Source organism: Phyllobates terribilis, unplaced genomic scaffold (genome assembly GCF_046119375.1).
Source record: "Phyllobates terribilis strain yellow unplaced genomic scaffold, ASM4611937v1 Scaffold_10__3_contigs__length_209671492, whole genome shotgun sequence".
Classification (NCBI taxonomy): Eukaryota; Metazoa; Chordata; class Amphibia; order Anura; family Dendrobatidae; genus Phyllobates; species Phyllobates terribilis.
Window position 1 is genome coordinate 169,611,883 of NW_027362770.1, and position 72,089 is coordinate 169,683,971.

The window sequence follows — 72,089 nt, forward strand, 5'->3', positions numbered from 1 at the left end:
CTCTGCACTGAACTAAGATGGTGCCCACCTTTTATACTCCCTTCTCAATGCACCCAGGAACTGCTTCCTCCCTGCTCCTGCACTGCAGGGTTCCCCTTCCTCAGTGTTCCCTCCCCCCACTCCAGCCAGGGACAGGGACTGTCGTGCCCATCTCAGGGGCATATTGGTCGCCCTGCCCCACGGCAATGTGGTGTAATGCATGCAGGTGTCGGGTCCTGATCCACACTCCATCCTTATCTGAGAGTGAGATATCACACCTCTGGGTGAGGTGCAATACGTCTGTAGCAACCGAGCCCTCGGTGCTACAGTTCCATTTATCTTCAGCCTAGGTGACGTATTGTGATACAGGGCCGTGATTTTGGCTATAAAAGGGTCCCCTAGACCCCTACCCCAAGCTTTTTAAGAGAATCATATATGGCGTGCCAGGAGACTCTATGGAATGCTTTCTCAGCATCCAACGAGAGTATCTACTTACAAATTTTTAACTGCATCTAGCCCAGGAAATACTTTGTGCCTAGTAGCAGTGTCTGCTAGTCAGCGGATTATCCCGGCTGTTAAGCAAGCTACACCACCTGTAGTTTGGACACTTAATTTTTTCAAAGGAAATGCTTCGGGACCACGGGATACTCAGTGAAGAGCATCAGGAGGCACCCCAAGGCATAGGGGATGGGACTGGCACTAGGATGCCTTGCGGTGGACAGCCGAGCTCGATCCTTATAAAAGCTTTTTAACTGCAGCAGCTTTAGTGGACGCTACTGGAGCTGGAATTACGCGGCTGCTGGCATGAGACTTGCCCTCCAATAGATCCTTGTAAATGGATTTAAAGTGTATTCATTCAAATTAGAGGGACAATTTAAATTAAAAAGCTTAGAGCTGCCTCCACCACAGGGGGGCTCTCTCGACCCACCAGCGGACAGGCACCAGTATTGGGAGAGGGGGGCTGGCCGTCAGGGTTCACCGCGGCTCTGGCACAAACCCGGCGACACGGAGGTGGCACGGGCAGGAGCGGACTGGCCGTCTCGGCTTCTCACTTTTTGGATTTTAGAAGGGCATGACATGCCTATATCTGTGTCTCCCCCTCCTTTTACTCCTCCACCTCTTTTCTTTTCGCATGACTATATGTACTTGTCACTTTTCCATGTGTTAGTTGTGTCTTCTGAGCAGTTTGTCAGCTTTTGGACACCTTTGAAGGTGTTTTCTATGTGTTTCTATGTGTTTTTGTTTGCCTGCCATTGGTTTTAACGGTGTTCGAAGGTGTTCGACGAACAGTTCGGCAAACACACGGGTGTTCGACGAACCGAACCGAACTCGAACACTACGGGGGTGGCTCAACACTAGTTAGGACCACCAATTACCCATCCTGGATCCCTCTAGGTAGCACTGAATTATTAGTAATACAAGGGATTACTTACCGAGGATTTTATTCAGTGATTCCCAGAGAGATCCTTGTTGACCGGTCCAGAGGAGATCCGGTTGTGACAATCCCAGGTTTCAGGCACCATGTACTGTTATGGAGACCCTCTTTGTTAATAAGGAGAACTTTGTAATAGACAGCAAAGGGTCTTCACATTGCCAGTGAGATTCAAATTAAAATACTTCATCGATGAAGGGAGAGAGACAAAATACATGTGACATGCATTGTCAGCTGGTAGAGTCTTCTGTGACAGCTAAGACTCACCACATTTTATTAGCTCGACAAAAAGCGGAACTACAATTCTTACATACAACTGAACACTAAACCGAAATAGACAAATCAGTGATAACACACATCCCTTGGCCCAACGTAAACCTTCTTGTCAGGGAATTCACAGGAAACCAGTATCTTAGTCAGACATTCCACAATGTAAGTCTTAAACACTTAAGCAGAGGCCTCATAGAATAGATTGTTTTTCTAAATAAATAATGAAGCTAGATATAAAAAATTAACCATAACAGGATGTTGCCCATAGGTGCCCAGGTTGATGTGCTGGGACGTTTATCTCTCAGACACCCACACTCCCTGGTCACGTACCTCTCAATATCTCTCTGCATGTATGGCCTGAAGAAACGTTCACAGATTAAGTTGGTTGTCCTTTCCACTCCCAGGTGTCCCATGTTTTCATGGAGTTCTTTGAAGACCAAACTACGGAATACTTTGGGTAGTACCAACTGCAGGTTTTGTCCTCCTTTACGATAAAGGATCCTGTCTTCACTGAGGTAGAGCTTCGTACATTCTTTAATTAAAACAGATACTTCTGATGACTCAATGCCTCTCTCTCGTTTACTTGGAAACCGATTTTGGTCCACATAAAGTAGTATTCTACCAATTATCTGATCTACGGATTTTCCCTTTTGGTAGTTGTTGAATAGACCGGGGGTGATCTTGTTCTGTCGCTTTTATGGTGGTTTCCACAGTCAATGGACACCACAATGGTGTGTCTTCTTCCTGATAAGCTTGTACTGCTTGGGTAGTGCTCTCAATTGCTTCAAGACTGACTTCCTCCTAGCACTCTTGCATGAACTCCTCAGGTTCTAGTGGCATTCTTGACAATCCGTCAGTACATCGTTTGACGTCCGCACTGGGCATTAAGTAACTGATGCTCCTGCCTCTCCTGCAGCTGTTGTAGACGGTGTTACATTTGCGCCCGGACTGACTGGCGTGAGCGTGATTAGTGATCCCACTGTACCATGAACCGAGGAGTGCCTGGAGGGGCGTAACTAAGTATCAACTTGATCTGAGCAAGGTCGTTCGGCGGCTTAGTCGACTCCGTGAACCAAGGAGGAACCGAGCAGAGGGACCAGGTGCTACACCAGGTCAGACCCCGGTCACAGTTGTTGACCCACACCGAGGAATGCAGGAACAGGCACGTTAGTCTGGCATACAGGCAGGTGGGTATTGGCAGGCACGGCTGGTATGCAGACAGGTGGATACTGGTAAGTACGGCTGGTATGCAGACAAGTGGGTACTGGCAAGTACGGCTGGTATGCAGACAGGTGGGCACTGGCAAGCATGGCTGGAGTGCAGACAGGGAGGTACTAGCAGGTTGGAGGGCAGGCTGGATAGGGTCCAGTACAGACTGGGAGACAGGTTCAGAGCCGCAGATGTGGTAGTCAAGCAGAGTAAAGAAAAACCGCCGGAGCAGAGGACATGGCAGAGCAGAGAGGAACTGCTGGTGCGGTGAGCAAGCAGAGCGGAGCGAAAACTGCAGGTGCGGTGGGCAAGGCAGAGCAGAGCGGAATCGCCGGAGCGGTTAGGGCTTTGAATTGTTCTTCAATTCCTGTAGTTCAATCTGTGGACCAAGATTCCCGCTTTTGGTAATTTGTGCTGCCCCTCCAACTTCAACCTGGTTAGAAACTGTGTTAGTTCCTGGAGGAATGTCCCCATGACGTCTTCAGCTTCTTTCTCCCCCAGCTCATCCATTTTTGCATTAATGGCAGCTAACAGTTGCCTGCAGTTGTGTGCTTTGGAAATCTGTTCTACTGACATCTTTATATGTTCTGCTACTGTTCTAAGTTCTTCACAGGTTAACTGAAGAAGCATCTCATTAATTCTGTCCATTTGTATTTCCACATCCATTGCTGCTAGTGAGTTTTTCTTTAGGGCTGGTCCCCTTTAACTGGTGTAGCAGAGTTGAGTTGAGGTGCTGTGCTGCTGTGTTTTTCCAGACACTTTTCCTCTTCTCCCTTTACACACTAATTTCCACTCAGGATTCCCCTTATGGGTCACCAATGTTACACGCACGCTGCTAGGTTCAGATAGGGATGAGACAGGTTACATGAATTCTTTGGAATCCTGGGGGAATCGTTACTCAAGGCGACCATAGACCATGTGCTGCAGCTTCTCTCAGGCACACAGGGGTATTGACACTCAGACGCAGACACGTAGGTTCTTTCACTTGCTGACCTCTCCCCTTTAGTAGCACATGTTATTGCTGCCCTTTCCAATGATCAGCAGAGTTTGAATAGCACAGACCACTCTAGGCCATCCACCATTTGGATATTTGTGCTAAATAAATTGTAGATGAATCAATATAGGAATTTGTCCAATTTCATATTCATAGATCCCACCTCACTTACTAAGAGGGTGGACCGTCTAGACCACGCTATTTATACTAATGTCTCAGTTTTTAAGACATTGTCCAAAATCATACTGTTGAGAATATGAACATTAAGAGCAGAAATCCTAAAAACAATGTCCGAATCTATGGCTTCCCAGACTTGAAAAGAACTTCTGAGCTGCTTCCCATGCTCACCACCATTTTCAATGCACCATAAGGACCTTCCAGACCATCTACATCAAGCATGACTATATTACAAAGCTCCAAGAAAAGTCATCTTCCACATCCACTTCTATGCTATCAATAATTGATTGTTCAAAAAGTTCAGCGGCAGACTATATCTTACAACAGATCCCAACTTCACATCACGGACTAGATTTATGATGAGCTCAGAAGGATGGTGGCATGGCAAAAAACACTCGTTCCTGTGATAAAACAAACAGAAGGGAAATGTTTTCACTCACACAAACAAGCAGTTAAGAGTCCCTGCTGTGCCAACAGAATTTTTGGAGCCGTTTATGCAGGACACAGCAAATAATTCAGTACATAGCCCGGGCATAATGATAAGAATATCTCTGCACAGGAACATTTTATTTAAATATATCCAATTGTGCAACTTATTAATATTCTAGGATCTATTGATTAAAATGTATTTTGTTCGTGAGAGAACCCTTTTAAGTTATACAATATATTATATGTTCCAAAAAATAGTGGTAAGCAACTAGTCTTATAGAAAATGCATTGAAATGGGTATGTTGGCAGAAAAATGAAAATGTTGTGGCTATCAGGATGCAGTAATTCAAAAACAAAACAAAGCTTTCTGTGTCCTTAAGGGTTAAGGAAGTGGGTGTAACAACGTTTGTTCAGTTTCGTTTCTCTCTTCTTCCGTCAGCCATGGCGTCTGTTGATGTGAGAGAAAATCTGCTCTGCTCCATCTGTTCAGCTATTTTTAGTGATCCTGCAATACTGAGATGTGGACACAACTTCTGCCGGGTCTGTATTGATCGTGTGCTGGATACACAGGACGAGTCTGGAGTTTATTCCTGTCCTGAATGCAGAGAAGAGTTTCAGGAGCGGCCAGCGCTGATGAGGAACATAAATCTTCATAATGTCGCAGAACGTTTCCTGATTACTCAGCAAGAACAAGAGGAGATCACCGGGATCTGCTGCACTTACTGTGTGGACTCTCCTGTACCTGCTGTTAGATCCTGTCTACACTGTGAGGCTTCTCTGTGTGATAAACACCTGAGGTCTCACAGCAAATCACCAGAACACGTCTTATCTGACCCCAGCACTTCTCTGGAGAAAAGGAAATGTTCTGTCCATAAGAAGATCCTGGAATATTACTGCACTGAGGACGCGGCTTGTATCTGTGTCTATTGTTCAGCAGGAGAACATCGGGGACATCGGGTGGAGATGCTGGATGAGGCCTCAGAGAGGAAGAAGGAGAAACTGAGAAATGTTCTCCAGAAACTGACAACAAAGACAGAGGAGACTGAGGAAAGAGTCCGGAGTCTGGAGAAGCGCAGGAGAAAAGCTCAAGAAAAAGCATATGGAGAAGCCGAGAGAGTCACTGCCCTGTGTACAGACATCAGGAGACGGGTGGACGACCTGGAGAAGAAGGTCCTGAGTGAGATCTCCAGGCAGGAAAAGGAAGAGTCACTGTCACTGTCTGCTCTGATCCATCAGCTGGAGATAAAGAAGGACGAGCTGTCCAGGAAGATGAGACACATTGAGGAGCTGTGTGACATGACGGATCCACTGACTGTCTTACAGGAACCAGACACCGGTGACTTGTGTGATCCTGAGGAGGACGGAGGTGATGAGGACACAGGGGGACATGATAAACAGCCCCATGATGGAGATGACCTGGATGTGGCTGTGATCTCACACACATTACACACATTATGTGAGGTAATATCAGGTATAAGGGTTGGGATCTATATGGAGGGTCCTGCAGACATATTACTGGATGTAAACACAGCTGGTAATAATCTCCTTATATCAGATGACCTGAAAACTGCAACCTGGAGAGAAGAGAAGCAGAAACGTCCAGAAACAGCAGAGAGATTCTAGGGTTATTATCAGGTGATGAGCAGGAGGGGATTTACCTCAGGACGACATTACTGGGATGTGGAGAGCAGAAGATCAGGGAATTGGAGGGTGGGGATGTGTTATCCCAGTATAGACCGGAGGGGTGATCAGTCACTGATTGGAAATAATAACAAGTCCTGGAGTTTGAGGAGATATAATAATCAGTATTCAGTGATACATGACAGGAAAGAGATCTGGTTACCTGACAAGATCTCCAGTGATAGAGTCAGGATATGTCTGGATTATGAGGCCGGGCAGCTGTCCTTTTATGAGCTGTGTGACCCCATCAGACACTTACACACCTTCACTGCCACGTTCTCCGAGCCCCTTCATGCTGCATTATTAGTGTGTTGGGTAAAGGTTGGAGGAAGCTATGTGGATAACTGGATGAGGATTAGAGGATAGGAAATAACACCCTTTGAGGTGGTCTCTCACCATTGCAGGTTAGGACCGCACCGCTCCTTATTTCATGCCTGGGCTCCTGGTTTACAGTCTGGATTATCTTTGTGCTCTTGGATGCTACAATCAGGGTCAGCGGTGTCTTTGCTCCATCAGAGGAGCGCAGCTTCACTGAAGCAGAACAGAGATCAGGCAGCTTCACAGCATTGCTTATAAATACTATAGAAAAGAGCTTGATAGACGCAGCGGTGGTCGGTATCCTAAGCACCAAGCTGGAAACAATAGCATTCACTGATAATTTCAGTAAGTAAATTGCATTTTGCAATTTTAACCATTTATAATGAGAATAAGATTTTAGGGTTAAAGGGAACCTGTCTTGTCCTCTCTACTTATGTAAACTGGCCCAATTGCGTTGTTAGTGATGCAATGTGCATCACTAACACGCTTTTTTCATTAAAATTGGTGCTAATATCATGAGTATATAGAATTTTATATACTTATATATAGCACTTTATATACTTATATCATACCTGCTCGTTTAGTCATAGGGGTGTGATCCTCGCATTCAGTCAGGGCTGCGCAGCCCACGCATTTGCATTCTGCTCCCGGCTTGCGCTGAAGTAAGTATGGGGCGCTTGCGCAGTAAAGCTTGCAGCGCTGGGAGCCGCGCATGCGCTCTGACGAGGAGCAGAATGCAAATGTGTAGGTGGCGCCAGCCCTGACTTAATGCGAGGATCACACCCCTATGACTAAACGAGCAGGTATGATATAAGTATATAAAGTGCTATATACTCATGATATTAGCACCAATTTTAATTAAAAAAAAGCTTGTTAGTGATGCATATTGCATCACTAACAACGCAATGGGGGCAGTTTACATAGTAGATAGGACATAACAGGTTCCCTTTAAGATACGGGTGGCTGTCCACCTTTAGGGACATTTTATTTCTGCTTAAATGAATATATTTAAGATTAAAATTATTTTTTTGCAAATGGGTTTCATTAAAATTTTTTTCACCATTTGGCTTTTACTGGCTTTTTGTTTCCGTGCTCAACTTTGATTTTGTCTGTAATCTGCAAGACATGGGAGGCTATGTGGGGGCTCATACTGTATATAAGAGGCTATGTGGGGGCTCATACAGTATATAGGAGACTGTGTGGGGGCTCATGCTGTATATGGGGAAGCTGTGTGGGGTTTCATGCTGTATATGGGAGGCTGTGTGGGGGCTCATACTGTATATAAGAGGCTATGTGGGGGCTCATACTGTATATAGGAGGCTGTGTGGGGGCTCATGCTGTATATAGGAGGCTGTGTGGAGGCTCATACTGTATATAGGAGGCTGTGTGGGGGTTCATGCTGTATATAGGAGGCTGTGTGGGGGCTCATGCTGTATATGGGGAGGCTGTGTGAGGTTCATGCTGTATAGGAGGCTGTGTGGAGGCTCATGCTGTATATAGGAGGCTGTGTGGGGGTTCATGCTGTATATAGGTGGCTGTGTGGGGGCTCATGCTGTATATAGGAGGCTGTGTGGGGGTTCATGTTTTATATAGGAGGCTGTGTGAGGCTCATGCTGTATATAGGAGGCTGTGTGGGGGTTCATGTTTTATATAGGAGGCTGTGTGGGGTTTCATGCTGTATATAGGAGGCTGTGTGGGGGTTCATGTATATAGGAGGCTGTGTGGGGGCTGATGCTATAAATAGGAAGCTGTGTGGGGGCTCATACTGTATATAGGGAAGCTGTGTGGGGGCTCTTACAGTATATATGGGGCTGTGTGGGGGCTCATACGATATATAGAAGGGGCTGTATTCGGGTTCAAACGGTTTATAGGGGGATGTCAGCATACGTAATTCTGCTCAATATTAAGTGATAAAATTAATATTAATATAATTCTTAATATAATAATTATTATTAATATATTGATATTAATATTGAGCAGAATTAATTTCAGCCTATTGGTTTGGTCCTCCACAACAGCCACGGTTTCTAATGTGGCCCCTCGGGAAAAATTAATTGTCCAACCCTGATTTAAACATTAATTTGACTGGCTATCGCAAGACATTTTTAACACTAAGCGTCTGGAAAGGGTTACAGGAAGCCACGTTTTAACCAATTGATTTTTCTCCTTGCTGGTTAAATCAAATTTATCAGCAAGGCTTTCAAATATCTCAGAAGTTTTACATATCTAGATTTTCTCATCATTTGTGGGAATATCTTTACTTAATCTCAATAATTTATCTAGAGACCATCCTACATCACTTCTTATGTCTCTTACTACATCACTTCCTATGTCACAAGACGCAAGGTCACCTTCAGCAGAGACTACGGAAACTTGTCTCACATCATCCTGCTGGATTTCCACATTACTTGCAATATCACTGGTATTCTTAAGCACAACAGTTTCTGTACAGTTATATTTGGATTTCTCTGACACAAACATGAAATTTGTCAACCAAGTGTAATACATTTTTCAATTTTTCTTCTCTATTTAAGGTTATACTCCTATAATCTAACCATATTTTTCCATTTCACATTGTGCATATAAACTAAGCCAAAAAACTTCTATGTTAAACTTATCTGAAGATGTAAATCTTAATCTATTTCTCTGAGAAAATGAAGTAATAACGTCCATTATTTATCTGCAGATACAAAGTGGTATCCAAAAAACCCCCCAAGAAATACTTATTTTTATTTTTTTTTATTTAAGATAACATCTCGAAAACATTAATCCCCTCAAAATACAGTTCATTAGATGATATTCCCTTGTTCCAACGTTTTTTTCACAGTTCAAAACATTTTTTATATTCTTCTGAACTAATGCCGTTAAATGCCTCCAGGTATTTTTTCTTAACCTTTTCTACGTCCTGAAATCGCTTTCCCTTTAGGTTTTTCTTCATTCTTGGGAATAAGAAGAAGTCACAGGAGGACAGGTCGGGCAAGTAATGGGGTGACCCTGATTTTTTGTCAAAAGTCATCACAGGGGATGAATCTTGGTGTTATGCCTATGATCCTGAAACAAAACAGCTGACCAGCCAGTGAAAGACGGCTTCATCGCCGAGACCAAAAAAAGCACGGCAAGTGAAATCAAATTTGACATCCATGATGGTTTGTTTTTTCGACATCAAAGGAGTTGGTCAACGTTGAATTTGTTCCTCAGGGCACCACAGTGAACCAACATTCTATCTTTTTGCCAGTGAGGGTGATCAATGAGTAGAACGGGCTGCCACAAGAGGTGGTGAGTTCTCCTTCAATGGAAGTCTTCAAACAGAGGCTGGACAGACATCTGTCTGAGATGGTTTAGTGAATCCTGCATTGATCAGGGCGTCAGACACGATGAACATGGAGGTCCCTTCCAACTCTAACATTTTATGATTCAAACAGTACTATCTACAAGTTTGCGATTGCGAGAGGCAGAGAGAAAAAAATGACCTGAATTGTGGTGATCAGGGGAACTGGCAGCTTCATCATGACAATGCACCTGCCCACACAGCTTTGAAAATCAACCAGTTTTTGGTGAAAAACGGCACGACAACAGTTTGTCACCCCCCCACCTTTACTTGCCCAACCTACCCCCCTGTGACTTCTTCTTATTCCCAAGAATAAAGAAAAACGTAAAGAGAAAGCATTTTCAGTACATAGTAGAGGTTTAGAAAAAATAGCTAGAGGCACTTAACAGCATTAGTTCAGAAGAATATAAAAAATGTTTTGAACAGTGGAAAAACTGTTGGGACAAGTGCATATCATCTAATGGACAGTATTTTGAAGGGGATAAATGTTTTCAAGATGTTATCTTGAATTAAAAAAATTTGGAAATAATTCTCGTTTTTTTTAGGTACCCCCTCGTATCTCATCTTGCAGCTTTTTTGTAGCTATACCGGGTTCTAGTCATCAGTATGTCTGGCACTTCTCAGTGTGTCTGGCATTCGTAGCGTGTCTGCCACTTCCCAGTAAATCTGGCACTTTGACCTCAGAAGGTAATTCTAGATTCACTCGATAATGTAGAAGCTTGACTTTTGAGCTTGGGTCATTTCTTCTCAGCTCCTTCTTCAAGCTTCGAGATCAGGTATCACAGGGCTCGCCAAATGTTAAATATATGTGTTGTGTATATATATTTATTCCAGAACTTCTTACCAGATATGATACACCAGCTGTAGTTATAAAAAAAGTAGTGATTTATTGGATTGTCGTCAACAAGAATTATTGTTGAAAAATATAGAATAGGTGAAAAAATTACAAGAAAATAGTCCATCTGTCCATGATCAATCGATTAGATTGGTTGATGGCAGTATCTCACCCATTTTTCCTTTGAATCCTGAATAGAAGGCTTCATTCAGCTGTTCTTGTCCATGAATCTCCAATTTCCAAGCTCAACAGGGCAAAGCCTAATGACATACCGAGTGGAAACCATGTGTCTGTGTTATGTGATAATATATATATATATATATATTTCACGTAGCACCTGGTGTGTAGTAGACTACAACTGAGTGTCCACCTCCAGCAGGCGTACAAGCCCAAAGATGATGCATGACAAAGCTCACTATAACTCCGTCTGCACCAGTTATAGTGAATGGCCCCATCGATGCATACTCCCGCTTCCACGTAAGCCCCACATTGGACATAAGCCCCTACGGGACCACTGAACATGAGGAAAAACGCAGTGTGAAAGGGCCATAACATGCAATTCTTCTGATAAAAAAAGCAATCATTCGTCCAAGTTGACAGAAAAATGAAACCATTGTGGCTTTCCGGAAAGTGATTCAAAAATAAAAAAAAAAGCATGGTATGTCTTTATAGGGTTAAATGATGGGTGTAACCACAACTTTACTGTTTATTCAGTGTTAAGCAATATTCTGTTTCATTGCTTCCGTCAGCCATGGCGTCTGCTGATCTGAGAGACGAGCTGCTCTGCTCCATCTGTCTGAGCACTTATGCAGATCCTGTAATGCTGAGATGTGGACACAACTTCTGCCGGGTCTGTATTGATCGTGTGCTGGATACACAGGACGAGTCTGGAGTTTATTCCTGTCCTGAATGCAGAGAAAAGTTCAAGGTGCGGCCGGCACCGATGAGGAATATAGCTCTGCGTAATGTAGCAGAACGTTTCCTGATTACTCAGAAAGAACAAGAGGAGATCACCGGGATCTGCTGCACTTACTGTGTGGACTCTCCGGTACCTGCTGTTAGATCCTGTCTACACTGTGAGGCTTCTCTGTGTGATAAACACCTGAGGTCTCACAGCAAATCACCAGAACACGTCTTATCTGATCCCAGCACTTCTCTGGAGAAAAGGAAATGTTCTGTCCATAAGGAACTTTTAAAATTTTATTGTACTAAAGATGCTGTCTTCATCTGTGCATCCTGCTGTTTGGCTGGAGAACATCGGGGACATCTGGTGGAGATGCTGGATGAGGCCTCTGAGAAGAGGAAACTAAGAAATGTCCTCCTGAAACTGATCACAAAGAAAGAGGAGACTGAGGAAAGAGTCCAGAGTCTGGAGGAACGCAGGAGAAAAGCTCAAGAAAAAGCATCTGGAGAAGCGGAGAGAGTCACTGCCCTGTGTACAGACATCAGGAGATGGGTGGACGACCTGGAGAAGAAGGTCCTGAGTGAGATCTCCAGGCAGGAAAAGGAAGAGTCCCTGTCACTGTCTGCTCTGATCCATCAGCTGGAGATAAAGAAGGACGAGCTGTCCAGGAAGATGAGACACATTGAGGAGCTGTGTAACATGACGGACCCACTGACTGTCTTACAGGAACCAGACACCGGTGACTTGTGTGATCCTGAGGAGGAGGGAGGTGATGAGGACACAGGGAGACATGATAAACAGCCCCATGATGGAGATGATCTGGATGTGGCTGTGATCTCACACACATTACACATATTAAATGAAATAACAACAGGTATAAGAATTGGGATCTATATGGAGGGTCCTGCAGACATATTACTGGATGTAAACACAGCTGCTAATAATCTCCTTATATCAGACGACCTGAAAACTGCAACCTGGACACAAATGAAGCAAAATCGTCCAGAAACGGCAGAGAGATTCCAGGGTTATCAGGTGATGAGCAGGAGGGGATTTACCTCAGGACGACATTACTGGGATGTGGAGGGCAGTAGATCAGAGAGATGGAGAGTGGGGATGTGTTATCCCAGTATAGACAGGAGGGGAGGTCAGTCATATACAGGAGATAATAACAAGTCTTGGAGTTTGAGGAGATATAATAATCAGTATTCAGTGATACATGACAGGAAAGAAATCCGGTTACCTGACAAGATCCCCAGTGATAGAGTCCGGATATGTCTGGATTATGAGTCCGGGCAGCTGTCCTTTTATGAGCTGTGTGACCCCATCAGACACTTACACACCTTCACTGCCACCTTCACAGAGCCCCTTCATGCTGTATTATGTGTGTTTTGGAGAAAAATTGATGGAAGGTATGTAGATAGCTGGTTGAGGATTAGAACATAGGAAATACCCTTAGGCTGTGGTCAGACGGCCATAGAATTCTCTCATGCGAGATAATCAGGCCAATTATGCTAATGACACTAGGATCAAACTCTGAGTGTGATCCAAGTGTCAGCTTACTGTGATCTGATTCTCTCGCACGTGACAATTGTGACTTAATTTCTCCTTCTTCTCCATTGTCTGTGTTGGTGTTTCACACACACCCGTAGACTTGAATGGGTGCCAGTGATCCGAATATCGGAGCCACTTGCAGCATGCTGCAATTTTTGTCTACAGAGTAATTCAGTCTGTGGAAGCCCCATATTATAACATTGGTCTGACTGCTGTCCAATAAAACATCAGACAGCACTTGACCACATTGAGTATTTATTGAGTTTTGGATGTTGCAGATTTCCTGCAGCATTTCAGCACCAATTAGCTAAATTCGGTGTCTTAAGTTTTTTTAATTGCGTTTTTCAGGGCATTTTTTTACATGCATTTTATTGCTTTTTTTCAGCTGCTTTTTTCTGTCTTTTTGATATGTCATGTTATAAATAAAACTACTTTGTTTTAGATACTTTATGTTGCTTAGCTTTGATAAAACCGTGTTAATAAACTCATGTGCATATTAGATGCATTTTGGCTGCGTTTCTGCTGCGGAAGCACAATAAAAACACATATAAATTTTTCATCTCCAAATTTTCCTCATCTCAATCAAGCCTGTGGAGAAAATCCACAAATAAAAGGTTACTGGTATTAAAAGGTCATTTAAAATCTCAGAGAGTGAGAAAAAAATTGGGAGTACAAACTTTCGATAACCTTTGACACACTTAGTGCAGGAATGAATGTGTCGCATGGATTTATGTACGGGAAAAATATATATCTTTGTACCATGTTAGCTAGTAGATAGAAAAATATTAAGATTTGAGAATCCTCATTGGGGTGTCTGGAAATATGGAAAAGTAACTTCAAACCTCAGAGAGACAGAATATTCTGGGAGTACAAACTGATCACAACATTTGGCACACTCAGTGCAGGAATTAATGTGTCTCATGGATTTATGTCTTTCTATATCAACTAAGGAATGTGCTCCTCAGACCATATGGGGGCATCACAATCATGGACCAGACCTCACTCACAGGACAATAGAACTTTCACACTCCTTATCTATGAACTGTTCCAATATTTACAGACACAACTGTTTATCCCTCTCCCATAATGATAGTTCTGCTTCAAGTCACTTGTCTTATCTATTACATTATCCCTGTGTCCTGTTGTGCATAAATATGTGACTCTTCAGATTTTGTGTTATTCTAAGCCTGATGAAGAGACCTGAGTAGTCTTGAAAACTTGCAATGTTACCATCTTGTCAGTTAGCCATTAAAAGGTATCAACCTATGAGGACTCTGAAATTTTAATAATTTACAAATAAAAGGCAAATTTACAGCAAGAAAAATTGACCTGTTGCAAATTTAAAAATCACACCGCAGGTATGTTTCTGCAGCGTAAATTGCAAAGTTTCTTGTTTTTACGATCCCTTTGCAATTTTAACCATTTTTGATAATATGGACAATACTTTAACCCTTTAGCGTCACAGCCAGTTTTGGCCTTTAGGACAGACCCATTTTTTTTCCACTGTTTTACTGTCGTGTTCCAGAAGCCGTAACTTTTTTTTTTTTACTGCAATATATAGTAGTCAGTTTATTTTTTTTTCGCCGATATAGTCATATGAGGGCTACTATTTTTTCAAGATAAGTGTATTTTTTCAATTTCTTAATTTAGGAGTTCATATATCTTACTGACAAACTTTTATTAAATCTTTATTCAGAAGGAATCTAAACCAATTTAGCCATTGTGTTTTTGTATGTAAAATTTTACGCTATTTGCCTTTCTGCACAAATAAAGTATTCCGTTTATTCAGTGGGTCAGCACAATTCTGGCAGTACCAAATTTTATGTTTTTATTCATTTTTATTACTTTTGCACAATTCATACACTCTTTGGAAAAAACAAACAAACATTTGTTTTTGGGTTGCCATATTCTGAGAGCCATATGTTTCATAATTTTTCGTCACTCTTGCGTCAGGAGACCCGCAGCCAGTCCATGCATTGCAGTTTGAGGTCAAACCGAAATCCACGGACATCTGCATAAGCCCTTAAGAAGAAGAAAAAATCTATCCTAATGCCACCATGGACAACATCTGCAAGGAGTCTGTATGTTCTCCCCGTGTTTGCGTGGTTTTCCGCCGGTTTCCTCCCACACTCCAAAGACATACTGATAGGGAATTTAGATTGTGAGCCCCAATGGGGACAGTGCCCATAATGTCTGTAAAGCGCTGTGGAATTAATGGCGCTATATAAGTGAGTAAAATAGATAAATACGAAAAAATCTATCCTAATGCCATGTTCCCACGTGTACAAATGATACATTTTTTAGTGCAGGAGTCCACATAAAACATACAATAGTATTCTGCTCTGATTATTGCATTGATATTACCATTTTTATTTTACCCCTTTTTTTAATTTTTGGTGCAGATTGCATGCAGTATATGTATTGCATCTCTTAGAGCAGTGTAACGTGGCGCGGGCCGGTAGCTGTGGGCTAGGTACTTGTCTCTTATGCTCCGGTATGTTACATGAAGGTGGGGTCCAGGCTGGGTGTGTAGACTTGTGCTGTTGGGTTGCTATGCCCTTGCTGGCCGCATGTAACTGATGTTGCTAGTTGGCCAGGACCAGATGTTTGACAGTTCAATGAGGGAGACCACCAGTTCAAAATAAACCTTTTACCTAACATTAACTTGGGGAGGGTTCTATACGGTAGAAAGAGGGTACATATCTTATCAAATGTTTCCTTCATAATGTGTAACATTTTCCTCACACAGATTCAATCTCTTTCTCTTCTGTTTCATTACTTGTTCTCTGTCTTCACTGTTTCTCACTACTTCACTAAGACCCAGCTCAACACTACAGTTCAGCTCGCAAGAGTCCTTTACTCAATCTGCGGTTCTGCATCTTCTTTTCCCTTAGGGAACTTTGTCAGTACGGCAGGTACTTATCTTCTCTTTCACTGACATTCTGGAACTCCCACCGGGGGCACTCTCTTCGTCTTGTATACTGTCTAGGCCCCTTACTTTTAGGAGTTATAAACTCTTATCCTACAGCTAGGCATCCTTTCCCAGGACCTGTCTCTGGTAAATCACTTTCAGTCACTCTTCCTGGTTTCCGCTCCACATCACGCTATCTCTTTCTCCCTGTCTCATTTCACTACTAGGGACACCTATAAAATACAGCACTGCTCACATCAGACCTTAAGTCTGTTTTCTATGCACTTCAGGCCCTTTCTGCCTTCCTGACAGGAACTCTCTCCTCTCCCTTCAGCTTAGTCCTTCCCACTATGGGCTAGTCCCAAACATTAACTCTTCCTGTCCCTACTGTCAAGCAATTCACAATACTAATATCATTAACGGACATCACAGTTCACATTACAAAAATATACTTGTTTCTTCAAGGGGGAATGTGGTCAACATGTCCATCTCCTTACAGCAGAAACAAGGGGATTGCCAAATTCTGTGCATGCATTATATCAGACTCCCCATAGAAGCATATAGGGAAAAACACATAGTTCCACAGCGTCTTTAACTACGCAATGCTTATCAACGTAGCTATAAGGCTGTGTGCCCACGATGCGTCTTTTAAGCATTTCCGCAGCGACAAAAACGCTGCAGAAACGCTTAAAAAATGCATGGTAGGAGGCCTGCCATGTTCCCCAATGATAATCCGCATGAGCTGTGCACAGGCTGCGGAAATTTCCGCTGCGGATTATCATTGCAGAAAAAAAATGCAGCACTACCAATTATTTTGCGGAAGTGCTGCGTTTTCGCCGCCACTTACTTGCATTAGACCGCATGGATTACGCATCACTGTATATGTAGATGCGCATTCCATGCATTCTAATGCGCAGATAGTACCCAGGTCTAGAGAAGAGGAGACTCTCCTCGGGACCTGGGTACTATAGAAAACTGTAAAAAAAAAAGAATAAAATTAAAAATAAATATATACTTACCTTCTGGCGGCCCGCAATGCGCTCCTCCTTGCTTGCCGGTAGTTCGCGATGGACTGAATGACCTGCGCTGACATCATAGTCATGTGACGGGTCACGCGACGCTGACGTCGGCAGGTCCTTCAGTGTACCGCTGCCGGCAGCCGGGACGGTGAAGCAAGACTGCGGGGGCCATCAGAGGGTAAGTATAGATTTATTTTTTTACGGGTCACACTATATAAATCCATGCTGTTTGCATGGATTTATATAGTGTGACCAAGTTGACAAGCACTTTCCAAGTGATGCTAAAATTCCTTGGAAAGCGGAGAACGCTTCACTTCCGCATGTCCCTGGCAGGAAAACGCATGTACAATCCGCATGTACAATCCGCATGCGTTTTTTTCTGCCAGGGAGATGCAGAAACGCTCAGGAAAAAATCCAACATGCCCAAAATGGCGACATTCAAGTGCCAGCCAAGGAAGTTCACATTGCCCTGGTCTGACTTCCAAGGAGTCCTGTGAACCTTTTTGCTCAACTCCAATGGCAGTAATGTACGTTATGACATAGACAGTCATATACTGAGTATATATAAAACTAAGGATTTACGAGCACACTAGGCCTCTGTCGTGTTGCCCACAGCAACCAGTCACAACGGAGCTTTCATTTCCTCAACTGCTCTGGTAAAATAAAAGTTGCATTGTGATTGGTTGCTATGGAGAACAAAGACAAATTCTCCTTTAGACTGTGTTGATAATTCTGCCGCCATGTTTGTTGACCTTCTCAATATGGCTACTATGTAATGACCTCACTGGATGTTGATGTAATAATCCTCCAAGGCCCCTGACAGAAATGGTCAGAAGTGAGAGAAGGCGTCCATTGTCAATGTGTAAATAACAAAAGTGAATGTACGTGGAGGTTATGACAGGAATCCTGAAAGGAATGTAATCTAATCCCCGCTGTTATCTCTCTCAGCTCAGATTTCTGTCACATGGAGGTACAAAGATCAATCTCAGTAAATGACAAAACACATACTACATCATATGTGTCACCCCAGTGACTCCAACGTTGGCCGGTCTAGTGGTCTGCGCTAGCTTTGATATTGACAATATTGCTTTTTTCTTGCCATAATACAAATTCTAACAGTCTATTCAGTAGGACTATCAGCTGTGTATCCACCAAACTTCTGCACAACACAACTGATGGTCCCAACCCCATTTATAAGGCAAGAAATCCCACTTATTAAACCTGACAGGGCACACCTGTGAAGTGAAGACCATTTCCGGTGACTACCTCTTGAAGCTCATCAAGAGAATGCCAAGAGTGTGCAAAGCAGTCATCAAAGCAAAAGGTGGCTACTTTGAAGAACCTAGAATATAAGACATATTTTCAGTTGTTTCACACTTTTTTGTTAAGTATATAATTCCACATGTGTTAATTCATAGTTTTAATGCCTTCAGTGTGAATGTACAATTTTCATAGTCAAGAAAATACAGAAAAATCTTTAAATGAGAAGGTGTGTCCAAACTTTTGGTCTGTACTGTATGTGGGCATAATCTTTATCTAATAAAATCAGAGTCCATCAGTCCTGGAAGACATAGTTCATTGTAGTTGTGGCGCCCCTGAGGGTTCGGTCTTCACAGGGGTACTGCACCTTGTAAAAGAGGTGTGGTACCTCCTCTCTGAGGTAAGGATGGAGCACCTGTCAGGACCCCACCTCTTCACTCAACACTACACCACTCCCGTCCTGCCGGGGGCTTATATGTACCAGGGTGCTGCCCCAGCCGGGATAGAGGAGATGGGGGGGAACCAAAGATAGGGGGAACCTAGTAGTGGGTGAGGGTGGAGGACACACCTTTAGGTTACACTTACTGATACATATTTAATACACGGCCATCTTAGGTTCAAGGTCTTTTGATTGTGATCTTCATCGCTGATTGTGGCTTTCTGCTAGAACCTGCAGCCTGTTGAAGATACACGGTCCTCGTACTCTGGCCTTGAGACGAGGAGCGGGTTAGAGTTAACCGCTGTCTCTACCCGGTCAAGGTCCCTACCTAAGAAGGCCTGGAGGGGAGCGGAGGAGTTAAGCTCCACAGGCAAAAGGATCCCGGGGAATACAGACGGAGCGGTTTACGCCACCTGTACTCTCCATTCTGGCCTAGCCAGAGGGACTCCTGCTGCAAGAGGGGACTGGCCCCCGATATCTGACTTTGTTACTCCACGTCCTAGTCAGAAAAGCTCCGGAGGCTTAGTGGATCCCACCGGGTAACGGACGGAGCGGAGTCGCCACCCGTACCCTTGTTCTGTGTATAGCCAGAGGGAGACCCAGCCTTACAACATGCACCACATACGGACAGGAGAGGACCTAGTGGGAAGATCTATGAACACTCTGGTGCGAAGGGGTCCTGATTGTTGCACCCGAACTACCCGGAGTGTGTCGAACCCCTTTCCTGGTGGCCGCAGCGTGCCGTGAGGAGCAAGGAGAAGCCTTGCAGCTGATGCCTAACAACGTGAGTAAAGCTTGGAAGACTGCATCCATTGCCTCCGGTCCCTTATTTCAGCGCGGCACCACACCACCCACTACTACTCCCTTGATCTTTCTTCTCTGCCCTGAGGCCCTGCTCCGCCTGTGGGGAGTAGTACCATCTGCTGCTGCCACGACATCCCGCCTCAGAGGACTGCCGCAGCGCTGGTGGCAGATCACCAGACACCACAGGTGGCGTAGTCATTAAATCCACTCGATTACCACCGTCCCTCCTAGCCCTTATTTTGATGTGACAAGCCTGGGCACGGACCGGGCCTAGGCCACGACTGCATCCACCCTCCACAGAGGCCCGGTTCCGAGTACCCCATCTCTCAGGGTGGGCTAGCGAGTAGAGAGAGGCGTCACAACTTGGCGTAGTCGGCAGGATTGCGTGCCCGCAGCAACGGAAGAAGTTACCCTCATTGCTACCAGGTACTGCGCGCCTTTACAACAGACTGTCGTTTTACATCCCATGTGGCGCCCGCCCAAGAAGAACGGACGCCATTATGTGCAAAAAGACAGCAACCCAGGACCTCCCATCGTGGACCTGGCTCCCCCATGGCGCCAAAATTGCAGACCGCCCCCTTCTAGCAGAGACAGTCCGCAAGGTAGTGTCCGTCAAGACGGATGGGACGTCCCAAGGCGTGCCTGTCAACCCACCGCCCAGGAGCCGCCCCAAAAAGAGGAGGAGACGAAAGCAACAACGAGGTGTGGCCGCAACAATCCCAGACTCACCGCACCCTGCAGCAGTGATGGACGCCGCCGAGGAGAGTTCTTCCGAGTCCTCCAACGCTGGCCCACGAGCTGCCACCTTCCATGGTATGGAGGGAATTCATCTTACCCCGGAGGAGGCCGAGTTCCTCCGTGGAGAAACGAAGGACCTGATACGGAGGGTCGAAGAGGAATCTGCAAAAGCGTGTATATATTACACAAGAAACAGAGTTTCACTATATTGCCCTACAGTTTTTATGAGGGAATAAGTAAATCACACTTGCCAACTCTCATGGATTTTCTGTGAAGCCCCCAAAATAAAAGGAAGATGTCCTAGATTGCAGAAAGAATCGACAAGTCTCCTGGATCCTGCAAATTTTCCAGAAATCCACAATTCAGGAAGGTGTCCAGGTGTTTTGGAGGATGTGACTGAGGTTGTGAAGAATAAAGGCCCCATACACATTAGAATAAAAGCACAAATAATTTGTATTTTGAAATGTGGACTCCTGCCTGGACAAAAATATTACCAGAACAAAATATTTATATGCAGAAATGAGGCCTTGTTTCAGGACCACGCTATTAGCACAAAGAATTTATATTTTTATTATATTTGGACTCCTGGCTGGAGCACAATATTAGCAGCACAAAAGAGTTATATGCTGAAATGTGGCCTGGTGTCTCTGGATCACACAGTTAGCGAAAAGGATTGATCTGCTTGAGGGTCGATTTCACAGCCACACAGGATCCTATTATCTGAACTAGCTTACTGATAATCAACCGCCTAGCTAACTATCTCACTCTCTCACTATCCAGTAGCAGGAGCAGTCTCTTTGCTCTGTTACACTGACAAAATGGCGCCAAAACAACTTGTCTGCTCTTTATATGGAGAGGGACATGTGACTTCGACATTAAGTTAAAAGAAAAAAAAAATTAAGAATAATAGTCCTCAGCTCCTATAACCTCTCCCCACCTCTTCCCCTCATCAAACACATCCCCCCCGCTCATCATATAGCACCAGGGCCGGCTCCAGGTTTTTCTGGGCCCCGGGTGAAAGAGTCTCAGTGGGCCCCTTTAACACATACCACGATTCATGATGCAGAGATACAGCGGTGAAATATATATATATATATATATATATATATATATATATATATATATATATATATATATATATATATTACAATGCAAAGATTTCACTTCTTACATTACATGAGTGATATCTATTGTAAATTCTACAATAGCTCAGAAACCGGTGAATCGCTCCACACAGAATACTGGCCCCTATATAAGGCTCCATACGGAATACTGGCCCCCATATAACGCTTCATACAGGATACTGGCCCCCATATAACGCTCCACACAGAATACTGGCCCCCATATAACGCTCCATACAGGATACTGGCCCCCATATAACGCTCCACACAGAATACTGGCCCCCATATAAGGCTCCATACGGAATACTGGCCCCCATATAACGCTTCATACGGAATACTGGCCCCCATATAAGGCTCCATACGGAATACTGGCCTCCATATAAGGCTCCATATGGAATACTGGCCCCCATATAAGACTCCATACAGAATACTGGCCCCCATATAACGCTCCATACAGGATACTGGTCCCCTTATAAAGCTCCATACAGGATACTGGCCCACATATAACGCTCCATACAGGATACTGGTCCCCTTATAAAACTCCATACAGGATACTGGCCCCCATATAACGCTCCATACAGGATACCGGTCCCCTTATAACTCTCCATACAGGATACTGGCCCCCATATAATGCTGCATGCGGGCTGTTACCCCCCACATAATGCCCCATACAGGCTGTCCCCCCCTTATAATGCTCCATGCAGGCTGTTACCCCCCCACATAATGCCCCATACAGGCCCCCCCCCTTTTAATGCTCCATGCAGGCTGTTACCCCCCACATAATGCCCCATACATGCTGCCCCCCCTTATAATGCTCCATGCAGGCTGTTACCCCCCACATAATGCACTATGCAGGCTGCCCCCCCCTTTATAATGCCCCATGCAGGATGTCCCCCCCCCTTTATAATGCCCCATGCAGGATGCCCCCCCCCTTCTCTTTATAATGCCCCATGCAGGCCGTTCCCCCCCTCTATATAATGCCCCATGCAGAATGTCCCCCCCCTTTATAATGCCCCATGCAGGATGCCCCCCCCTTCTCTTTATAATGCCCCATGCAGGCTGTCCCCCCCCCCTCTATATAATGCCCCATGCAGGATGTCCCCCCCCCCTCAATATAATGTCCCATGCAGGATGTTCCCCCCCCCTCTTTATAATGCCCCATTCCTCCATACATTAAAAAAAAAAATCAAATACTCACCTCCCTTCTCCTCACCTGCTACCTGCTGCCCGCTGCCTGCCGCTCGCTGCTCGGCTCCGAACTCCAGCGTTGTCGGCGTCTTCCCGCTCAGCGCTCCCTGTGACGGCTCAGGGGAGGGCGCGGTGAAAAGACGTCACCGCGCCCTCTGACCTGAGACGTCACAGGGAGCGCAGAGCAGGAAGACAGCGGATCTGCGGAGGCACGGGGAGAGGTAAGTATCCAACTGCCGGGGCCCTGAGCAAGCGGCGGAGAAGGGCGGGCGCTGACACCGCTCTTCTCCGCCCATAGCCCAGCAGGGTGCGCAACCGCCAGTGGGCCCCTCTGCCTGCTCAGGGCCCCGGCATTTGCCCGGGTGCGCCGGGTGCTGACGCCGGCCCTGTATAGCACCACTATCCTAGCCAAAGTCCTAACAAAACCATTAGTGGAAACTCAATAATTTACCAAACTTTGGCAAGATTTTGCTGACGTATCCGAATGTGTAATGCTTGTGCCGACTTTAAGATTGGCGAACGTTTTTCGAACAAGTTCGCTCATCTATAGTGGTAAGCCAACAAAATAAATTAATTTTTGTTGTGGAAAAGTGATAAACATTAAAAAAATATATAAATTCGGCAATGCCATAATCGTAGCAAACCCTTATAATAAAGCTATCATTTCATATATACTGCTCAGTGAAAACCTTAAAGATATAAACTTAAATACATTCATGGTATTATAGGCCCCTTCCCAGCCCAAAAAATTATTAAAGTTATACAATATAATAATAATAATTTTTATTTTTATAGTGCCAACATATTCCGCAGCACTTTACAAATTTTAGGGGGGACTTATACAGACAATACAGAATAAGCATATCTCATATCAAAAGGAAGGAGGGCCCTACTCGCAAGCTTACAGTCTATGAGGAAATGGGGGAGACACAAAAGGTAGAATGTACATATATTGTATAATGCAGCCTTGATATACTAAACTAGATGGTGGCCTGATTCTAACGCATCGGGTATTCTAGAATAGGTATGCGGCCGACCGGGTGCAAGCAGCAGAGCGGTGTTTACATTTGGCGCCAAAATCGCTGATTGGTCGAGGCCGGCAACCGCGACCAATCAGCAAAGCCATGTTAAAATTTGGCGCCTATATCGCAGATTGGTCACGGCCGGCGGTCGCGACTAATCAGCAGAGCGGGGTTTAAATTTGGCGCCAATAATGCTGATTGGTCGCGGCCAGCGAACGCGACCCATCAGCAGAGCGGGGTTTAAATTTGGCGGCAATAATGCTGATTGCGGCTGGCGGTCGCGACCAATCAGCAGAGTGGTATTTAAATTTGGCGCCAATAATGGTGATTGGTCACGGCCACGACCAATCAGCAGAGCGGTGTTTAAATTTGTCGCCAATAATGCTGGTTATTCGTGACCGGTAGCCGCGACCAATGAGCAGAGCGGTGTTTAAATTTGGCGCCAATAATGGTGATTGGTCACTGCCGCGACCAATCAGCGAAGCGGTGTTTAAATTTGGCGCCAATATCGCTGATTGGTCACGGCCGGTGGTTGCGACTAATCAGCAGCGCGTTGTTTAAATTTGGCACCAAAATTGCTGATTGGTCGCGGCCGGCGACCGCGACCAATTAGCAGAGCGTTGTTTAAATTTGGCGGCAATCTCGCTGATTGGTCGCGGCTGGCATCCGCGACCAATGAGCAGAATGTTGTTTAAATTTTGCGCCAAAATCGCTGATTGGTCGCGGCTGGCGGTAGCGACCAATCAGCAGAGCGGTGTTTCAATTAGCCACCAAAATCGCTGATTGGTCGGGGCCGGCCACCGCGACCAATCAGCAGAGCAGGATTTAAATTTGCCGACCATATCGATGATTGGTCGGTGCCGGCGGCAGCAACCAAGCAGCGTCGTATTAGTGAGGACCGGGGAGCGGCGCTGCCTGTGCGGGTACTTCTGCTGCGAGCAGCTGGGAGATGAGCCGCTGCTCGCAGCAGAAGCATCCCGACAGGCGGCGCCGCTCCTCGGTCCTCCGTTCACATTTGCCGTCGGGAGATCATAGCGCTATTTAAATTAGGCGCCAATCTCGCTGATTGGTCGTGGTCGGTTGGCGGCCGCAACCAATCAGCAGAGCGTTGTTTAAATTTGGCGCCAAGCTCGCTGATTGGTCGCGGCTGGCGTCCGCGATCAATCAGCACAGCAGTGTTTAAATGTGGCGGCAAGATCGGTGATTGGTCGCGGCCGCTATTTAAATGTGGCGCCCAAATCGGTGATTGGTCACGGGCAGCGGCCGCGACCAATCAGCAGAGCGGTGTTTAACTTTAGCGCCAAGATCACTGATTGGTCGCGGGCGGAGAGCGCGACCAATCAGCGAATCGTATTGGTGAGGACCGGGGAGCGGAATCGTATTGGTGAGGACCGGGGAGCGCCGCTGCCTGTGCGGATACTTCCGCTGCGAGAACCCGGGACATGAGCGACTGTTTGCAGCACAAGTATCCTGACCCTTTTGCGCCGCTCCCCGTTCCTCCCTTGACACACTAGCCGCTGATGTCCCCACAGTATCCGCATGGTGTTACAAAGGTCCGGATATTTGTGTTAAAAATCACGCCAAATTTAAATATCGGCCGCGACCAATCACCGATTTGGGCGCCACATTTAAATAGCGTCCGCGACCAATCAGTACAGCGGTGTTTAAATGTGGAGCCAAGATCGGTGATTGGTCGCGGCCGATATTTAAATTTGGCGCCCAAATCGGTGATTGGTCGCGGGCAGCGCCAGCGACCAATCAGCGATTTTTAACACAAATGTCCGGACCTTTGTAACACCATGCGGATACTGTGGGGACATCAGCGGCTAGGGTGTCGAGGGAGGACCGGGGAGCGGCGCTGCGGGTCGGGATACTTCTGCTGCGAGCGCTCGCTCATGTCCCGGGTTCTCGCAGCGGAAGTATCCGCACAGGCAGCGGCGCTGACATCCATGCGCCTAGAGTGTGAAGGGAGCACCGGGGAGCGGCGCTGACATCCAATTGGTCGCGGCCGCTATTTAAATGTGCCACACAAATCGGTGATTGGTCGCAGTCTTGGCCCGCGACCAATCACTGATCTTGCCGCAAAAGTTAAACACTACTGTGCTGATTGGTCGCGGACGCTGCCCGCGACCAATCACCGATTTGGGCGCCAAATTTAAATATTGGCCGCGACCAATCACCGATCTTGGCTCCCCATTTAAACACCGCTGTGCTGATTGGTCGCGGACGCTACACTGTGTTCCAAATTATTATGCAAATAATATTTTCTCAGATTTTCCCAAATTACCTATATGAATTGCAGTCATTGTAATTTTCCAGTCAAATAACTATTAGAGTACAATTGAAAGGTTTTTGTACAAACTGCCTATGATAACAGTATATTTTTTAAAAAATAAAATACTCAAACTGCACTCAAAATGCATGTTCCAAATTATTATGCACAGCAGAGTTTTCAGCCTTTTCATTTTAATAAAGAACAAAAAAATGGTCATTTTTGAAATTATAAGCATTAGCAGGTTATTACAAACTGAAATCAAACAGTTTTCAACTCAAAACTTTATTCTAGGTGATGTTACATTTGCACATAGGACCCCTTGTTCGAAAGGAGCTTCTGAACTCTCTCGTCCATTGAATTTGTCAGGTTTTGGATGGTTTCTGCTTCAATTGTTTTGCATGAGGACAGAATACCCTCCCAGAGCTGTTGCTTAGATGTGAACTGCCTCCCGCCATCATAGACACTCCTTTTGATGATGCTCCAGAGGTTCTCAATGGGGTTGAGGTCAGGGGAGCATGGGGGCCACACCATAAGTTTGTCCCCTTTTATGCCCACTCCATCCATCTGGACCATCGAACTGTTTTGTTCACCGATGAGTGCCGTGCAACGCTCGATGGTCCAGATGGATGGAGTGGAGGATGGCTGGTTTATGGACACCCCATGCAAACACGGCTACGGTGCCAACAAGGAGGAGGTGGAGTAATGTTTTGGGCTGGAATCATGGGGAGAGAGATTGTCAGCCCCTTTAGGATCCCTGAAGGGGTAAAGATGAACTCCATAATGTATGTTGAGTTTCTCAAACAGCACTTCCTTCCATGGTTCAAGAAGAAGAACCGTGCATTCCGCAGCAAGATCATTTTCATGCATGATAATGCCCCGTCTCATGCTGCACATAACACATCTGCATCTCTGGCTGCTATGGGCATAAAAGGTGGACAAACTTATGGTGTGACCCCCATGCTCCCCTGACCTCAACCCCATTTAGAACCTCTGGAGCATCATCAAAAGGAGTGTCTATGATGGCGGGAGGCAGTTCACATCTAAGCAACAGCTCTGGGAGGGTATTCTGTCCTCATGCAAAACAATTGAAGCAGAAACCATCCAAAACCTGACAAATTCAATGGACGAGAGAGTTCAGAATCTCCTTTCGAACAAGGGGTCCTATGTGCAAATGTGACATCACCTAGAATAAAGTTTTGAGGTGAAAACTGTTTGATTTCAGTTTGTAATAACCTGCTAATGCTTATAATTGCAAAAATGACCATTGTTTTGTTCTTTATTAAAATGAAAAGGTTGAAAACTCTGCTGTGCATAATAATTTGGAGCATGCATTTTGAGTGCAGTTTGAGTGTTTTATTTTTTTTAAATTATACTGTTATCATAGGCAGTTTGTACAAAAACCTTTCAATTGTACTCTAATAGTTATTTGACTGGAAAATTACAATGACTGCAATTCATATAGGTAATTTGGTAAAATCTGAGAAAATATTATTTGCATAATAATTTGGAACACAGTGTATTTAAATGTGGCGCCAAAATCGGTGATTGGTCGCGCCCGGCGTCGGTGATTGGTCGCGCCCGGCGTCGGCGACCAATCAGCACAGCGGTGTTTAAATGTGGAGCCAAGATCGGTGATTGGTCGCGGCCGATATTTAAATGTGGCGCCCAAATCGGTGATTGGTCGCGGGCAGCGTCCGCGACCAATCAGCACAGCGGTGTTTAACTTTTGCGGTAAGATCAGTGATTGGTCGGGTCCGAAGACCGCGACCATTCATCGAATCGTCTTGGTGAGGACCGGGGAGCGGCGCTGCCTGTGCGGCTACTTCCGCTGCGAGAACCTGGGACATGAGCGGGCGCTCGCAGCAGAAGTATCCCGACCCACAGGGCCGCTCCCCGGTCCTCCCTTCCGCATGGAGGTCAGCAGCGCCGGCGGTCGGGGTCCTTCCGCTGCTACCGGCCGGGAAATGAGCGCCTCGCGCCGCTCATCTCCCGGCTGCATCTCCCTCCCGCAGATGGGTCCGGCGGTTGAGGTCCTTCTGCTGGTACCGGCCGGGAGATGAGTGCCTCGCGCCGGTCATCTCCCGGCTGCATCGCTGCTGAGCTCCGTCCCGCAGATGAGCCGCTAACGGCCGCCATCTTTTTTCAGAAATCCCGCGGCGCTGATTGGCCGCTGCCGGACCAATGAGAAACGCAGGATTTCCAGGACAGACAGAAAGACAGACAGACAGACGGGATAAGACAATTATATATATAGATAGGATAAATAATAATACATGGACTGGTCGCCAGCCAGTATGTGTACAGTCCTGACCGAGGCTATTATGTGCATGGTTGGTATGAACCTGAAATTGAAGAAGATTTTAATATGAGGGAAAACTGGGATGAACAGATAGTGTGTGGAGACGATACGCCAGTCTAAAGAAATGGGTTTTTAGGGTCCGCTTGAAACTGTGGGTATTGGGAATTAATCGAACTGTCCTGAGTAGTGCATTCCAAAGAATTGGCGCAGCGCGCGAGAAATCTTGGAGACGGAAGTGGGAAGTTCGGATTATGGAGGATTTTAGTTTTAAGTCATTGGCAGAACGGAGGGCACGTGTAGGGTGGTAGACTGAGACAAGGGAGGAGATATAGGGGGGTACTGAAGCATGGAGCGCTTTGTGGGTAAGCGTGATAAGTTTAAATTGAACTCTATATTGGATGGGCAACCAGTGCAATGACTGGCACAGGGAAGAGGCATCGGTGTAGCGGTTGGCGAGGAATATGATCCTGGCTAAGTAGCATGCAAAAAAGAGAAAGTGGTATGTATGAAACGACAGGGAGCGCTACCACACTTCTCCCCTGATGAAGTCACAGCGGTAGTGGCGATACGCGTGGGGTTGCGGTCTTCTTGACCACCTTGGTACACATGGGTATATCTTCATCTCCAGCCTTATAGGTCGTACTTTAGGAGCCTCTAAATATTGGTATCAGGACATTTATTCCCTCTCCTACCTTTCCCCATTTTTTTTGGGGGGGGGGGGGTAAAATTGTGGTTATTTACCATGAGGAATTTAGATAGCACTGCCTCTATTTAAAGTAAAGTACATAATCCAATGGTGTTAGGATCATTAACAAAAATCTTTTTGGTGCCCAAAATAGGAGAAGAATCTATTCATTCATTTGTTTGGCTATAGGGACCTATATGGGCCTACATGAATATGCTGGGTATATTTATTGATGTTACATGTCTATTGGTGATGTTTACACATGTGTAAGGATTTTTGACCACGGTTATACTCTAATATGGTACAATGATGTATTTAAGCGTTATGCTTTTTAAATGTTTTTAACTTTTTGCATGTTTGTCCGGTCTTTATGAATTAATAAAATTATGTTGGTATATATTTAGCGCTCCCTGTCTTTTCATACATACCACTTTCTCTTTTTTGCGTGCTACTTGTTCTGGTTTGGGTATGTGACGGGTTGAGCGATACCTTACATTAATTTATTGATGGTGCCCTCCTTTTGCTTCCTTCTTTGAGAATATGATCCTGGCTGCTGCGTTATGGACGGATTGGAGAGGGGAGAGTTTAGTAAGAGGGAGCCGATAAGTAGAGAGTTGCAATAGTCCAGACGAGAATGAATAAGAGCTACAGTAAGAGTTTTTGCCGAGTCAAAGGTGAGAAAAGTCCTGATTCTTGAGATGTTTTTGAGGTGTAGATGACATGAATGAGCGAGTGATTTGATGTGAGGAGTGAAGGAAAGATTTGAATCAAAAATGACCACAAGACAGCGGGCTTGTTGCTGGGGAGTAATGGTTGATCCACAAAAGGAAATAGCATTATCGGGCATAGGTAGGTTAGTGGAAGGAGGAAATATGAGTAGTTCAGTTTTTGACAGATTCAGTTTTAGGTAGAGGGAGGACATAGTGTTAGACACAGCAGAAAGACAATCACTGGTGTTTTGTAGTAATGCAGGGGTGATGTCCGGAGCAGAGGTGTATAATTGGGTATCATCAGCATAGAGATGGTACTGAAAACCGAATCTGCTGATTGTTTGTCCAATATATATAAACCCCCAAATAGTTGACAGAACAATTAAATTGTTATAGCTCTTGGGAAAGTAATTCAAGAACAAAAAAAGCATGCTTTGCCCTTAAGGGGTTAAATAAATTGGTGTAGCTACATTAGTGTTTATCCAGTGTTATGCAATATTCTGTTTCTTCCGTCAGCCATGGCGTCTGCTGATCTGAGAGACGAGCTGCTCTGCTCCATCTGTCTGAGCACTTATACAGATCCTGTAACGCTGAGATGTGGACACAACTTCTGCCGGATGTGTATAGATCAGGCGCTGGATACACAGGACGAGTCTGGAGTTTATTCCTGTCCTGAATGCAGAGAAGAGTTTCAGGGGCGGCCGGCACTGATGAGGAACATAGCTCTGCGTAATGTCGCAGAACGTTTCCTGATTACTCAGCAAGAACAAGAGGAGATCACCGGGATCTGCTGCACTTACTGTGTGGACTCTCCTGTATCTGCTGTTAGATCCTGTCTACACTGTGAGGCTTCTCTGTGTGATAAACACCTGAGGTCTCACAGCAAATCACCAGAACACGTCTTATCTGATCCCAGCACTTCTCTGGAGAAAAGGAAATGTTCTGTCCATAAGGAACTTTTAAAGTACTATTGCACTCAGGATGCCGTCTGTATCTGTGTGTCCTGCAGTTTGGCTGGAGAACATCGGGGACATTGGGTGGAGACAGGGTCGGTCTGGGCTGGCGGGATACCGGGAATTTTCCCGGTGGGCCCCGCCCCCTGCTGCAGAGGAGAGGGGGAGAAGAGAACAAAAAAAAAATCCTGCGGTTTTAAGGGGCACGGGCCCTTTAAAAGCGCAGGCACAGTGTATGCCGGGACGCGCGCACGCAGCGTTCATTACCTGAACCACCGCGGCGCACGTCCCAGTGAAGCAGCAGAAGCTGCGTGTCTCCCTTCGCCGGCCGGCGTATGACGTCATCGTCATGCGCCTGCTGTGAAGGAGGCACGCAACTCAGGAGAAGGAGGACACCGCACGGGAGCGCAGGAAGGTAAGAGGTGTGTGTATGTGTGTGTGTGTGTGTGTAATGGTCTGGACCCACTGGCTGGACACACAAGGCGGGGGCTAGCTGGACACATAAGGGGGGGCCCAGCTGGACAGACACACAAGGGAGTAGCCTGGCTGGACACAAAAGGGGGGATCCTGGCTGGACACACAGGGGGGGGGGAACCCTGGCTGGACACAAGGGGCAACCCTGGCTGGACACACAAGGGGGTAGGCTGGCTGGACATACAAGGGGGGAGCTGACTGGACACAAAGGGGGGGGTCCTGGATGGACACACAAGGGGGCAACCCTGGCTGGACACACAAGGGGGGGCCCTGGCTGTACACACAAGGGGGAACCCTGGCTAGACACACAAGGGGGGCCTAGCTGGACACACAAGGGGGGGCCCAGCTGGACACACAAGGGCGGGCCCAGCTGGACACACAAGGGGGTAGCCAGGCTGGACACACAAGGGGGTAACCTGGCTGTACACACAAGGGGAATCCCTGGCTAGACACACAAGAGGGGCCTAGCTGGACACACAAGGGGGGGCCCAGCTGGACACACAAGGGGGGGCCCAGCTGGACATACAAGGGGGGGCCCAGCTGGACACACAAGGGGGGGCCAAGCTGGACACACAAGGGGGTAGCCTGGCTGGACACACAAGGGGGTAGCCTGGCTGAACACACAAGGGGGGAACCTTGGCTGGACACACAAGGGGGGAACCCTGGCTGGACACACAAGGGGGGAACCCTGGCTGGACACACAAGGGGGGAACCCTGGCTGGACACACAAGGGGGGAACCCTGGCTGGACGCACGAGGGAGGCCAAGCTGGACACACGAGGGGGGAGCCCTGGCTGGACACGCAAGGGGGTCCCTGGCTGGACACGCAAGGGGGAACCCTGGCTGGACACGCAAGGGGGAACCCTGGCTGGACGCGCAAGGGGGGCTCGGCTGGACACACAAGGGGGGGAGCCCTGGCTGGACACACAAGGGGGAGCCCTGGACGGACACACAAGGGGGGGCCCTGGCTGGACACACAAGGAGGAACCCTGGCTGGACCCATGCAAAGGGGGGTGGGCAGGATGGGTAAATGGGGGGGCAGGCTGGACACATGGAGGCCAGGATGGATATATGGGGGGCAGGATGGTATATGGGGGGGGCAGGCTGGACTCATGGAGGCCAGGATGGATATATGGGGGGGCAGGCTGAACACATGGAGGCCAAGATGGATATATGGGGGGGGGACAGGCTGGACCCATGGGGGGCTAGGATGGATATGCGGGGGGGCGGGCTCGATACACATGGGCTAGCATAAATATATGGAGGGGCACGCTGGATATATAGGGGGTGCCAGGATGGATATATGCAGGGGGTAAGGGCAGTATGGATATATGAGGGGGGAGGCTGGACACATGGAGGCCAGGATGGATATGTAGAGGGCAGGCTGGACACATGGAGGATATATGGGGGGGGGATATATGGGGGCGCAGGCTGGAAACATGGAGGCAAGGATGGATATGTGGGGGGGGGCTAGGATGGGTATATGGGAGGGGTCAGGCTCGATACACGTGTGCTAGGATCAATATATGGAGGGGTCACACTAGACAAATGGGGGCCAGAAGGGACATATGGGGGTGCCTGGCTAGACAAGGGACTTAATTACTGTTTGGGGGCCAGATTGAGGAACATACTTTATTAGTTTATGGTGACCAGTGGGGAACATTATTACTTTAGATTCCAATTATTATTATTACATTATTACTTCTGTAATATAATTTACTTTTTAGGAAATTGTTTTCCATGGGATGGGACAAAAGAGGGGCCCTGTTATTGTGCAGGACGGCACTATGTTGCTTTTTTTCTTCAACTGGTGTAGTGTAGAAGTCGGGGGGGAAAAGTGGGAATATTCTCTAGAAGAGATCAGTTATTGATAACTGTGTGTTATTTTCTGCAGAGATGATTCCTGGCTGGAAGAAGTGATGGCTGTCTGTGCCAGATGAAGAAGAAAAGCGAAGATGAAGTACTTCACCTAGAGACATCACTGGTGAGTCAGTGTATTACATGTACACTTAGGCTGAGTTCACATGTCGCGTTTTTAATGCATTTCCGCGGCGTTTTTGCAGTCGCGGAAACACATTAAAAACGCATGGTAGAAGGGCAGCAATGTTCCCCAATTGAAATCCGCATGTGCTGTGCCCATGATGCGGATTTTTCCGCAGCGTAAACGCTGCGCTCAAAAATCCGCAGCATGTCAATTAATTTTGCGGAAACGCTGCTTTTTTGCCGCCATTGACTAGCATTAGACCGCATGGAACCTGCATCACTGTATATGTTGATGCGCATTCCGTGCGGTCTAATGTGCGGATGGTACCCGGGTGTGGAGGAGAGAACTCTCATCCAGACCCAGGTACCATTAAAAAAAAAAGAATAAAATAAAAAATATATATATACTCACCTTCTGACGGCCCGTGCAGCGCTCCTGCTTGGTTCCCGGCACTTCGGGGTTGAATGAAGAAGGACCTTCGCTGACGTCAGTCATGTGACGGGTCACGTGGCGCTGACGTCGGCAGGTCCTAAAGTCTTCACTGCCGGCAGCCGGGACCGAGCGAAGCAGGACACCGGGGGCCATCAGAGGGTAAAGTATATATTTATTTTTTATTTTTTGACATTCACACACTATATAAATCCATGCCGGTTGCCGGTTGCATGGATTTATATAGTGTGAAGTTGACAAGCACTTTCCAAGTGATGCTAAAATCACTTGGAAAGCGCTTGTCAACCCGCATGCTGAAATGAAAATGAAGAACGCTTCACATCCGCATGTCCCTGGCAGGAAAACGCATGTACAATCCGCATGTACAATCCGCATGTACAATCCGCATGCGTTTTTTCCTGCCAGGGAGATGCAGAAATGCTCAGGAAAAAATCCTGAGCATTTCTGCATCGTGTGCACATACCCTAACACTACACACGTGGTCAAAATTGTTGGTACCCCTCGTTTAATGAAAGAAAAACCCACAATGGCCACAGAAATAACTTAAATCTGATAAATTACAGTTTTTTGAAAATGAACAAATGAAAGTCAGACATTGCTTTTCTGCTTCCACAGAATTTAAAAAAAAAATTAAACTCTTGAAATCGGTCTGGACAGAAATGATGGTTCTTCTTAACTTAATATTTTGTTGAACAACCTTTTGAGGCAATCACTGCAATCAAACCATTCCTGTAACTGTTAATGAGACTTCTACACCTCTCGACAGGTATTTTGGCCCACTCCTCATGAGCAAACTGCTCCAGTTGTCTCGTGTTTGAAGGTTGCCTTTTCCAGACGGCATGTTTCAGCTCTTTCCAAAGATGCTCCATAGGATTTAGGTCAGGGCTCATAGAAGCCACTTCAGAATAGTCCAATGTTTTCCTCTTAGCCATTATTGGGTGTTTTTAGCTGTGTGTTTTGGGTCATTATCCTGTTGCAAGACCCATGACCTGCGACTGAGACCAAGCTTTCTGACACTGGGCAGCACATTTCTCTCTAGAATCCCTTGATAGTCTTGAGATTTCATTGTACCCTGCACAGATTCAAGACACCCTGTACCAGATGCAGCAAAGCAGCCCCAGAACATAACAGCCTCCCCCATGTTTCACAGTAGGGACAGTGTTCTTTTCTTGATATGCTTCATTTTTCCGTCTGTGAACATAGAGCTGATGTGCCTTGCCAAAAACTTCCATTTTTGTCTCATCTGTCCATAGTACATTCTCCCAGAAGCTTTGTGGCTTGTCAACATGTAGTTTGGCAAATTCCAGTCTGGCTTTTTTATTATTTTTTTTTTCAACAATGGTGTTCTCCTTGGTCGTCTTCCATGAAGTTCACTTTGGATCAAGCAACGGTGGATAGTACGATCTGACACTGATGTTCCTTGAGCTTGAAGTTCACCTTTAATCTCTTTAGAAGTTTTCCTGGACTCTTTTGTTACCATTCATATTATCCGTCTCTTTGATTAGTCATCAATTTTCCTCTTGCGGCCACGTCCAGGGAGGTTGGCTACAGTCCCATGGATCTTAAATTTCTGAATAATATGTGCACCTGTAGTCACAGGAACATCAATCTGCTTGGAGATGGTCTTATAACCTTTACCTTTTAACATGCTTGTCTATAATTTTCTTTCTGATCTCCTGAGACAACTCTTTCCTTTGCTTCCTCTGGTGCATGTTGAGTGTGGTACACACCATGTCACCAAACAACACAGTGAGTATCTGTAGCCCTATATACAGGCCCACTGACTGATTACAAGATTGTAGACACCTGTGATGCTAATTAGTGGACACAACTTGATTTAACATGTCCCTTTTGTTACATTATTTTCAGGGGTACCATCATTTCTGTCCAGGTCTATTTCATGAGTTTATTTTTTTTTAAAATTCAATGGAAGCAGGGTTGAAAAGCAATGTCTGACTTTCATTTGTTCATTTTCATAGATTTTTAATTTGTTATTACTTTTGTCAGATTCAAGTTATTTCTGTGACCATTGTGAGTTTTTCTTTCATTAAACGAGGGGTACCAACAATTCTGACCACGTGTGGATCACTGTATTACGTATTCGCTATATACAGAGCTTCTGTGTATAATGTCACTGGTGACCACTGTATTACCTGTACACTATATACAGAGCTCCAGTGTATAATGTCACTGGTGATCACTGTATTACCTGTACACTGACACTATATACAGAGCTCCTGTGTATAATGTCACTGGTGATCTCTGTATTACCTGTACACTATACACTATATACAGAGCTACTGTGTATAACATCATTGGTGACCACTGTATTACCTGTACACTATATACAGAGCTCCTGTGTATAATGTCACTGGTGACCACTGTATTACCTGTACACTATATACAGAGCTCCTGTGTATAATATCACTGGTGACCACTGTATTACCTGTGCACTATATACAGAGCTCCTGTGTATAATGTCACTGGTGATCACTGTATTACCTGTACACTATACACTATGTACAGAGCTCCTGTGTATAATGTCACTGGTGACCACTGTATTACCTGTACACTATATACAGAGCTCCTGTGTATAATGTCACTGGTGACCACTGTATTACCTGTACACTGTATACAGAGCTCCTGTGTATAATGTCACTGGTGACCACTGTATTACCTGTACATTATATACAGAGCTCCTGTGTATAATGTCACTGGTGATCACTGTATTACCTGTACACTATACACTATGTACAGAGCTCCTGTGTATAATGTCACTGGTGACCACTGTAATACCTGTACACTATATACAGAGCTCCAGTGTATAATGTCACTGGTGATTACTGTATTACCTGTGCACTGACACTATATACAGAGCTCCTGTGTATAATGTCACTGGTGAACCCTGTATTACCTGTACACTGACACTATATACAGAGCTCCAGTGTATAATGTCACTGGTGATCACTGTATTACCTGTACACTATATACCGAGCTCCTGTGTATAATGTCACTGGTGATCCCTGTATTACCTGTACACTGACACTATATACAGAGCTCCTGTGTATAATGTCGCTGGTGGTAATAACAGTGTTGTTAGTATTGTGGTTTGTATTCATGATCAGTATTGTAGTATTTGGTCACTTTGGGGTGGTAATATGTGGTCTGGTCATGGTGTGGCCGTATTTGTTCCTTGTATGTGGAATTATTCGGTCACTATGTGGTGGTAATATGTGATCTAGTCATGGTCTGGCGATATTTGTCCCTTTTGTATGTGGTATTATTGGTGTTGATATAGTGGACTGTGTTGTGTATGGCGGTCATTTTGTTCTTGCTGATATTAACTAGGAAAAGATTTTTTTCCATTAGGCCACAGCCCCACCATTAGTATTTGGTTAGTATTTTTTCTCAGGAGTCGCTGCCAAAACCAGGAGTGGGTGATAAATGCAGAATTGGTGACTTGTTTCTATTATACCTTTTCTCTGATTGTTCCTCACCTGGTTTTAGCTCCCACTCCTGAGAAAAAATACTGACCGAATACTGACCAAATACTGATAGTGGGGCTGTGACCTTAGAGATTAAATACTTGGAGCAGAGCGGCAGAGATGCACTTACAGGGGTTCTCCGGTGAAAACAAGTAATCACTTCTCCACAGGATCAGTGATAATATTGATTGGTGGGGGTCTGACCGCTGGGACACAATGGGCAGAATGTGGAGCTTTTCTCCCCATTAGACTGGAGCAGCATGTGAGATGCGACCACTGATCCATTCATTCCCTCAGTGGCTGTGAGCGCTGCTCTTTTTTGGAAGCCCCAAAGAGAATGAATAGAGCTGCGGTCAGACGTCCCAGCTGTCGCTGCATTTTAAAATGGGGATAAGTGTCCTGTCAGGGATGAAACTTCCCCATTCTTCCGATAGGTGCGTTTTCCAATGTTCGGACCCAAACGATCAATAAGTTATTACCTATCCTGTAGAGCCCATGGATCGGTGATAACTTGTTTTAACCAAAGAACCCCTTTAAAAGCAAACTATTGTAATTGTTCATCCCAGTTAGTGTCGCACAGTATATGTGCAGGAGCCGCCAGTCAATGCTCCACTATAACAGGGATAGCGGATAACAGATATTTGCATATGGCTGTAGGTGGCCCCTAGAGTCAGTTCTCCCTGTGGGCCCCAGACACCCCAGTCCGACTCTGGGTGGAGATGCTGGATGAGGCCTCTGATAAGAAGAAGAAAAAACTGAGAAATGTTCTTCAGAAACTGACCACAAAGAGAGAGGAGACTGAGGAAAGAGTCCGGAGTCTGGAGGAGCGCTGGAGAAAAACGGAAGAAAAAGCATCTGGAGAAGCCGAGAGAGTCACTGCCCTGTGTACAGACATCAGGAGACGGGTGGACGACCTGGAGAAGAAGGTCCTGAGTGAGATCTCCAGGCAGGAAAAGGAAGAGTCACTGTCACTGTCTGCTCTGATCCATCAGCTGGAGATAAAGAAGGACGAGCTGTCCAGGAAGATGAGACACATTGAGGAGCTGTGTAACATGACGGATCCACTGACTGTCTTACAGGAACCAGACACCGGTGACTTGTGTGATCCTGAGGAGGAGGGAGGTGATGAGGACACAGGGGGACATGATAAACAGCCCCATGATGGAGATGACCTGGATGTGGCTGTGATCTCACACACATTACACACATTATGTAACATAATAACAGGTATAAGGGTTGGGATCTATGTGGAGGGTCCTGCAGACATATTACTGGATGTAAACACAGCTGATAATAATCTCCTTATATCAGACGACCTGAAAACTGCAACCGGGACAGAAAAGGAGCAGAAACGTCCAGAAACAGCAGAGAGATTCCAGTATGATCAGGTGATGAGCAGGAGGGGATTTACCTCAGGACGACATTGCTGGGATGTGGAGAGCAGTAGATCAGGGTGGTGGAGGGTGGGGATGTGTTATCCCAGTATAGACAGGGGGGGGCAGCAGTCATACATTGGAGATAATAACAAGTCCTGGAGTTTGTGGAGATGTAATAATCAGTATTCAGTGATGCATGACAGGAAAGAGATCCGGTTACCTGACAAGATCTCCAGTGATAGAGTCAGGATATGTCTGGATTATGAGGCCGGGCAGTTGTCCTTTTATGAGCTGTGTTACCCCATGAAACTCTTACACACCTTCACTGCCACCTTCACCGAGCCTCTTCATGCTGCATTATGTGTGTACTGGGGAAAGTTTGGTGGAATCTATGGGGATAGCTGGTTGAGGATTATAAAATAAGAAATAACACAGGGCCCCTGCAGATGTGTATATGAAAAATTGAGTTTCATCCAGAAAACGTGGACGATTTTCATGTACTGTATTTTGCGAACTTTAAGACACTTTTTTCTCCAAAATTTGGGAGGAAAATGGGGGTCTTATAGTCCGAATGTATCTCACCGGGTGCGGCGGCGGTTGAACGAGTCGACAGGAGGCGGTGGATGCACAGATTTAGATCTCTGCTCAATGATGAGCTGAAATCTCAATCTGCGCATGCGCCGCCTCCGGTTCCAATTTTCCTGAAGTCCACAGCATAAATGTGAAAAGCGTGGACTCAGCTCTTGCCTGCACTGCTGACATTTTCTTGAAGGCCACCACCGGGACACCCCCGGTTTCCTGCTGCGGCAACCCTGCCTCCTGTGACCCAGCTCTGCTGTCGCCGCCTTCCCAATAAGCTAAATTCTGACTCTAAGGCCAAGGCCCCACTATCAGTATTTGGTCAGTATTTTTTCTCAGGAGTGGGAGCCAGAACCTGAAGTGGGTGATAAATGCAGAGTTGGTGACTTGTTTCTATTATACCTTTTCTCTGATTGTTCCTCACCTGGTTTTGGCTCCCACTCCTGAGAAAAAATACTGACCGAATACTGACCAAATACTGATAGTGGGGCCATGGCTTATGATGGACCCCCATTTGACAAATTACAAATTTTTTTTTCCTATTTTCTTCCTCAAAATTTGCAGTGTGTCTATGGTCCAGTACGTCTTAAAGTCTTCAAAATACGGTCATTTTTATACAATTCGCATCCATTTCTCCTTTTTTTTATATCCGTGTGACGCCTGTGTGCGATATGTTTTCATACATCTGCACTAAAAAATGCCCATGATCAAAGACAGTTTCTTAGGTTTATAATAGAAATGTAAACGTAAAAGTCAGATGCCACTCGGATGTTCTCTGTGGGATCCGATTTTTTTATGCACCCATAGACTTGAATGGATGAGTCCCATCTGAGACTCGAGATAAAGTAGTGCATGCTGTGATTTTTTTCTCATGGACGGTCAATCCGAGAAAGAAACTGTTCATCTAAAAAGCCCTAATGAATGACATGGGTGAGTGTGCTGTATATGGCCGGCGAAAAAAATTACAAGCACGATAGGTCTCACTGTCTGTGTTGACCATAGCAACCATTCACAGCGCAGCTTTCATATCCCCAACCGCTCTGGTAAAATGAAAGCAGCTTTGTGATTGGTTGCTATTGAGAACAAGACAGTTTTTCCTTTAGACTGTGTTGATAATTCTGCCGCCATGTTTGTTGACCTTCTCAATATGTCTACCAAATTATGACCCCACTGGATGTTGATGTAATAATCCTGTGAGGCCCCTGACAGAAATGGTCAGAAGCAAGGGAAGAATGAGAGAAGGTGTCCATTTTCCATGTGATAAATGACAAAAACCAAAGTGAAAGGTTGTGACAGGAATCCAGAAAAGTACTGTAATCTAATCCCCGCTGTTATCTTTCTCAGCTCAGATTTTTGTCATGGAGGTACAAAGATCAATCTCAGTAAATGACAAAATACGCTGCATCATACAACATGTCACCCCAGTGAATCCAACGCTAGCGGTCTGCGCTGGCTCTGGTAGTGACGATAGTGCCATTCGGAAATCATAGGACTGCTGAAGCCTGTGATTGTCTGCAGTGGTCAGGTGACTCGAACAGCTCATCATTGGATCCATGCAGTCCAGGCATAAAAAAAAATCCAGTTGTGCAAAAGGGGTTTCCAAAATTATGCAAAACTTACAGCCTGTATTCTCTATGTGATGTCTGCAGCCAATCAATAGCCTCAGCCGGCTCGGGCTGTATACTGCAGAGGCTATTGATTGGCTGCAGACATCAAGTCGTGAATACAGGATGTGATGTTTGCAGGCAAGCTTATCAGACAATGAGCGGGGGGCATCTGGGACGTGAAGATGGATCCGCCAGGATTAAAAGTTTGAGTATATTTATTTCATTAATTTACATGTATTGCTGCCTGTGTGCAGCTTTTGCATCATCTTGAACAATTCATTTAACTCCTTGAGCAATGTTTACAGCCATTAGGAGATATAGCTATTATAGAGAGGGTCAGTGGCGTAACTAGAGTTTGATGGGCACTGATGCAAGATTTGCACCGGGGTCACCCCCCCCCCGCCGCATGTTGGTCAGATGTATGGGCCCTTGTAGAATTCTAAATCCTTTATGGACATACAAGTTGCACCTCCTTGCCCATTATGTAGTAATGGCCCCCATGTTGGGCTCCTTCCTGGTATATATGTCTCCCATCTTGGGTGCATCCTAGTATATACAGTGAGTATGGAAAGTATTCAGACCCCTTTAAATTTTTCACTCTTTGTTTCATTGCAGCCATTTGGTAAAAGTGCTAAAAAGTTCATTTTTTTAATTAAAGTACACTCTGCACCCCATCTTGACTGAAAAAACAGAAATGTAGAATTTTTTGCAAATTTATTAAAAAAGAAAAACTGAAATATCACATGGTCATAAGTATTCAGACCCTTTACTCAGACATTCATATTTAAGTCACATGCTGTCCATTTCCGTGTGATCCTCCTTGAGATGGTTGTACTCCTTCATTGGAGTCCAGCTGTGTTTAATTAAACTGATAGGACTTGATTTGGAAAGGCACACACCTGTGTATATAAGACCTCACAGCTCACAGTGCATGTCAGACCAAATGAGAATCATGAGCTCAAAGGAACTGCCCAAGGAGCTCAGAGACAGAATTGTGGTAAGATCTGGACAAGGTTACAAAAGAATTTCTGCAGTACTCAAGGTTCCTAAGAGCACAGTGGCCTCCATAATTCTTAAATGGAAGAAGTTTGGGACCACCAAAAGTCTTCCTAGACCTGGCCATGCAGCCAAACTGAGCAATCATGCGAGAAGAGCCTCTGATTAGCCGGCAGCATGTATTGCATCTCTGCCCCACAACATACTTCAGCTCAGTGGACGTCCAGTTAAAGTTTGCGCTGGGATCAGCTGGGCCCTCATCCGCACGTGCCCGGTCACGACCTCTGCGACCACGATCGCTACGCCTCTGGAGAAGGTTCCTCGTGCTTGGGTTTTGACAAGCCCCCAGGGCCGTGGGGTACTCGGCAGCCGGGCCTCTGGTTGCCGGGGGATATCACGGTGGCTGGCCCGGTCCGTGACCCAGGGCGGTCAGTGAAATGGGGGAATACTTTTATATGGGGTTTTGGGGATTTTTCGTGACGCCACCTGTGGTGTCTGGTGAGGATCACCAGCGCTGCAACAGTCCTCTGAGGCAGATGGTAGGGCAGCTTGTGATGGAATGGCTCCCCACAGGTGGAGCGGGCCTCAGGTCAGCGTGGGGGATGTACTGGATGGCGGTGCAGGGGAGAGACGGCAGGACAGTCCCAAAGGAAGGATGGACACTCACACAGGGGTAAGCTTCAGTACCTTTACTGGTGATGCTGCAGGCATGGTCCAGGGTACTCCAGGTGAAGGGCGCACTTCTGGACTCTCCCCAGTGAGCGGGTATAGGGCCTCCTGATCCGTTGCTTATTTCTCTTAGCTTCTGGCCTGCCTGGAGCTGGGCCTAGCTTGGTTACTGTCTCTCTCTGCACCTGTTGACCTGGTGGTAGGGCCTTCTCTTTGGAGATCACTCTCCCTGGACGCTGGGTCCTCTGTGATTCCTAGCCCTGGTACTACAGTCAGCATTAGGTGGACCTGGGATCTGAAGTTCTCCAGGGGTTCCGGTGGTTCCTACTGTGTATAAGGAGTCTCTGTAGGCGCGGACCCGGTGTCCGGTACATAAATCGGGGTGAGCTTACTACGCTCCTCTGCCCCCTTAGCTCCACTCTCCTTTTCCTCTCGCAGTCGACCACACTCGGGGCCCTCACTACTTGGCAGCTGGCTTGCTGCGTCTTCACCGCTCTCTGAGCGTCGGCACGCTCTCTGCTCACTCTGAGCTGTGTTCCTCTCTGAACACTGAACTGAACTCGCTGTTGACTGAACTCTAAACTCTCTGAGCTGCCTAGCTCCTCCCTCCCTATATATGTCCCTAACGGGCTCTCTCTGCTGGTCTGAGGTGGTAGGGTGGAGGTGTATGAATGTAGTGAGGGCTTCTTGTGGAGAAGTCCATCCATGCACCCTTCTGGGTTCTGTGGCACCAATGCGCAGCAGGGGCACTACATTTCCCCCTAGTAAAACTCAGTACTCCTGGACTGAAGCAATTTTCAAAACAGGTTAACAATAACTCTTCCCTTTATGGGAGGCACATCTCTTGAACGTTACAGGTGTAAAAACATAATAAATATATACGTCCTCAGAGTCTTACAAGTTAATGGTGTCCATTTTGCCGGTGAAAGAACATGAGGCACATGAGGGACCCGCCTGAAAACCCTCAACGTAGGCCGTTGGCGTGGCTACAGGGCATAGGTGATCCAGGTGCTGGACCACGTCTTCCGCCACGCCAAACGGGTTTTTGTTCCGTGGTCAACTAAGGGGCACTCCAGGGAGTGCAACTACATACATAAGAGTTTTTGGGCTGCTCACAGTCCTCAGCCACAGAGTCTTTTATATATATACCCTTACGGGTAACTAATGTTCATATAAATTGTCCACCATAAGCTGAAACCAATAAATACATGAAAATCATACAAGAATAACATACCCCAGGGGCAACTATTTATACTATAGGTATTTCTACTTATTCACAGATCCTGACAGGGGCCTGGCCTTTGGTGTTACGTGTTGATCTGCGTAGTATAGGAGTATGGATGGCATCTGTGTCTGCACCGTCTGCTACCCTGTCAGTTCTACGTGTGGGTAGATTGTAAAACTGCCTTAACCTCTCTATGGGACTGGCAAGTGTACGATTGGCTGGGCCTTCTTGCTCTGCTCCAGCCGGGGATCCTTCTTCCGAGGATTCTTCTTGAGCAGGCTCTTCTGGGGCACTTACAGGTTCTACTTGGCAGCTGACTTGCTGCGTCTTCACCGCTCTCTGAGCGTCGGCATGCTCTCTGCTCACTCTGAGCTGTGTTCCTCTCTGAACACTGAACTGAAACTGAACTCGCTGTAGACTGAACTCTAAACTCTCTGACCTGCCTAGCTCCACCCTCCCTATATATGTCCCTAACGGGCTCCCTCTGCTGGTCTGAGGTGGTAGGGTGGAGGTGTATGAATGTAGTGAGGGCCTCTTGTGGAGAAGTCCATCTATGCACCCTTCTGGGTTCTGTGGCGCCAATGCACAGCAGGGGTGCCACAGTTTCCTTTCTATTAACTAGAGCTTCGCCAGAGAATATATTACAAACATTTCTGGACTCTGCAAAAGCTTGTAATACACAGGAATCAGATAGAAGTCTCACTACATTGTCCTCACAGTTTTTATGAGGGGATAAGTAAATCACACTTACCATCTCTCCTAGATTGTTTATAAGACCAGGAAAATAAAATTAGACATCCTGAACTCCAAAAGAATTAACAAATTTCATGAACCCTTCAAAATCTTCTGAAAATCCACAATTCCATTAGGTGCCCCAATGTCTTACGGGGCTGTGGCTGAGGTGGTGAAGAAGAAAGGCCCCGTACACATTAGATTAAACTTGGTCAAGCTTACGTCTACTGGTTCTTCTTTTGATTAGCTTGCCTAGCCGATATCACATATGCGTCTCTCAACTATAACTTTGCACCAGAGCCACAGATACCATCAGGTAACAGGCGGTTTTCAGTGCTCCGATCCAGCGGCCACAGAATATTGATATGGCCAATTGGCCGGGTTCTTCAAAACGTCTCACAACAACTCTAATCGGGGAAGATAAGGGTCAGACAGTTTGAATTTTAATGTTCACCTCTTTTGTTTTTATTTTGGAAGTCAACTAACTTACTTTATATAGGCATAAGGCATTGTTGTTCTTCTTCCCCGCTCAAGATAAACATCTATGGTGTCAACAAGGCTTCTCCTCGTGGACCAACAATTTTTTCAATGAATGAATACAGAGAATTTCTTTCCTCCGCAGGCATTCCCCCTGCATTGTCTTTCTGTTTGCAAATATATTTTTGTACCTTTTTTTTTTAAATTATATAACATTTTTCAAAGAGAACAATATAAAATTACAGACCACCATTTTATGGACAATTGAAAAAAGTGCTCAACATTTACCAAATGTCTATGAATTTATACTTAACTTCAGGAGTATTGCACTATCACGTAAAAAATTAAAAAATCGCATGTTCAAGTCCCCTGGTGGGGGGGTGGGATAAAGTAAAAAAAAATAAATAATTTTCCGCCTATGAAATGTTGTATTATTTAACAAACTATTTTAAAAATAATATATACACAAGAGAAACCACTGACATGACCGAAGCTACAACCACATTACTTATCAAGAGTACTGAAAGTTGTAAAGAATTTAGATTGTTGTTTTTCGTTGTCTGACAAAAAAAAGGAAAAAAAGATCATTTGCTAAGTCATATTTGCACTAAAAAGGTACCATTGAAAACTACAAGTCGTCCTGTAAACAGCAAACCCTCAAAAAGCTCTATTTTGATACTTGAAATGCAATAGTACAAAAATAAATTATTTAAAAAAACCTTTTTTTAATTGTGCAAAAGTCCTAAACATAAAAAGTTATATAAATTTTGCAATGCTTTAATTATAACAAACCTTACAATATAATGTTTGTTGCAATTATGGCATTGCACTGTGAATATTTTTAAAAGAAATCCTAAAATACAGCGGTGATATTGCAGACCCCTTCTCAATGGAAAAAAATAAAAATAAATATTAAAGTTATACATTATATTACATGTTTTACAAACTAGTGGCATATAATTGGACTCACAAAAATGGCTAAGTTGACAGAAGAAGGAAAAGGTTATGGGTTTCGGAATGCAGTGATTCAAAAACAAGAAAAATAGCATGCTGGCTCATTAAGGGGTTAAGTAAATGGGCGTAACTACAACTTTACTGTTTAACCAGCCTCATACTTCTTCTTCCTTCTTCCGCCAGCCATGGCGTCTGCTGACCTGAGAGACGAGCTGCTCTGCTCCATCTGTTTATCTATTTTTAAGGATCCTGTAATACTGAGATGTGGACACAACTTCTGCCGGGTCTGTATTGATCGTGTGCTGGATACACAGGAGAAGTCGGAAGTTTATTCCTGTCCTGAATGCAGAGAAGAATTTTGGGAGCGGCCTGCACTGATGAGGAACATAAATCTTCAAAATGTCGCAGAACGTTTCCTATTTACTCAGCAAGAACAAGAGGAGATCACCGGGATCTGCTGCACTTACTGTGTGGACTCTCCTGTACCTGCTGTTAGATCTTGTCTGATGTGCGAGGCTTCTCTGTGTGATAGACACCTGAAAGTTCACAGCAAATCACCAGAACACGTCTTATCTGATCCCAGCACTTCTCTGGAGAAAAGGAAATGTTCTGTCCATAATAAAATCCTGGAATATTATTGCACTGAGGACGCTGTTTGTATCTGTGTGTCCTGCAGTTTGGCTGGAAAGCATGAGGAACATCAAGTGGAGATGCTGGATGAGGCCTCAGAGAAGAAAAAGAAAAAACTGAGAAATGTTCTCCACATACTGACCACAAAGAGAGAAGAGACCGAGAAAAGAGTCCGGAATCTGGAGGATCACAGGAGAAAAGCTCGAAAAAAGGCAGCAGGAGAAGCCAAGAGAGTCACTGCCCTGTTTATAGACATCAGGAGACGGCTGGACGACCTGGAGAAGAAGGTCCTGAGTGAGATCTCCAGGCAGGAAAAGGAAGAGTCACTGTCTACTCTGACCAAGCAGCTGGAAATAAAAAAGGATGAGCTGTCCAGGAAGATAAGACACATTGAGGATTTGTGTAACATGACGGATCCACTGACTGTCTTACAGGAACCAGACACCGGTGACTTGTGTGATCCTGAGGAGGAGGGAGGTGATGAGGACACAGGGGGACATGATAAACAGCCCCATGATGGAGATGACCTGGATGTGGCTGTGATCTCAGACACATTCCGCACATTATGTGACATAATATCAGGTATAAGGAGCGGGATCTATGTGGAGGGTCCTGCAGACATATTACTGGATGTAAACACAGCTTCTAATAATCTCCTTATATCAGACGACCTGAAAACTGCAACCTGGACAGAAGAGAAGCAGAAACGTCCAGAAACAGCAGAGAGATTCCAAGATTATCAGGTGATGAGCAGGAGGGGATTTACCTCAGGACGACATTACTGGGATGTGGAGAGCAGTAGATCAGGAGTGTGGAGGGTGGGGATGTGTTATCCCAGTATAGACAGGCGAGGACGTCAGTCATACACTGGAAATAATAATAAGTCCTGGAGTTTGTGCAGAACACATAATAATCATTATTTTGCAAGACATGACAAGAAAGAGATTATTTTGCCTGACAATATTTCTAGTGATAGATTCAGGATATGTCTGGATTATGAGGCCGGACAGTTGTCCTTTTATGAGCTGTGTGACCCCATCAAACACTTACACACCTTCACTGCCACCTTCACCGAGCCCCTTCATGTTGCTATGTGTGTATTTTGGAGAAAAATCAAAGGATGCTATGTAGATAGCTGGTTAAAGATTAGAAGTTAAGGAATAGCCGCCTATATGGCATGAGACAATTAACACTGGTTGGATCAGAGTTAATTGCACACTGTTGGCTACATTCCAGATTTATTGTAGATATCTTCATCAAGTTCAGGAGAGCCTCTAATTTTAAAATTAACTTGGGGAAAATCAAAATTTTTAATTTTACTGTCCCTCATCCTATAGTCCATTACTTTAATCTTGTCACTCCTTCCTATAACCATTGAGCTCAATCACAGTGCTAAGAGCACACATTTAGGCCAACCCCGACCTTCTCTTCCTTTCATACTAAACCTCACTTCTCATTAATGATAGAGTACAAATCTCGAGAATACAGCTACAGTAGAAAAAGTATCTTCTGCTATATAATATCTCTACTGAATTCTGCATCCGTTTTAACTGCTTGCTTTGTCCGGATGGGCAACTAAGACTTACCTACTCAATGTTGTCCCCAAAACAAGGTACGAAAGATTCGCCCTAATTTTTATTACTATTATAAGGCAAACTACTTGGCTACGTTGTTAGATCTTATCTCCCCTGAAGTAACCTCAAACATGTTACAGTAGTGAAAAACCCTACATCCAGCCCATTACATTCAGTTTCTCTGGTCCAGGCATCCCACACCTACTAAACCACAAGTTCTCAGGAACATCTTAGAGTGAACATATCATCAGAATGTATCATTCATTCACCACACGAGCCAGATCACATTAGCAGGTTACATAGCCTAAGGGGACTAAAAAAATAGAGAATTAAAACTAAAATTTTCAAAATATATAAATGAAATATATATGTTATATAGGTATAAATTAAAAAAAATTACAAAAATGTAAACCAAACTGTAGCGACTGGAAAATAAAAAGGTTACGGGTCTCGGGAAATGGAGACACAAATCAATTTTTTGTTACAGGTTTCCAAAATTTTGGATCACACACAAAATATATATATATAAAAATATAAAATTATATATATATAGTTATATCGATTACAAAATGAAAATAAAAAGTGTATGACATTTGGAAAAAGGAAGACAAGGAACGGAAAGTGTAAAAATGATAATTGGCCGTGGGAGGAAGGGATTAATATTGCATATATTATCATTTTGATTATATTCTCACAATATTGTATGTGCATTGCTGTTAAAGGAGTTTTCCACTACTTTTTATTATCCCCTCAATGTATTGCTCCGGGGCCCATAATGGTTTTTGTAATTACCTTGTGTTGCAGTTACGGCCTGCGAGCGGCGCTATCACTGGTTGCTCACAGGCATCACGTGCCCCCCCGGCTCTGACATCCGCCGATGTCACGTCAACTTCAGGCTGCAGCCGGGGGTGACTTACTTCTGCGTTCCACGGTGGATGCTGGGTTGTGGGCGTCACACCCGTCATCGACTGCACGCTTTCCCTCTCCCTATTTATTGGGAAAGCGTGTGGTGGATGCTGGGTGTGACGCGCAGGGAAACCCCGCCCGCAACCCAGCATCCACCGTGGGGACCGCGTGACATCAGTGGCGGGTCACGTGATGCCCGCGGTAGCGCCGCTCACAGGCAGTAAATGCAACACAAAGTATTTACAAAAACCCTTAGGGGCCCCGGGGGGATAATAAAAAGTTGTGGCCAACTTCTTTAATTAATGATGTCACTTTCATAGTAATATATATAAAGGGTATGAAGTATTCCTCTATTGTACACTTCTCACTAATATATCTGGTTTGGGGTGATGTTGTACCTATTTTTACAGCTTCCACAGCTTTTCTGGGGTCCTGATTCGATTCTGAGCCCAGGATCCTGGAGTGACTGTAGTTCCCGCACCCCTTATATTTACACCCCTGCGTAATATCTGCTTTGTTCAGCAGTCTGTGTGTAATAAACAGACATATCCTTGTATGTTAGAGCTCTTGTGTTTTATTATATGTATGTGAGTGTACACTCTTCAAGATTTAAAAATTAAAGGATTTATCCCTGAATCTATTTTTTTGTACAGTAATAACGTCTCAATCCGTCCATATTTTCAGATCCTCGCTGGGTATTTTTTTTTTACGTCTGGCTCCATCTCCTTCATATCTCCCCTTATGTCTCTGTGCTCAGTGTGAAGTGGGAGGTCCTTCACTGCTGCTCATGTGACCACTTTAAACTACATTTCCCACAAGCACCTGCTTCTTTTCCAGGTTCCCAGCATTCCCCCTTACAAAAAATTAGCTGCTTCTCCAACTGCGAAGTCGTCTGCTTGGAGCTAAGTTTCTAATATTATAATAATGAATGTAATTCTTGTCTGTCCCCACCGCCCTGTGTAAACTATTCTAATCCTCCATCCTCTAATTCTGTATGTGTTTTCGATATCTTTCCTCTAGGTGACCTCTCCTATCTCTTTGTTACCCATAGTAACCAATCACAGTGCAGCTTTCATTTTACCAGAGCTGTTTAAAACATGAAAGCTGAGCCTTGATTGGTCGCTAGAGGCAACAAAGACAGTTTCTCTTTCAGACAGTACAGATGAAGACCCAGTTGTAGTTCTAGGTAAGAAGCGGCCATTATAACAGATGTGGACAGAAATATTAATGCTTTATATGAGAAATACCATTGGTGGCTTAGTGCCTGTTAAGTCTGTGCTCTTTCGACTTTGTCTATCACACCGTGGACTGGCACGGTTGGGGAGAAGGATCCCTGTTCCTCTCCCTGTTCCTCCATTTATTGGAGCCAGCTCACAGTGCTCATGTCCACCCTGTACTGTGAGGACGGTACAATCACACACCCACTTTCGAAGAACAACAGGTATCTACTGAGCATGTGCGACCTGCCATGGAAGAACTACAGGACGTATCCATGGGCTAACAGGTAGGCAAAAGTTTTCAGGGGGTGATATCGGGAGCAGTGAGCACTTTTGGAAATTGATTGCATTCCTCAACTTTATTTATTTTAGTATTTTAAGCCAATGAGCTGTGATTGATATTGTGCTAATAACCCTTTTAATAAGTACCCCCCTCACCATACCAGATTTTCTAGCATCCTCTTATGTGGTCTGTATATAAGTTCTACCACCAAAAATAAGCCCTGTACAGACAGAGCCGTGTCCATTAGGTTTAGATATGAAAGTGTCCGGCGAGTGGGAAGATCTCCCAGAATATAAAGGAAGGCGAATTTCTATTGCAAATGTGTTAATGTAGTAGATATAACATAGGAAGATTTATACCTTGTATACGACAGTCACTAATATAGGTCACGTTCACACGTTCAGTATTTGGTCAGTATTTTACATCGGTATTTGTAAGCCAAAACCAGGAGTGGGTGAAAAATGCAGACGTGGTGGCGTGTTTCTATTATACTTTTCTTCTGATTCTTCCTCTCCTGATTTTCGATTACAAATACTGATGGAAAATACTGACTAAATATCGAACGTGTGAACGTGGCCTTAGGCTGTGTGCCCATGATACGGTTTTAATGCGTTTCTGCAGCGTCTTTGCAGCTGCGGAAACGCTGCGGAAATGCATTAAAACGCATGGTAGAAGGGCAGCAATGCTCCCCAATGATAATCCGCATGTGCTGTGCACATGCTGCGGAAATTTACGCTGCGGATTATCATTGCGGAAAAAAACTCAGCACTACCTATTATTTTGCGGAAGCGCTGTGTTTTCGCCGCCATTGACTTGCATTAGAACGCGCCAATTCCCCAAGACTGCATCTGTACTTGCGTAATTGGCGCGTTCTAATGTGCGGATGAGACTCTCCTCCACACCCAGGTACCATTAAAAAACCTGTAAAAAAAAAAGAATAAAATAAATAATAAATATATACTTACCTTCTGGCGGCCCGCGCTGCGCTCCTCCTTGCTTCCCAGCACTTAGCGGTGGAGTGAAGGACCTGCGCTGACGTCAGAGTCATGTGACGGGTCACGCGACGCTGGCGTCGGCAGGTCCTTCAGTGTACCACTGCCAGCAGCCAGGACGGAGCGCGAAGCAAGACTGCGGGGCCATCGGAGGGTAAGTATAGATTATTTTTATTTTTTGACATTCTTTTTACTGTCACACTATATAAATCCATGCTGTTTACATGGATTTATATAGTGTGACCAAGTTGACAAGCACTTTCCAAGTGACGCTAAAATCGCTTGGAAAGCGCTTGTCAACCCGCATGCGGAAATGCAAGTGAAGAACGCTTCATATACGCATGTCCCTGGCAGGAAAACGCATGTACAATCCGCATGTACAATCCGCATGCGTTTTTTTCTGCCAGGGAGATGCAGAAACGCTCAGGAAAAAATCCTGAGCATTTCTGCATCGTGGGCACATAGCCTTACAAGTGAATTCTAGGCCTTATTTTTCAAACCGGTCTAAAAGAAAAAAAAACTGACTTTGTTGCCCATAGCATCCAATCAGAGCTCAGCATAATTTTTTTTAACCTGCCTAGGTAAAATGAAAGCTGCGCTGTGATTGGTTGCGCTGGGTAACAAGAGTGAGAATAATAGCATGACAATCTCTCATCAAATTCCACTCACATGTAGTAAACAATTAGCAAGGTACACACATGTGAATAGAAGCAAAGAAAAAAAGTTCAACCATCCTACACAAGTTCCAAGACTGATAAGCATTTTGGCTTAGAACAAACTTCGATCCCCAGCCCAAGTGTCTTATTAACTGAAGCTGCTGGAAGGCGAGGAAGATACTATCTATATATATATATACATATATATATATAAAATCATCTTATCCCGTCTGTCTGTCTGTCCTGGAAATCCCGCGTCGCTCATTGATCCGGCAGCAGCCAATCAGCGCCGCGAGATTTCTGAAAAAAGATGGCGGCCGTTAGCGGCTCATCTGTGGGACGGAGCTCAGCGGCGATGCAGCCGGGAGATGAGCGGCGCGAGGCTCTCATCTCCCGGCCGGTACCAGCAGAAGGACCTCGACCGCCGGACCCATCTGCGGGACGGAGATGCAGCCGGGAGATGACCGGCGCGAGGCGCTCATCTCCCGGCCGGTAGCAGCGGAAGGACCGCCGGCGTCGCTGACCTCCATGCGGAAGGGAGGACCGGGGAGTGGCGCGGCAGGTCGGGATACTTCTGCTGCGAGCGCCCGCTCATGTCCCGGGTTCTCGCAGCGGAAGTATCCGCAAAGGCAGCGCCGCTGACATCCATGCGGCTAGGGTGTGAAGGGAGGACCGGGGAGCGGCGCTGACATCCAATTGGTCGCGGCCGCTATTTAAATGTGCCGCACAAATCGGTGATTGGTCGCGGTCTTGGCCCGGGAACAATCACTGATCTTGCCGCAAAAGTTAAACACTACTGTGCTGGGTGCCACATTTAAATATCGCCCGCGACCAATCACCGATCTTGGCTACACATTTAAACACTGCTGTGCTGATTGGTCGCCGACGCTGGGCGCAACCAATCACCGATTTTGGCGCCACATTTAAATAGCGTCCGCGACCAATCAGCACAGTGGTGTTTGAATGTGGAGCCAAGATCCGTGATTGGTCGCGGCCGATATTTAAATGTGGCGCCTAAATCAGTGATTGGTCGCGGTCAGCGTCCGCGACCAATCAGCACAGTATTGTTTAACTTTTACGGCAAGATCAGTGATTGGTCGCAGGCCAAGACCGCGACCAATCAACGATTTGTGCTGCACATTTAAATACCGACCAATTGGATGTCAGCGCCGCTCCCCGGTCCTCCCTTCACTCCCTAGCCGCATGGATGTCAGCGCCGCTGCCTGTGCGGCTACTTCCGCTGCGAGAAGCCGGGACATGAGCGACTGCTCGCAGCAGAAGTATCCCGACCCGCAGAGCCGCTCCCCGGTCCTCCCTTGGCACTCTAGCCGCTGATGTCCCCACAGTATCCGCATGGTATTACAAAGGTCCGGACATTTGTGTTAAAAATGTCTGGTTGGTCGCTGGCGCTGCCCGCGACCAATCACCGATCTTGGCACCACATTTAAACACCGCTGTGCTGATTGGTTGCGGACGCTATTTAAATGTTGCGCCCAAATCGGTGATTGGTCGCGCCCAGCGTCGGCGACCAATCAGCACAGCGGTGTTTAAATGTGGCGCCAAGATCGGTGATTGGTCGCGGGCAACGCCTGCGACCAATCAGCGATTTTTAACACAAATGTCCGGACCTTTGTAACACCATGCGGATACTGTGGGGAGATCAGCGGCTAGGGTGTCAATGGAGGACCGGGGATCGGTGCTGCGGGTCGGGATACTTCTGCTGCGAGCGCCCGCTCATGTCCCGGCTTCTCACAGCGGAAGTAGCCGCACAGGCAGCACCGCTGACATCCATGCGGAAGGGAGGACCGGGGAGCGGCGCTGACATCCATGCAGCTAGGGTGTGAAGGGAGGATCGGGGAGCGGCGCTGACATCCAAATGGTCGCGGCCGCTATTTAAATGTGCAGCACAAATCGGTGATTGGTCGCGGTCTTGGCCCGCGAACAATCACTGATCTTGCCGCAAAAGTTAAACACTACTGTGCTGATTGGTCGCGGACGCTGCCCGCGACCAATCACCGATTTGGGCGCCACATTTAAATATCGGCCACGACCAATCACCGATCTTGGCTCCACATTTAAACACCGCTGTGCTGATTGGTCGCGGACGCTATTTAAATGTGGCGCCAAAATCGGTGATTGGTCGCGGGCAGCGCCAGCGACCAATCAGCGATTTTGAACAAAAATGTCCGGACCTTTGTAACACCATGCGGATACTGTGGGGAGATCAGCGGCTAGGGTGTGAAGGGAGGACCGGGGAGCGGCGCTGTGGGTCCGGATACTTCTGCTGCGAGCGCCCGCTCATGTCCCGGGTTCTCGGAGCGGAAGTAGCCGCACAGGCAGCCGCTCCCCGGTACTCACCAATACGATACGCTGATTGGTCGCGTCAAGAGGGCGCGACCAATCAGAGATTTTAACGCTGAATTCAAACACAATGTCCGCTGCTTAGTAACACGGCGCGCGAGATTTAAAACCCGCTTCTATGATTGGTCGCGGATGCCGCCCGCGACTAATCACAGATTTTCGCGCCAAATTTAAACACGCTCTCCGGCCAATTACCGCAACATTTCAAATATCTACGCCACCTTCGGGAGAAAGGACGACTAACTCCGCCCATGTGGTCATGTGACTCACAAGCTGCTCATAACGTACTGAGCAGGTTTTATCAGTCACACTGTGCGAGGGACTTCAGTCAGACTGTGCGAGGGACTTCTGTCACACTGTGCGAGGGACTTCTGTCACACTGTGCGAGGGACTTCAGTCACACTGTGCAAGGGACTTCTGTCACACTGTGCGAGGGACTTCTGTCAGGTTTACTGAACACGTTCTACCAGTGACAGCGCGCTGAAGAGATACTTCTTCACGTTTCCTGTTTTATAATGGGTTGTAAGCGAAAATACGCCACGGAGGAAGACCGAAAAGCAGCAGAAGCAGCAAGACAACGACAACGTCGAGAGCAACAGACACCACAACATACTGCCGCCAGACAAGCCCAGGATGCGGAAGCTCACAAAAAACGCCGGGAACAGGAGACACCGCAACACACTGCCGCCAGACAAGCCCAGGATGCCGAATCTCACAAAAAATGCCGGGAACAGGAGACACCGCAACACACTGCCGCCAAACAAGCCTAGGATGCCGAATCTCACAAAAAACGCCGGGGACAGGAGACACCGCAACACACTGTCGCCAGACAAGCCCAGGATGCAGAATCTCACCAAAAACGCCGGGAACAGGAGACACCGAAACACACTGCGCAAGACAAGCCCAGGATGCGGAAGCTCACCAAAAAGGCCGGGAACAGGAGACACCGCAACACACTGCCGCCAGACAAGCCCACGATGCAGAATCTCAACAAAAACGCCGGGAACAAGAGACACCGCAACACACTGCTGCCAGACAAGCCCAGGATGCGGAATCTCACCTAAAACGCCGGAAACAGGAGACGCCACAAGACACTGCCGCCAGACAAGCACAGACAACGTCGGGAACGGGAAACACCGCAACACACTGCGGCTAGACAGGAAGACGATGCGGAATCCCATAGACAATGTCGTCTGAATGAATCTCCAGAATCCAAGACAAACCGAGAACAACACGATCGACAAATTTATCAAAAACTAATGCTCTACCAACTAAGGCAAACCCAGCAGAACATTCAACAACTTGCACGTTACGTAACAGACAATGAAACTATAATTATTCAACACTACTGTGGGAAGATGAATGTAGTTTGTTCAAAATGCGAATCTATGAATTTTATCGAGGAAAAACCATCTGACAAACAGTTTACTCAATGCTGCCAAAAAGGAAAAGTGATGCTACCAAGATGTCACTACTCAGATCTGTTTGAGCAGTTGATGAAAGGAACGCATGAACACAGTAGAAATTTTATGGAAAATATCAGAAGTATCAACAGTTCTCATGCGTTTGCTTCATTTGGTGCCAACATTGCACCGCCCCCTGGATTCGGACCGTATTGTTTTAAAATTCATGGCAAGATCTACCACCGCACTGGAACACTTCACCCAGAACTAGGACAACCACCAACATTTGCACAATTATACATCTTTGATCCAAATTAGGCTACAGAACAAAGGATGAACCGAAAAGAAAATGAAAAGTGTAATGCAGAACTGAACCTAATTGCCATACATTTACAAACAATCAGCCCATTTGCTGCCGCATATCGCATGCTAAAAGACGTTGAAGCTGAGGAGGAACAGAGAGCTATACAAAATGGGACGGAAATGCCTTCTATTATCATGGCCATTAAACAAGAACGTCAACAAGATCCCCGATGTTACAACAAACCACATGTAAGTGAGGTCGCAGTTGTTTTTCAAAACGATGATGGAGAGCCTCCTTTTCAAAGAGATATATTAGTCCATCTTAAGCCAGACAAAAACAACCCTTTCATTCCTAAAACACAACGGATTAGCATTTTGCACAGCAACCTTGATGCTCTTCTGTATCTGCTATTCTTTCCAAGCGGTGATCAAGGGTGGCATGAAAACCTACACCAGCAAGGAACTTCAAGAAGAATTACACAACTACAGTACTACAGTTTTCTTCTGTCTGTGTGAAATTACTTCCATCCTATTTTAAACGGTGGGAAACTGACACAACAGTACTTAGTAGACGCATACGTTAAAATTGAAGCTAATCGGCTCAATTTCATACGAAGGAACCAAAAAACAACTTAAAGTTGAAGACTACTGCGTTCTTCAAGAACATTTGCAAAAACAATCCATTCAAAAAGGAATTCCAATTGGAAAAACAGTAATTCTCCCATCGTCCTTTGAAGGTAGCCCGCGCAACATGCAACAGCGTTATCAAGATGCAATGGCAATAGTAACAAAGTATGGAAGACCTGACATTTTTTTAACAATGACCTGTAATCCTAAATGGCCGGCAATTACAGAAAATCTACAACCCTGGCAGCAAGTTGAACACAGGCCGGACTTAGTTGCACGCGTATTTCGACTAAAACTCAGCAGCCTTTTTAAAGACATCAAAAAAGGCCTTTTTGGAACAGTCGTAGCAATGGTACACGTCATAGAGTTTCAGAAACGAGGTCTCCCACATGCGCATATACTAATTATTTTAGACGCGGATTCCAAGTTTCGCACGGTGGACGAAATTGACGACATAGTGTGAGCTGAAATTCCTAACCAAGAAAAGTATCCTGAATTGTATAATATTGTAATCTGTAATATGGTTCATGGCCCATGCGGTGCAGCAAATCCAAAAAAGTCAATGCATGGAAAACTGAAAGTGTACAAAAGTGTTTCCAAAGCAGTTGAAACAGCACACTGTTAAAGATTTGGACGGCTACCCATCCTACCGGAGACAACTGATTGATAATATTGTACACAATAAAAAGATTATAAATAACTCATGGATAGTTCCATACAACCCGTACTTATTAAAACGCTACAACTGTCACATCAACGTTGAAATCTGCGCTTCAATAAAAAGTGTTAAATATCTTTTCAAGTACATCTACAAGGGGCATGACAAAGCTAATGTCGAAATACAACAAAAAACAGTCAATCACGATGAATCATCACGGTTTGTTGTCCCAAGATATGTCAGTGCTCCAGAAGCTGCTTGGAGAATATTTGCATTTCCAATGCATTCACAGTCCCATGCCATTATACGTTTAGCTATTCATTTACCAAATCAACAGCAGCTTTATTTCTTTGAAAATGCTCAAGTCGAAGATGTCTCCAAAAATTTAAGCACAACGTCAACATTAATGGAATGGTTTTTGCTGAACCAACGTGACGAAAATGCAAGGCGGTATTTGTATCGAGAGATTCCAGAGCATTACGTTTGGAATAAAACTTGGAAGCCAAGACAATGAGGACTTAGCAGAATAATTGGACGCATGTATACTGTTAGTGTCAAGGATCAAGAAAGATATTGCCTTCGGCTGTTACTACTGCATGTCAAAGGAGCTAGAAGTTACGAAGATTTGAAAACAGTTAATGGAGTATTGCACGATACATTTAAAGCTGCAGCTTTGGCTTTAGGACTTCTATTGGATGATACTATGTGGACACTTACTTTAGAAGACGCAGTTACCCTACATATGCCTAAGAAACTTTGTGAATTGTTTGCCTACATTTGTGTCTTTGGACCACCTACAAATCCGGCTCAACTTTGGACAAATTTCAAAGAACATATAATTGAAGATTACTGCTTACGTCTTCACAACAAAAGTGGAAATTGTCACAATTGCGAATCTTATGCTATGCAAGATGTCCAAAATGTCCTACTACTGCATGGAAAAACGTTTTCAGACTTTAATTTGCTACAGCCTGCAAGTCAAGTTGCACAAATTCAAGAGTATGACGAAGCTTATGAATTATTGTTGGCAACAGAGAAGAAACACTCCTTAAATCAAGAACAACGGATTGCATATGACACTATTGTGAGCGCTGTAGAAAACAAAGCCGATCCAACGCCAAAATGTTTCTTTATTGACGGTCCTGGAGGCATCGGTAAAACATACCTCTATGAAGTTTTAATGCATCACGTTAGAGGGTTAGGAAAAGTCGTATTGCCATCGGCTACAACAGGTATTGCAGCAAACCTTTTAAGAGGAGGTCGCACTATGCATTCACTCTTTGGGATACCAGTTCCGGTCAATGAAATCTCCGTTTCCAGAATCAAACAAGACACATTTGCAGGAAAACAGTTGAACAGTGCAAATCTTTTGATACTTGATGAGTGCACCATGGCACCCAAATATGCTTTGAGCTTAATTGACAGACTTCTGCGTGAAGTTATGACTACAAATATTGCTGAAAAAAATGAAATTCCTTTTGGAGGTAAAGTTTTTGTCCTTGGCGGAGATTTTAGGCATTGCCTTCCAGTTGTACCGAATGGAACAAGAACAAATATTATCGAGTCAACCCTAAAAATGTCAGACCTTTGGAAAGAGTTTAATAAACTACAACTAATTAACAACATGCGATCTTCTGACCCAGAGTACAGCAACTGGCTTCTTAAACTTGGTAATGGTGAAATAAGCAATGAATATAACCTTGGAGAAGACATTATTGAAATACCAGAAGACATGTTGTGCACTGACTGCATTGTAAGTGATGTTTTTGGACAACGCGTTGAAATAGATGTGAACGACCAAAGCAGTGTTGAGAGGGACTCTTCCTATGCAATTCTCTGTCCCAAGAACGATGACGTAGCTCTGCTAAATTCCCGTGTGATGGATAGAATGCCTGGAGAGTATAAATTATACAAAAGTGATGATTCGGTGGATGTCGACAATGAAGATGAACGAGAGCATTATCCAGTTGAATTTTTAAATAGTGTTACGCCATCAGGAATGCCATCCCACAGACTACAACTTAAAGTTGGAGCAATCGTAATGTTGCTGCGGAATCTAAATACAAGAAATAGTCTATGTAATGGAATTCGCCTTATTGTTACTGGACTCCATTCCCACATAATTCAAGCAACAGTGATCACTGGATCTGCAAAAGGAGACGAAGTGTTTATTCCACGCATTGATTTATGTCCTTCAGACACCGGTCTTCCATTTAGGCTTCGACGTCGACAGTTTCCAGTAAAACCAGCATTTGCCATGACAATAAATAAGTCACAAGGTCAAACTCTACAACGTGTTGGCATATATTTACCGGAGCCCGTTTTTGGTCATGGACAACTCTATGTTGCATTTTCAAGAGTTAAAATGAGATCCAATGTCAAGGTGCAAGTTTTGGATACCCATTTACAAGGAAAGTTGCTTACAGATAGTCCAAAAGTATTCACCAAAAATGTCGTGTACAAAAATATTTTAGGTTGATATTGTTAAGAAATATATTCTAGGGTCGTACTTCTTTTGTCTGATGATTTATTGTAAAATATTGTTACATATTCATGGAATAGTTTATATATTTTGATCATCTGTTTAATAATTTTGTTCAGTTGTATTAAGTTCTATAACCAATAATAGTTAATAAAGTATTATTTTCTGTATTCATTGTATTATTGTTAAATCTTCATAGCGACATCTGCAGCATGTGCTACTAAAGTGAATGCAGATTTGTGCCTCTCCACGTACTTAGTCCCGGCGTGGAAAGCAGCGAATCTACAGACAGCAGCTAATCACAGCAGTATCTGAGAGCGCGTGCTGTGCCTCACATCCTGCGAGGAGCTGCTGAAAACAGCACAGACAGCGCTGGAGCAGAGAAAGGAAACAAGGGGAGGATTAGGGTTTAGTTTTTTAACTGTGCTGTAGAGATGGGGGAATGAGTAGGTCATACAAAACCAGGATAAGGAAGCCATACAAGCTAAGATGAGGAAGGCGTACAATCCAAAATAAGTCAGCCATACAAACCAGGATTAGAGGAATGACGGAGCCATACAAACCACATTGACAGACCGCGCTGTGGATGATGGATGTGACACGATGGGGGATAACCCCGCCCGCAGCCCGTCATTCACTGTGGTGCGCGGAACAGCAGACCCCAGGCTGCAGCCGCAAATAGTCGTGATGTAAACGGAAGCAAGATCCGGCTGCAGCCGGGAGAATTACGTGCTGGCTGTGCGTCGTCAGCGATGTTGTCACAAGCAGGATTGACAACATGACGTCATGACAAAATTCATTAGAGGCACCGAGGGGATACATTGTGAAGTTAATTAAAAGTAGTGCACAACCCATTTAAACACTGCTTCGCTGCTTAGTCGCGCCCGGTCAGCCGCATGCATATTCTAGATTACCCGATGCATTAGAATCGGGCCACCATCTAGTATAAGATATATATATATATATATATATATATATATAGTAAGGCAGCGCTAGTCATCATCCTGGGGGATACTCGCTGCACTGGGTAAATTAAGCACACGTGCAATGTCCTTCCGGTATTTTCTCAATACAGCAGTTTATTATATCATCATAAACCGCATATCACACAGTCCTTCTTAGTTTATCACCGGCATGTTTACACACCTCAAACACCGGGAGTCTCTCAAGTAGCAGACAGGCCCAATTGGCCTAAGTTATAGCCTTCAGCAAGGTAATACTATAGCAATGTCTATATAAGTGTCCATATAACAAAGTGTATTACCTTTGCCGGGTTCAGTTGCTGCAGTCCATCTGATTTGCTACCACTGTGGCTTTGCGGCTTCCCAGGTGGGGATCTCTAGCCGTCGTCCCTCGAAGGCTACTGGTATGTCTTTCACACTCACAACATCCAGCCTGTGCCTTTCAGGAATCTTCAGCAAGCCTCTGCCTTCCAAGGCCACTAGCATCCACTCACAGGATCCAGTCTCAACCTTTTCAGGCTGCCAGGCTTCACTCGGCCTCACTAGGCCTTACAAGAACGTTGTCCCACACACATGGGAACAGGCCTTACGCCTCTCTCACAGAACACACCTGTCTCCCATCAAGCAAGGTTTATATATCCATCCCGTGCACACACACACACAGACAGACAGGACCTTGCTGATGTCACAGTCATGTGATCAGACAGACATTCTGTGCACGCAGGACCTGTGCTATGTCACAGTCATGTGACCAGTCACTTGAGGGGGAAGGTACATGGTCAGGTAAAACACATCCTGGACCATTACCGTAATGCCAGCAAGTCGCTGCATTACATATCCCCCCCCTCTGTTCAAACTTGTGGGGTTGAACACATAATATACACAATCACCTCATATCCCACAGCTCATACAGAGACCATGTACTTGTCAATTGCGCTGTTCAGCCCCTGGAATAATAGTCAATGACATTAGCCCATTCCTTAGGGACCTACCATCTGTCACTGACTTAGTCAGGTCACCTTTCCGGGTCGTAACCTTGTCAGAGCTCCCCCGCTCCCAGCGGTCAATGGTAAGCTTGTCAGGTCTCCCCCGCTCCCAGCGGTCAGTCGTAACCTTGTCAGGTCTCCCCCACTCCCAGCGGTCAGTCGTAACCTTGTCAGGTCTCCCCCGCTCCCAGCGGTCAGTCGTAACCTTGTCAGGTCTCCCCCGCTCCCAGCGGTCAGTCGTAACCTTGTCAGGTCTCCCCCTCTCCCAGCGGTCAGTCATACAGCGGTGTGACTCACATGCCCTGGTATCTAAGGTCCGGCTCGACTCCGTACTGTCCCGTCCTCTATTGGGTCGTTTGTATGGGCTGCTCAAACCTGAGTTACTGGAGGTCTCACTACCTCTAAACCCACGCCCACTACTCTGAGGACATCTTGAAAGGTCCCTAACTCCAGCTATAGCTGTTCTGTTAGTTAAGGGGCCCTTTCTCTGTCTGGTCTCATAATTTCTAGACGGCTGCCATCTTCTGCTACTCAGATGATGCTGTCTATCCACTCGCAGTCTAGCGAGATTCAACTATTCTACCTCTCGCAGGTAGGTCACTCGGTACTCCAACAGCATGCGCATATATTCCAGGCTTTCTTCTGTTCCTACAGCGGAGAATGATACCATGCCGTCTTCGTCTGGTATCCAGTCCTGACGATCACGTGGACTGCTTACTTTCACGACACCAGACTTCTTGACCATCATCTTCATGGCTCGACCATTTCTCCCAACGAGCTTCCTCACCAGAACATGAGGCACCCGGATGACCTCTTCACGCATACTGTGAGCTTTCCTCATCAACTCCAGTTGTCCAACGGCTTGTTCCGTCTTCAACCGGAGAAACCGCTTCGTGCGAATACATCGCCAGTGCATGTCACTTAGGATCGCCACCCTCTTCACTGTGACTTCGGTCATGGACAGGACCACCAGCTGTTTAGCTTCTGAGGTAGAGTACACCTTACAGGCTCCCACGGCCTTCTTAAACTGTTCATGCATGGACTCACTGGTGCATTCTTCCCTCAAATCCTCGGGCACATCTACGAGGCACTTGTACCGAGACGTTTTGATCTCATCAGTGGTTTCCATACGATCAACCAGCTCAGGGTTCAGGGACAACTGACTTTCAGCTTCTTCCCCCTTTACGTTTCCCCTGAGCTGACTCACAGCTACAAATTCACAAATTTTCGTCTTGACCACTTCCACTTCATATTTATCTTCTGTTACCATACTCTTAGCTCTCCTCAGGTCCCCCTTTTCATGGTATAAGGGAGAGGGGGCGCCACGTGTTTGCCCTTTTCCTTCTCCAAGGAGGCCTTGTTCACTGAGTGATACTTTGTCAGGTGACTTTTGAGCCCGGAAACTCCTTCCTCTAGTTCCGCCACTCGCCTCTCAGCGGCCCGTCTCTGAAGCTCTTCCTGCTTCAACTACTCTTTTAACAGTAGAGTTCTTTCAGACCTCTCTATCTCCAATGCGCCCACTCGGCTCTCAACAGCCAGTCTCTCAAGCTTCTCTTGCGTCCACTGGGCTTGTAGCAACTCCTTGAGCCCCTTGATCTCGGCTCCTACATCCACCGAATCATCCGAGCTCACATCACTCGAGGAAGTATCTGCTTCACACCTCCCATCTCCAGTGACCAACTCCTGGCCCTGGTCTGTGGTTTCTCCGATGGACTCCTCCATCTTTTTCCGCTCAGCTTCCATCATGCTGAGCCTTTCCTTAAGGCACGTCTCTGCCCTCTGGAGATTATCACAGAACGTCTGCAGCTCCTTCACCTGAGCATCCAGACCTAAGGTCCTTCTGTGGAGATCACCATTTTCATTACAGGTGTCCTGCAGAGTGGTCTCAATCACTTGGCGCATGTGCTCTGCATCCACCTTATCATCCTCTAGTTTTCCTTTAACCCTGAGGAGATCCTCATAGTCTCTCTTGATTTGTTGCAGTTCCCTCATGAGTTCACCATATTCCTACTTGGAGTCACATGGCTCCCGGTTTAACTGTTCGTGCAGTCGTTTTAGGTTTTGGTCACGTCCGGAAACTTCAACCTGCAGCGCCTCTTTTAAGGCAGACAGCGCTCTATCCCTCTGGTGTAGTCCCTCATCCAGCTTTTGCTTCACTTGTATCAGCTCTACGTGTACCAGGGAGAACCTATCTTTCAACTCGCACAGCTCATCTTCAAACTCCGCTTTGTCAAGCTCCAACTGAAAAACCTCTTCTTTATTTCTCTGGAACTTTTCCTTCCAATTGTTGACTTCCTTGCTGTTTTCCTCCACTTCTCGCTGCAAGTTCCTCACAACCTGGTTTAATTTCTGCTGTTCAGACTCCAGGCTCCGCTGGTCTGAGGACACGTTCTCCAGGTTTTCCCATAGATGCTGCACGTCACCCTGACACTGCTGCCTGATAGGCTCCAGCTCTTGGTCACTGGCCACCTCCTCCTCTGCCTCTAAGGAAGGATCCACACTTGAAACAAAGGCAGACAGTACTACATTTTCCTTATTTTCTCCTTCAGCGAGGACTACAGGAGCAACCTTTTTGTGGCCCTTCCGCCGTCCACGAGATGGGGACTTTTTTACCTCATCTAGCCCCTCCTGACTGACCTCTCCTACTACTTTCGTAGTGTCACCGTCAGCTACGGGGTCTGTGTCACTCTCCATGGTGTTGTGGACTAACAGGTCACCTCCCACTTTGACGTCACCCCCTTCTACTGGAGCTACCCCGTTATCAACGGTCACATTGTCATTTTTAGGAGGTACCAACCCACCACCAGTAATATTTTTGGATTTTCTATCCTCCATGCTGTTTTGAACAACCGCCCCTTCTTTAGACTCCGCCCCCTTTTTAACAACCACACCGGCAGGGGAATGTTTACAAGAAAAATCAACAATAGTCTTAGGACTCAGTTCACAACAGCTCTTACCACCTCCCCGGGCACTCTGGGACAACAAGGGCGCCCCCGGAGAGTTCAAGGAATGGTCCGCTGCCGCCTCTCTGTAACGGGCCAACAGCTCCTGCCCTTCCTGCACCATGACCTCTTGTCGTTTCTTCCATACCTGCTGTTGTTTCTCAAATGCCTGCTGCGAGTCCTGTTGTTGTTTCTCCAATGCCTGCTGCGAGTCCTGTTGTTGTTTCTCCAATGCCTGCTGCTGCGACTCCCACAGGCATTTCAATCGCTCAACAGCTTCAGACTCATCTGCTGCTCCCTTCAGGAAACTCCATTATGCCGAAGAGCGATTGCACACGGTCATCTAACTCCTTCTCCATTCCATCTGGAGATACTGCACCATTCATGGCCATCAAGGTACATACTAGACACTTTACACCGCTCTCCCCGAAAATTTTCGTGGCCCCGCCGAGCCACAGCAAAACCGGATTTGAGTGCGACGACAACCTTCGCAACCCCGCCGAGTTGCAGCCAGATGCTTTAAACTTCGTGAGCCCCGCCGAGCCACAGCAAACCAGGTTTGAGTGCGACGACAATCTTTGCAACCCCACCAAGTTGCAGCCAGATGCTTTAATCCACACTCGTCGTCCTGTGCCGTTGCCCCTAGCAACCGGGCTGCAGTTGCCCCTAGCAACCGGGCTGCAGTTGCCCGCATTCTCCACCATATGTAAGGCAGCGCTAGTCATCATCCTGGGGGATACTCGCTGCACCGGGTAAATTAAGCACCCGTGCAATGTCCTTCCGGTATTTTCTCAATACAGCAGTTTATTATATCATCATAAACCGCATATCACACAATCCTTCTTAGTTTATCACCGGCATGTTTACACACCTCAAACACCGGGAGTCTCTCAAGTAGCAGACAGGCCCAGTTGGCCTAAGTTATAGCCTTCAGCAAGGTAATACTATAGCAATGTCTATATAAGTGTCCATATAACAAAGTGTATTACCTTTGCCGGGTTCAGTTGTTGCAGTCCATATGATTTGCCACCACTGTGGCTTTGCGGCTTCCCAGGTGGGGGTCTCTATCCGTCGTCCCTCGAAGGCTACTGGTATGTCTTTCACACTCACAACATCCAGCCTGTGCCTTTCAGGAATCTTCAGCAAGCCTCTGCCTTCCAAGGCCACTAGCATCCACTCACAGGATCCAGTCTCGACCTTTTCAGGCTGCCAGGCTTCACTAGGCCTCACTAGGCCTCACAAGAACGTTGTCCCACACACATGGGAACAGGCCTTACGCCTCTCTCACAGAACACACCTGTCTCCCATCAAGCAAGGTTTATATATCCATCCCGTGCACACACACAAAGACAGACAGGACCTTGCTGATGTCACAGTCATGTGATCAGACAGACATTCTGTGCACGCAGGACCTGTGCTATGTCACAGTCATGTGACCAGTCACCTGAGGGGGAAGGTACATGGTCAGGTAAAACACATCCTGGACCATTACCGTAATGCCAGCAAGTCGCTGCATTACAATATATATATATACTAGATGGTGGCCCGATTCTAACGCATCGGGTATTCTGGAATAGGTATGCGGCCGACCGGGCGCAATCAGCAGAGCGGTATTTAAATTTGGCGCCAAAATCGCTGATTGGTCGAGGCCAGCAACCGCGACCAATTAGCAAAGCGGTGTTAAAATTTGGCGCCTATATCGCAGATTGGTCACGGCCGGCGGTCGCGACTAATCAGCAGAGCGGGGTTTAAATTTGGCGCCAATAATGCTGATTGGTCGCGGCCAGCGAACGCGACCAATCAGCAGAGCGTGGTTTAAATTTGGCGGCAATAATGCTGATCGGTTGCGGCCGGCGGTCGCGACCAATCAGCAGAGCATTATTTAAATTTGGCGCCAATAATGGTGATTGGTCACGGCCGCGAATAATCAGCAGAGCGGTGTTTAAATTTGTCACCAATAATGCTGGTTATTCATGACCGGTAACCGCGACCAATGAGCAGAGCGGTGTTTAAATATGGCGCCAATATCGCTGATTGGTCATGGCCGGTGGTTGCGACTAATCAGCAGAGCGAGGTTTAAATTTGGCGCCAATACTGCTGATTGGTCACGGCCGGCGACTGCGACCAATCAGCAGAGCGGTGTTTAAATTTGGCGGCAATACTGCTGATTGGTCGCGGCCGGCGACCGCGAGCAATCAGCAGAGCGTTGTTTAAATTTGGCACCAAAATCGCTGATTGGTCGCGGCCGGCGGTCGCGACCAATCAGCAGAGTGGGGTTTAAATTTGGCGCCAATACTGCTCATTGGTCACGTCTGCCGTCCGCGACCAATCAGCAGAGCGTTGTTTAAATTTGGCGCCAATCTCGGTGATTGGTCGCGTCTGGCGTCAGCAACCAATCAGCAGAGCGTTGTTTAAATTTGGCGCCAATCTCGCTGATTGGTAGCGGTCGCCGGCGGCTGCGACCAATCAGCAGAGCGGCGTTTAAATTTTCCGCCGATATCGCTGATTGGCGATTAATTAGCAGAGCTGCGTTTAAATTTGCCGGACATCTCGCTGATTGGTCGCGGTAGCCGGTCGCGACCAATCAGCAGAGAGGCGTTTAAATTTGCCGCCCATCTCGCTGATTGGTCGCGGCCGGCCACCGCGACCAATCAGCAGAGCGGCGTTTAAATTTGCCGCCCATCTCGCTGATTGGTCGCGGTGGCCGGCCGCGATTAATCAGCAGAGCGGCGTTTAAATTTGCCGCCCATCTCGATCATTGGTCGCGGCCGGCCACCGCGACCAATCAGCAGAGCGGCGTTTAAATTTGCCGGCCATCTCGCTGATTAGTCGCGGTGACCGGCTGCGACCAATCAGCAGAGCGGCGTTTAAATTTGCCGCCCATCTCGCTGATTGGTCGCGGTAGCCGGCCGCGAACAATCAGCAGATCGGCGTTGAAATTTCCCGGCCATCTCGCTGATTGGTCGCGGCCGGCCACCGCGACCAATCAGCAGAGCGGCGTTTAAATTTCCCGCCCATCTCGCTGATTGGTCGCGGCCGGCCACCGCGACCAATCAGCGTCGTATTAGTGTGGGCCCGGGAGCGGCGCTGCTTGTGCCGCTCCGTATTAGCGAGGACCGGTACTCCGTTCACACTTGCTGTCGAGAGATCAGCGGGCCAAGCACAATCACACAAAAATCATCAATGGAAATCAAATTTATTAACCAATGGAGGCTTGGATTTGGAGTCACCCCCAAAATTAAAGTGGAAAAATACACTACAGGCTGATCCAACTTTGATGTAATGTCCTTAAAACAAGTCAAAATGAGTCTCAGTATTGTGTGTGGCCTCCACGTGCCTGTATGACCGCCCTACAATGCCTGGGCATGCTCCTGATGAGATTGCGGATGGTCTCCTGTGGGATCTCCTCCCAGACCTGGACTAAAGCATCCGCCAACTCCTGGACAGCTCGAATTTGAGATTGGCGAACAGTTCGAGTCGAACACCGCTCATCTCTAGACATGATGTCCCAGATGTGCTCAATCGGATTCAGGTCTGGGGAACGGGCGGGCCAGTCCATAGCTTCAATGCCTTCATCTTACAGGAACTGCTGACACACTCCAGCCACATGATGTCTGGCATTGTCCTGCATTAGGAGGAACCCAGGGCCAACCGCACCAGCATATGGTCTCACAAGGGGTCTGAGGATCTCATCTCGGTACCTAATGGCAGTCAGGCTACCTCTGGCGAGCACATGGAGGGCTGTGCGGCGCTCCAAAGAAATGCTACCCCACATCATTACTGACCCACTGCCAAACCGGTCAAGCTGAAGGATGTTGCAGGCAGCAGATCGCTCTCCACGGCATCTCCAGACTCTGTAACGTCTGTCACATATGCTCAGTGTGAACCTGCTTTCATCTGTGAAGAGCACAGGGCGCCAGTGGCGACTTTGCCAATCCTGGTGTTGTTTGGCAAATGCCAATCGTCCTGCACGGTGTTGGGCTGTGAGCACAACCCCCATCTGTGAATGTCGGGCCCTCATACCACCCTCATGGAGTCGGTTTCTAACCGTTTGTGCAGACACATGCACATTTGTGGCCTGCTGGAGGTCATTTTTCAGGTCTCTGGCAGTGCTCCTCCTGTTCCTCCTTGCACAAAGGAGGAGGTAACGGACCTGCTGCTGGATTGTTGCCCTCCTACGGCCCCCTCCGCGTCTCCTGGTGTACTGGCCTGTCTCCTGGTAGCGCCTCCAGCCTCTGGACACTACGCTGACAGACACAGCAAACCTTCTTGCCACAGCTCGCATTGATACTTCATCCTGGATGAGCTGCACTACCTGAGCAACTTCTGTGGGTTGTAGAGTCCGTCTCATACTACCACAAGTGTGAAAGCACAACCAACATTCAAAAGTGACCAAAACATTAGCCAGAAAGCATTGGTACTGAGATGTGGTCTGTGGTCCCCACCTGCAGAACCACTCCTTTATTGAGTGTGTCTTGATAATTGCCAATAATTTCCATCTATTGTCTATTCCATTTGCACAACAGCATGTGAAATTGAATGTCAATCAGTGTTGCTTCCTAAGTGGACAGTTTGATTTCACAGAAGTTTGATTTACTTGGAGTTATATTCTGTTGTTTAAGTGTTCCCTTTATTTTTTTGAGCAGTGTATAATGTGAATTGTGACTTGTGTTAAAGGTCTTATAATATGGATAATATGGGTAGTTTGACAGTAGGGATAGTGAGAATTGATGTTTGGGACTAGCCCAGAGTGGAAGGGACTAAGTTGACGGAAAAGTGACAATTTCCTGGTAGTAAGAAAGAGCCCAGTGTGAGCAGAAAAAGGACCTAAGGCCCAAAGTGAGCAGTGCCACATTCTGGAGTGTCTCTAAAGTGAAAGGAAACCAAAAGGAAGAGATAGCGAGATCTGGAGCAGAAGTTAGGGGCTGTAGTGATGGGGGGGGGGAATATAACAATTTTCTTATTTTTTTTAACCTTTTGATGGCCAGTTATGACTCAGAAAAATAGAAGCGAATTACAAAAAATTTACATTTTGGTGAATGCGGATATTTGTAAAAGGATTAAATCCCACTCAAATTTATTCACTCATCTCTAATATATAGTGTTACAGTTGGGAGTACACTTTATGTTTTATTGTCGGCATTGGGAGAGGGGCGATCTTAAATTTGTGGCCTTCAGAAGAGAAAATGTTGTGCATGTGTAACTAGACTGTTGATATAGTAATGTGAAGTATAATATGCATAGTTCATGGCAGCGCTGTTATGTCCCATGATTGGGAATTTCATGGAAAATAATGGACTTCTTACAGTTGTTATAAATCACTGTTCTTTGTATAGCTGTAATGTTCACTTTCCTTAAAGTCTGTCCCTTCTCTCTCCCTGTCTCCCTCTGATGTGACTGTAATGTAGCAAACCCCTCCCTTCTTGTCCGCCTCCCCTCACTTTTTCATGTTATCCTCCATTATAAGCTCATGTGCTTATAGCTTGTCTCAAAGTTCTTTTTTACCTGCTCCTGCATGCATTTAACAAAAGTTCTTAACGAAAACAAAGTCTCTTCTGAATTCATCACAACGTGCCTGCTTGCAGCCGAGTTAAGCTATCTGCGACCATCGCCATTGTAAGTACAGGTGAAGAGACCCTGTCTCACAGAGCCATATTTACAGCCAAAGGCCATGGGGACAGAGTAAGCGGTATAGGACATGGTGACATGGTGATAGTGCACAGTATAAGAATAGGACACAAGGTAAGAATAGCAACTTTAGTTAGTTAAAGGTACTGGTATAAGATACAGTTAATGTTTGGGACTAGCCCACAGTGGGAAGAGGTTAATAAGATTAGAAAGGACCTCACTTCCTGATGGGTATCGGATAGGGAAGTAAAGTTACAAGGTCAAGTTCAAGTGCAGTGGGCTGCTAGGACCAGCATGTACCTATCGTTCAAAGCAGTGGGAGGCCGTACTAGAATCCCATGCGGACATTCGGGCAACAGAAGGAGCTCAAGGCTTGGCATGGGGGCTAAAGGGAGCATCCTCTGGTGCATAGGGGAGGATACGAAAGTGAAACCGTGAGAAGGGAAGGTAGCAGATCCTTGATGCACTGCGGAACTTTGCAGAAAATCCATAGGGTTGACGGAGCAGGTGTGCGTAGGGATAGTCCATAAAGAACGGATGGTTGGGATGAAGATGTGTTGTGTCCTATCCTACATGCTACAACCTGATGAACTTGAACTGTCCAGTAAATTTCTATTTGTTGAAATTAACTTGGTGTCCCCTGTTGTGTGCGACAGTTCCTGAAGATGGAGGCCTGGAGACAGCATAGGCCTGCGTCCTACAAGTAAGTGTGATGCACCCAACACCGGGAACTGGGACACAATTTTCCTGTAAAATGCTAGCGCGTAACGAGACAGCAGCTCGGTCATGACTACCACTATTGGCCACTTTACACACGCCTGATCTGTAGTCTGCAAGAGTAATCACATTATGGGACTCAAGGATGGTGCGTGCTCTAGAGATTATTTACTTGCATGTAAACAGTTGGTATCTACTATAGAATACAGCTGACACTCTGCTGCAAAGGCGAGGAGCGACGATAGCGAAGTATCTGGACATTGAACCCCTTAGATAACATAGTTACATAGAATGTAATGGAGGAGGAGACCCTGTAAGGTTCGGTTCATAAATCCATGTTTCACAATCAGAGTTTGGTTCGTGATATACGGACTGGCCGCGGGTCTCCTGAACAGAACTTATAGACTTACATTAGGCACTTAGGTCAGTTCAGGAGACACAGCGGTTCTGCCAGCTGTTGCAATGTGAGCAGAGTCCATGTTTCACAGAGTTGTGGAAACGATCTTAGTCACTCGACACCACCAGAACACAGTAGTAAAAAGCTGCTTAGTTGTCATGTAGAGTTACCAATATCTTTCATATTTTTCTGAGAAACATATCAAAAAGTCAGAGACAGTCAACATTTTTAAATGGGTGGTCCGAAGGCAAAGTAACTTTAAAATCCCTATCTATTTGATGCCATAATCTAAACTATTTTCTAATGTACTTAAATTAAAAATTCCCTATCATTCTAGCTATCTAACTGCTACTCTATTTTTTCTCTACTTCCTATCTGATGACGCTTCACTTGAGAATCCCAGTGCATGCTGGGATCAGGGCCGCTATCAGGGCTGCTGAAGGGAGGCTGATGAGATGGAGGCTACTGAGGGAGGCTGCTGAGGGGAGGCTCATGAGAGGGAGGCTACTGAGGGGAGGCTGATAAGAGGGAGGCTACTGAGGGAGGCTGATGAGGGGAGGCTGATGAGAGGGAGGCTACTGAGGGAGGCTGATGAGAGGGAGGCTACTGAGGGAGGATGCTGAGGGGAGGCTACTGAGGGGATGCTGCTCAGAGGGAGACTGCTGACGGGAGGCTACTGAGGGGAGGCTACTGAGGGGATGCTGCTCAGAGGGATGCTGCTGAGGGGAGGCTGATGAGAGGGAGGCTACTGAGGGAGGCTGATGAGCGGGAGGCTACTGAGGGAGGCTCATGAGAGGGAGGCTACTGAGGGGAGGCTCATGAGAG

The 72,089-nt window shown here is 46.1% G+C and overlaps 2 protein-coding genes and 1 pseudogene across 2 annotated transcripts; all 3 read left to right on the forward strand.

Moving 5' to 3' along the window:
- Positions 1-4,904: 4,904 nt before the first annotated feature.
- Positions 4,905-14,375, forward strand: LOC141164066 (uncharacterized; annotated as a pseudogene).
- Positions 14,376-30,077: 15,702 nt separating this feature from the next.
- LOC141164067 (E3 ubiquitin/ISG15 ligase TRIM25-like) lies at positions 30,078-38,724 on the forward strand. Its single transcript, XM_073649228.1, has 2 exons — positions 30,078-30,632; positions 37,645-38,724. Exons 1-2 carry the CDS (start codon positions 30,099-30,101, stop codon positions 38,722-38,724), a joined length of 1,614 nt encoding a protein of 537 aa, XP_073505329.1. The 5' UTR covers positions 30,078-30,098.
- Positions 38,725-45,681: 6,957 nt separating this feature from the next.
- On the forward strand, positions 45,682-49,290 carry LOC141164642 (E3 ubiquitin/ISG15 ligase TRIM25-like). The gene has a single exon (XM_073650124.1). The coding sequence runs from the start codon at positions 45,726-45,728 to the stop codon at positions 47,325-47,327; it is 1,602 nt and encodes a 533-aa protein (XP_073506225.1). The 5' UTR covers positions 45,682-45,725; the 3' UTR covers positions 47,328-49,290.
- Positions 49,291-72,089: the final 22,799 nt, after the last annotated feature.

What these genes read in the sequence shown, in the direction of transcription:
- LOC141164067 (XM_073649228.1), top strand. Translation starts at nt 30,099, where the DNA reads ATGGCGTCTGCTGATCTGAGAGACGAGCTGCTCTGCTCCATCTGTCTG. An exon ending in ATTGGGTGGAGACAGGGTCG is followed by an intron (nt 30,633 to 37,644) that starts GTCTGGGCTGGC and finishes CTCTGGGTGGAG; the next exon opens with ATGCTGGATGAGGCCTCTGA.
- LOC141164642 (XM_073650124.1), top strand. Translation starts at nt 45,726, where the DNA reads ATGGCGTCTGCTGACCTGAGAGACGAGCTGCTCTGCTCCATCTGTTTA.